The following is a 70,908-nucleotide window of genomic DNA, read 5'->3' as shown; positions in this document are numbered from 1 at the left end:
ATGTACGACAATAATTAAAAACTGCATATACAAGACACACATCACTTGACACAGAAAAGAGAGCGAAACACTGCTGGAGCCGGTAAGCCTCTCGATGCTCAACTGGTTATAAAGCAGTGAGGCAAGCAGTTTGCCATTTTTCATGCTCCGTATCTAACTAAGTCTTACTCTCTATCACTGTGTGTGTGTGTGTGTGCGCCATTTTCCCTCTTCTTGCTAATGATTTTTTATGCATAACAAAAAGCAGCTTACCATCTCTTGGTTGGCGGTTGTTCCCTTGTCTGTCTGCACACTCTCCGTCTACTTAGCCTGTCCATCCATCTCCTCCTGAATCCTGCTCGATAAGCCCAAAACAAGAGATATCACACGCGCACAAAAAGAAGATTTGAATAAATCAACTCAGACCGACCCACAACAATGCGACCGTGGCTAAAGCAAAGCAAATTGGAGAGTACCAAAGGGAAATTGGGGCATGAGCAATTAAAAAGCTACTACTTGCCAAACTGGCAATAATAAAACAATAATCCGCCATGTCTCCGAAAATAAAACCCGACTACAGTGTAGTTGTAGGGTGGACTACAGCATTTACTATCATATTACAGTTCTCAACAGACAAATGCATCAGAGGGAAAACCATAAAGCATTAAAACATGGGGGGAATACATCATAAATCCAAATATACCAAAACAAATGTGATAGCAAAGTAAAATACGTTTCAAATGAAAAATAAACACAAACATCAGCTGTAAGCATCAGTGGAGGAGAGCGGTGGCTGGACCTGTTTTGTATTAGCGGTGCAAAGAAGTTCAAGCTTTGCACTGATTGCTCATGCATCAGGTATCACAATGCAATTTTGGCCCAAGTAATTACAGTCGGGTTCATCGATTAAAACTGCACTTTCAAATATAGATGAGAGAAAATGTTCACACAAAAGCGGTGAGGGATGCAAATTTCGGACTCAACCAACTGTGAAAAAAACAACCTATTATTGTAGTGTTGGTTTAACACAACAAACACTGGCTTTTTCCCCCTCAGGAAATGGGAACCTTTGACCATACGACTGTGCAAGCATGGACTGGTGTGTTATGAGTAAATGCTCAGCTATGGAGGACGACTGACGAGAAGTTTCAGGGGCAGTGTTTTCTGTGGAGTAGAGGAGCACCATTATCACAGACTTTGGACCTTTTAACTTTGCAGAATGTTAACACATACAAAAACCCTATGACACACCAGAAGAAACTGAAACAACATCAAACTTAACCGTATAAAAGCAAGTAAACATCTGCCAGCGTATTTTTAAACTAAATATGATTTTACGCAACTATAAACTCACTTGTTTTTGGAGCTTGTGCTGCGTCTCAGGGTGTAAGTTCACACAACACCTGCTCCCTGACATATTTATACTTTCATCTTTCCTGTCCATTGATAAATTTCGATGCAATGATGTTGGGCCTCAACTCTTTCCCCTTCCTCACTTCCTCCCCCACTCCGACCTCCATTTCTGCTCTCCTCCTCCCTCCGTCCCTGGATCTTTCTCCCTTCTCCTCCCTCTAAACCCAATTTGTCTGCCAAACTGTCACATCTGCAGCCCTCCTCTTTCTGCAGCCTTCCTTACACCCTGATCTGTCTCTTCCTCCTTCCCAGTACCATACAGCTAAGAGTCTTCTTGGGGAAAGCTTTAGGTGCATATGGTACTCTGCAACACAGAAAGAGTATGACACAGAGACATAGTGTCAGAACACTTTCTAAGGGAAATGAAGGGATAGATATAGAGGATGGACCGAGAGAGAAATATTCTGTATCATTGGGTCTTTAAAATGAAAATCAGCTCTGTTTTCATGAAACAAATGATCGCAACCTACAGGTTTGACAGTTAGAAGTGGATATTTATGCCTCTTTCATTTGCATCTCATCAATCAGACTTAGGTAATCAGACCAGATTGTTTCTGTCAATTACAGATCATCGTTTTTGGCACAACAGAAGTCTGGTAGCGACATGTGGATTTGTAGCGACTTTGCTATTGTAATGGTGAAAGAAATCCAAAGAAGTCACACTTTATTATTTACAGTGGTTTCTTGGTTCATTTGACCTATTTATCAAATAAATCTCCCGAAATACAGAAGTTTCATGGCTACCGACAAGGGAAGAACATCACTTAATACTCTTCTCTACAGGTTTTTTTACCCATAAAAGTAAATTAAAGTATAGTGGACAAAGTATAAAGTATGATGTACCAGTATAGTACAGGAGAATGTTGTAGTCAAGCAACTTTTTCTCCTGGTCGAGATGGATTATGTTTTCTTTATGACATGTTCTGTAAGAACTTGATCTTTACAGTATTTGCTGAGAAAATCAGAGCACTATTTTAAGTATCACAGGAACTATTAGTGCACTTATGAAAAAACTCTCTTTTACAAAGCATTGTGTCCTGTGTATGGTATTGCCTTTGCCATGTTTGCACTATTTGGCAAAGGTTCATTCATTTACTATGAGATAATGTGCTGTGTGGAAGGCTGACAGTGTGAGTGAGGTGAGCTAATGCTGCATAGAGTTGTTCCGTTTGGTTTTATAATGGTTCATGTTCAAGTTTTAAGAACTACAAGTTTGGAGCGTGCGCGCATACACACACACACAATGAATTATCTTTCCCATTATTGCTTTGGGAAACCCAAAAAAGGCACGTCCTTGCTAATCAGGACAGATTTGTGTGAACCCAGGTGAAAGAACAGTAGCCGGGGGTTAAGGCTCGCTCAGGAGAGAGCTGGGCAGAGTTGAGTCCTCTGAGTCTTTTATCCAGAGATGAATTTAGGTTAGCAGGAGTAGAGCAGAGGCAGAGGTCAGGCAGGAACAATGGAAGACAGAGAAAAAACTCCAAAAGAAAATGCTTTTAAGGAGCGAAACAAGTAAAAGCTGGTATGAGACAAACCGCTGTGCCTCCAATCGCACAGCGTGGTGGAGTTGGAGTCCAGTGTTTGAAGTTGAGTGTGAGCAGATCTGAGTAGATTGCAGATGATCACCAGCTTGCTGCCCGACACCTTCACACCCGATCCCACTCCTGAAATAAGCTCACAGAGAAAAACAAGAGAGACAGCGAGTAAGAGAAAGAAACTAATTACTATATACTGAGTTCACTTGTTTAGTGAAATTTCCTAATCCCTAGTGCACTCACTGTTTCCCATAATGCATCATGAAAAAAAGTGTACAACCAATGGTCACTCACCAAGAAATATATACCATCATGCATTGTGCTCGCAGCGGAGAGACAAGAGGAGAGAGGGCAGCAGGAGAATTCCAACCAGTCGCACAAATGTAAATACGAGCAGAGCAGCTCATCACAGCTCAAACTGCGACAAACAAGTTTACTTCTACATTTAAAGATGATCTTAGTGTAAAATGAACCATAATCCTGCGACTATGACGTCATTACTGGCGCAGATAAAAAACCCTAGCACTGTCCGAAAGCGTTTTTCTCTGATGAGCTCACTATAATGTGCTCTATATAGAAGACCCTATATAGTAAAGTAGGGGTTAGTGAATGATCATGGACACACACAGTCGTCCTTTATACTAATCTCCACTGTGGTCCGCTGCATGTCCAACACACAGCCTCTAATGCATTCACAAAGCAACCAGAAAAAGGCCTTTAGCTTCTCTGGCTTCATCTTTTCCCTTTGGGGCAGCTCTCCATTAGCCAGACTGGGAAAGAAGTGGTGATATTTATGAAATTATAAGATAAGGCTTCTGATTCGGCCTTGTCTTTTTCTTCTCTGCACTTCTCTCAGACATAAGTGATCGCTGCCAAAAAATGAGATAAGCAGCCATCATCCCTAAACATGATATTACATAAACAGTCTGTCTTCCACCCGGGACCTTTTGGACCATTTACAGCTTTTCAATTTTCCGCAGCATCGTGTTGCTGCAAATTACACAGTATTATTTCATCAAACAAGCCCTGTAAAGACTGCTACCAACTGTTAGTTTCATTATCAATATGTCTCACAATTACTTTCTTTAACAGCAGGCTTGTTGCCAATTACATTTCTGTCAATCAACATGAAGCCCAGTCAGATAAAGGTAATTAGAGAAAACTGGTGTGTGCGGAAAATCCTTTTTTCACACTTTTACTTCATGTGTTTAAATACAAATGCTCCAATTTACACCTGGCATGAAATGTGTTTTTGGTGATCGGATCGCAAAACGGACAGAGCTTGACCCCATGAAGGTACGGGTGTGAACGGATCAGATCCACCAGACCACCTCTGGATGGTCAGGGAGGCATTTTTGGCCTCACACAACACAAATCTAAAATCGTGTTGTCGATCCATATACAACAACTTCATGGACGCCAGTCAACACACACACACAGTTTTTTGGACCTGTGCAACTGACAGTAGAAGGTGGCCTGAGCTGCACAGAGCAAACAGATAACTACCGGATCACAAGTGGACACATGGAGACACATGTTAATACAAGGTGTAAATGTAACAATCATATTTACATGCAATCTGGATACAAGATGCATTTTGATGCCAACCTCTTTATTCATATATCATATTATATATTCTTTTTTGGAAAAGGTTTTTTGAAAATATAACTTAAAAAAGAAAACAAGCAGCTGTAACAGCAAGAGAACTGATAATGATAATGATAATGATAATGATAATGCTTCATATTTATCACATACCACAGAAAACATGAAGACTAAGATAATTGCCTATTTTTAAAACGGACAGCTATAACCACTTAGTTTCTTCTTAAGGGCTAATCGGGGTTAAACTGCTGCAGGGATGTGACCATGTTCACAGGGAAGAGATCTGATGAGGAAGCTCAAGGACACTTGTTTTTGAAAGGCACCATTTGAAGGTATTGATTTCTTCGTTCACAGGTGTTAGCGGTGATTTGAATCACGTTGCTGCGAGCAGGACCAACGTTAGCTTTGAAATTCATGTATTTTATACAGCTAACACTACTCTCTCATTGTATATTATTTTATTTATGTATTATTTTACCTCTTTAACTTGTTTAGAATTTTTTGTAAAGATGTATCCTTTATATTTCTTTTACCTTTTTTAATCCCTTCACCTCTTTTACTCTGCTCTTTTAAATCTCTTTTATTTTGCTGCTTTGAACTAATTGTTTGAATCGCTATGATACTTTTTGACTTTGAACTGATTTCTAATGTTTAATGTTTCCGTGCAGCACCTTGAATCTGCCCTGACCTTACGTGTACAGTAACGGTAAATATCATCCATTATAGTGGCAAGAAAAGGTTTCGTTCTACCTTCCTTTAATCATCCCTCGCTTTCTTCTTTAATTCCTTGACCTTTGCCTTCATTTCTCATTCTACACCCACCACCTGTGAATAGCTCTCTTAGCTCGATATTAGTGTGGCACAGTGAGGGGGGGGGGAAAGGTCTTTTTCATATGTAACAGCACGGAACATTTCATGGAAGAATTAGTCTAAAATGCCTCGTAGTACGAAGGCAAAAATCCATATTTCTGGCACGGCCGTCTCCAGAATAGAAACCCTTTGGTGCCATATTCTGTCCGTTCAGCTACATTTGTCATGGGCAGTGCAGGGGGCAGCTCAGTGTAGCACGGGCGAACAAATCAAGATGTGTGTTTATACACATCTAGAGTCGGATGTGGATGGTGTTTTTAGCAAGAATGGAGCAACTTTATCTACAACCACAGACTCAGCTCTCCGAATGCCTTCTCGTCACCAGGGGCTTTTTGAAGGAACTTTGGGGGCCCCAGGAAAAAGAGACCTACATAGAACCAACTCTTCAATCAGCCGTCTAAAATTACAAAGCTTTTATTATCAGAGCGCTAGTGGCTTGGGGCTGTATATAGCTGGTTTGTTCATTTAAGGGGGTTCTCGCAAATTTGTCGCTGCTGTGGACAAATGCAATATCAGCTTCTTTCAGGGGCCCCCTCTCAGCTCTGAGCCCACCCTGCTGCACGCCCCTGCTTAGCACAAAACAACATTTCATGATACTTTGGGACACACTTAAAAAATGATTATGAGCGTGCCCATTTTTATTAACACTGTGTATTCTCAACATAGGGCAACAGTTGTTTGCACTGTCAGTTCACAGCAAGAGGATTCGTACCATCAGGGTATTTCTGTGTGGAGTTTGCATGTCGTTCCTGTGTCTGCATAGGTTTTCTCCGGGTAAGCTCCAGACATGCAGTTTAGTTGAATCTAAATAGGTGTGAATGAATGGACTTTTAATTGTCTCTGTGTGTCCGACCTCTCATTGACTGGCGACCTGTCCAGGCTGTAACTGTAGCTGAGGTTGGCTCTCGCCCCCCGATGCAACCCTCAAAGGATAAGCGGCGTAAAAGAGCAGCCAAAAGTAGTGCAGTGCTGCAGGGAGAAAATCTGAGCTTATTTTACTGCAGATGTTGTGGTTAAAGTACAATTTAGTCTAATGATCACTTTCATTTGAATATAAACCTCAACTGTGATGAGTAAAACAGTTGTTAGTCAGAGGAAGCTTGTAAAAGACACCACAGCAAACAGTCGAAAACCACAAGTCCCAGTTAGTGGTGTTCTTTTTGTAGGCAGAGGAACTGAGCTCAACAACGTGAACATGTTGATGCTTTACATTCACCTAAATCCTACTGTTCTCACTTCCTGTCTGTCAGGTTTTAAGATCCATGGTGCTCCACACACACTCTGGCTGTCGTTTGTTTATCCTGCGTTTGATTTCACTCAGTGTCTGTGTTTTTCTACCCGTCTGTGCCTCCTCCTCTTGTCTTCTGTCCCTCTCATCCTCACCTTCTCATTTCTTTTCTGCACATGTCATTTTTTTACCCCCCTTCTCCGGTTCGTCACTGACACTCTCAGAGGAGGATGTGGCGCACATTCATTCCTCTTTCTCCTCTCATCTCCAGTTTTGCATAAATAAATTCTCTATCTTTGTCTCAATCTGTGTCTCTTGATATTTGTATCGCAGTCTCTCTTCCTGTCTCGTCTTTCGGTCTCCTCTGCTGCAGCTCCTATCTGTGCTAATGAAGGGATGAGTGTTGCCTGGGGGTGGAGCTTGTCATTTATTTCCTGGTACTTCCTGGCGGGCTGGCCCGGGGGCTGGACTCAATCTCGACCACAGATGTCGTTCCCTGACACACACACACACACACACACACACACACACACACACACACACACACACACACACACCATCCCCAGGCCTCCTAACAGACTGGTGTTTGCTGTGGTCCCTGGGAGTGGGAGTCACAACAGTACTCTGTAATTGAATCCCTGTTGCCACGGTGCACCTCACTCTCTCTCATTGTGGCAACAATCTCTCGCAGCGTCTCGCACAGTCCGTGTCTTTTTTGAAGTGTTTTTATTTTCTGTCATCACTCGCCTGTTGAAATGTTCTCTATCTTTATGTGTCTCTTTACCTGACACCCCCCGTCCCTTTTCCCCACCCCATCCCTTCACATTTTGTGTTTTTCCAACTTCGTGTCAGCACCATTTCTCTCACAGTTGACCATGTGTAACTTTTGTGAGCATCCCTGGGCGTGTACACCGAGTACAATTGCATGTGTAAGTATACACATTTCCACATGTGCATGTTTGTGTCTTGTATGTGTGTATCTGTGTGTGTGTGTGTGTCCTCTGCGCGCTGAATGACACCTCTACCAGTCGGTCTCCTCCATGCCTCATCGCTCTCCATGCTTCCCCGTTCGTTTGACTGACATGTCATCCTCAAAAGATGTCGGCATCGCCTAGACACCCTAGATTGGACACGCTTGTGCGGTCCCAGCCTGGGCTGTGTTTGTCGACAGACAGGCACTTTGGTACTGGTTTATTTATAGTCTCTCGTAGTTGTTCCCACTCTGAAGACTATGTTTTGATTAGACACCCTACACAGGGAGCTCAGGGCCTCAGTCGTCTCACAGCGTCTTTGTTTGAATGTCCTCAGTGTGTGTCGAACCAAGACAATACAGACAATTGGTAAAAAGATTTCCTTTACAGGGGAGGAGTCTAAACTTGTTGGTTAATATTTGTCTTAAACACAACCACAGCTCTGAATGGCAGCCAGCAGAGGCCATACCTCCACCAGGGTCCAACAGTTCCCTAATGAAACCACATTTAAATCCACCAGATCCAGATGTTAATTTTGGATCTGCATTAGTCCCCTAAATATGCCTAATTTTTTCATCAAGATCCATGAATTATTCATTCACACTGCGATATTGGTGAAAATGAATGAAAGATTCCTGGATTAGCTACAAAATCTAAGGGGTTCTTTCTTGGTCCCATCCTTTCACCAAGTTCAGTGGAAATCCATTCAGTAGTTTTTGTCTAATCACTGACAAACAAACCAATTGATGGGGGTGAAAACATAACCTCATAGGCAAAAACACGCCATGAATAAAAGACACGACAGAGCTTAACGGTCCAGAATGTTATATATTCAGGGAATGAACAGCATGTTCATATTTCAGTTCGGTTTTTCTTTCCTTAAGACTATTTTTGGTTTTGTTTGACAGTCAGTACATAGAGAGAGAGAGACGGGAACACAGGGAGAGGGGTAGGACACGGCACAAAGGTCCCCCGCCATGGAGTCAAACTGTGGGTGTTGCATTTGCACCTTAACCATTAGGTTACTCACATCTCTTTCCATTAGGTTTTTTTTAGCACCAGCAGCCGCAGGAGGGTAACATCGAAGTAGCAAATTTGAACATTTCTGCAGAAGCTGCAAAAGAAAATTATACATGTTTCCATTCACTACTGTTGAATTTTAAGAGTTTGTTCACTGGGATAAATCACTGGTGTTGCTTATTTTCCACTTGGGGCGAAAACTGTTGCACAAGAACAGTGTGCAAAGAGATGATGTAATTAAAATAACACCCATCAAACCTCACGTGTTGAAAACAATATAGAAAACATGATTGGAAATATGCCTTTTTTCATGTATTAACTTAAAGTATCTCGTTTATTGCTCCTGTTTTCATCTGCCGCAATTGTTTGTGTCTTCGGTGGATGTTTTGGTGACTTCATGAATTATTCTCACCGTGTTTCCACTTTGTTGCATCTTACACCTCTTACAAGTGTCAAAATCCTTTTGCTGAGATATAGAATTTGTTCCTAACTTTCCACATTTTCATTTTTCTATATTAGAAATGGGAATAAGAAAATAGAGGATGAAAACATAGTGGTTTCCTCTAGCACCATAATTGCATCAATTTATTTTTAAAAATGGTCCAGTATATGTCGTCTATAACTATATCCAGAAGCATTTGCATCACCCTCAGTTCTACTTGATGTTTGGTTGTCATTAACAGATAAACTAAGATGTTGAAAATGGGAAACATTATATCTGCTGACATTGTCTTTGTGAGCATGTTAGAGTTTGCTGCATGTCTTACCTGCTCTCCCTCCACATTTCACGCTTACTATTCTATCAAAAAGATAATATAATATATACTTTATTGTCCCCATGGGGAAATTTGCTTTGGGCACTGTCCAGCCTGCAGTTTCACATAAAAACAAAAGAAAAACTGGATCGTAAATGTAGTGATTGCAAAAGGGCTGCGAGACACATCAGTGTTTTAAAAAAGCCACTTTGATTGCTTCTTGAATACTTAAACGAAATATAGTAATCATTAAATAATCAATGCACATTTAAAGACACGTGGACACATTGCCTGAGGGACAGAAGAGAGTGAGATATATAGACAGGTATATAGACACACCAACCTGTGAGGAAAAAGCTCTGGTCATATCTCTAAGTGACAAATGTGACGAGCGCATATGGGTCTGTGATGGTGTAATTCATTTACTGGTGGAGGCTGCTGTCCTGCCATCATGCTGAATGATGGAAAGCAGCTTTCATCTTTCATCTCTCCCTGTGACTCTCTCACGCACACACCTACATTTCTATCATTTCCAGCGATTAATCGGCTTGTGAGCACATGTAGGTGGCGAGAAGGAAACTCAACCTGACACAGATAAGAAGCAGAATGTTTCCACTCCATCCAGGAGGCGGGTACGATTGTCATTCATTCACATGCTCTCAAACAGCTCATGGCTGAGAGATCTACTAATTTGACTGTGAATGAGTCAGTAGAAATATCAGACTTTTATATATTATATAGATGTTTACTCTACCACTTGGTCCTACCACTTCGTTTTGAAGGGGGAGTGTTGTCCCATTTCTCTATGTGATGTAAGGGAAATGGCCATCTAGCCCTTCAAACACCCCTTCAACTGTAGTGTGTTCAGGACCCCCCCAAAAAAACAAAGGGGTAGACGGAAATTCCAGAATGCTTCACGAATCGACAAAGTGAAACAAGATGGCGACCGCCGCCGGTAAAATGCTCATAAATGTAAATACGAAATCTTGCAAAATAACCATGACTTTAAACTTTTTAAAACTTTTTTAAACTTAAAGCGTTTCAGATAATTCGCTAGTCACGCCATCAAAACAAACTAAGAAACAGTCTGAGTGAGAGTAACATGTGTTACTCTCGTGTGCTGTACATGACGTTTGAAAAAAAAATGTCATGTACAGCATTAAACTAAATTAATGCCTGTGCAGACAGACGGACAATAATTCAGGTGGTTACATAAACAACAGCACAAAAAGAAAAAGGATTCAGGTTTGGGCAGGAGAAGAGTCACACACACTCACACACACACAGACACACACATGCACACACACAATGACAGATGGATCAGAACATAATTCAAAGTTATGTTCAAAGTAAACTCGAACCCCCTTCTGTGATAGGTGTGTGTGTGTGCATGTGCATATGTGTGTGTGTGTGTGTGTGTGTGTTCCTTAATGAGGCCCACAGAGCTACTTGTTGTTTTGATGTTTTATTCTATTGTTCATTCTGGTACATTTGGAACCATGCACATTTCTTCTCCTTTGGTGCTTTGTGTGTGTGTGTGTGTGTGTGTGTGTGTGTGTGTGTGTGTGTGCTTCTCAGGTATTACTTGTGTTGTGGGGACATACATTTGTTTCCTCAGTTACATTATGGGGACTTGTTTTTCTTATGGGGACAAAAAGTCTGAAGTTTAAATTGTGTGTGTGTGTTAACATGTATAGGCATTTTACTTGTTGTTAATTCATTATTTTGATGTTTCTCCTGAGGCCGATTGACTAATATTTCAGCTCTAATCTCAGAGGAACCACAAGTCGACAAACAAGAACCGTACTCTGAAAAACACAGAGCAGGCAGCCTGCAGCTCCATCTCTTGAAAAAAAACTAGTAACTCTTGAAAAATCCTTGAAGAAACAATGAATCACTCAATGACTATTTGAACGGAAAATCCAACATCAGGAAACACAAAATACATCAAGGATTGAACGCTGACCGATAGCAAAGTTAAACAAAGCAGAGGAAAACATTCAGAATGTAAACACTAGTATTACATAATAATGAAATGTTACTTTTTGCTTCAATCTAATGTGAATTTTCACCACATTTTGTGGAATGAACAAGCTGTTTTTTGTAAGAACACTCTCTCCCTTGAATTATTTAAAATGGTGCATTTTTCATTATTTATCATCATCACTATGCAAAAAACTAACATCCTGTGCTTCCAGTGGGGCTTTGTGCCCTTTAACAAACGGCGGTCTTTCTCTGAAAGGACATCTTTGTTCATGTGCCACTGTGTTGGATCTGCTGTTAAAAACAACAGCTCAGTACTGGAATATTCATAAAGGTAAAACCACGGCGGTGTCATGAGGGACATTTTTGGGTTTGGACTTGAATGTTACAGAGATTTTGACCTTTAACATGGAACTGAGGACGTGTTTTCAGCCATTAATCACACGCTGGAGTACGAAAAACAAATGACGGAACAGCAAATCCATGTAAACAACCTAACTGGTGTGATACAGGTCTGATTATTGGCATTGTTCTGATTATTATGTGCATGTAAACAAAGCCTTTGTCTAGCGTCCTCATTTTCATTCTGCAATGCATGCCGTTAGTAATCAGTTCTTTACAACAAGCTTTTATTCATTATTACAAATGACATTTATTGGGAAAAAGGCTCAGTGTTATACAGAATGATTTTGGGTGCACAGCAAATACTTTATACTACTAACAAGCTTCAACAAGATGTGACACATATTAACGAGGTATAAATAGGCTCCGTGGTGCCTCACAGCAAGAAGGTTCGCAGTTCGAAATGCAGCTTGTGTAGAGTTTGCATGTTCTGCCCTTGTCTGTGTGGGTTGTCTCCAGGTAATCCGGCTTCCTCCCACAATCCAAAAACATGCAGTTTGAGGTTAAGTTGATTCAGTTGGTGTGAAAGTGAGAGTCAAGGATTGTTTGTCTATGTGTGTCTGCAACCTGGACAGGGGTGACCTGTCCAGGTTGTACCCGGCCTCTTGCCCGTTGTCAGCAGGGATTTTCTCCCCCGATCCTTATAGAATAAGCTTTATATATAATTGATCTATACATAGTGGATCTGGAGAAATGAACCTAAGAACTCATTTGAAATGACTGCGAGGGCCTGATAATAATGTGACCAATGAAGAAGCTCAATATTAGATTATATATAAAAGATATTCAGACATATAGGTTCAATAGATAAATGTACTCACACACATTTGTCATTTTGCGGATGTGTTTATCAGCAGAGTAAATAAATAGATAGAGTCACATGGGACAATTGCAGAAGGAACACTACGAATCAACATATCTCTAATAATGTGTGTTTTATGTGTGTTGCAGGTTGTTTCAGTGTATATATTGTATTGCTCAGTGTTCTGCAGCGGATTTGTTTGTGGTTACGATGTGAAAAAAATCCCATCTGAAGCTGCTACACGAGTCTAGTATGGGATGAGGGAGAGAGGAAGCGATGGAGCGAGGAGCGGAATGGAGGACGGAGGTGAAGGATCCCAAAGACTGAGCATCATTCGCTCTCGCACTCTCTTTTCCTCCGTGCACCGTTGCAACTGCCTTCGCTGCGCACGCCCACACATTTTTTCACACTTACCCAGGCATTGCAGCCTTTTGACATGTAGTAATCGCACACACACACACACACACACACACACACACACACACACACACACACACACACACACAGGGTTTGGAGGTGCCAGCAGATGAAAGAACACCTACATCAATGGCAGGACGGTGGAAGCACATGTGTCATAGAGATAAAAGCATTATGCAACACATGCCAGCCTGTAACAACCCTTCATTTCATGTCAGGCACCATATACACACACACACACACACACAAGTACAGTAAACACACTTATAGGTCACGTGATAGTTGGTTTATCTGTATGGAAACACATACAGGAGACATGGGAAACTAATGTGACAGGACTGACGGATGGAAAAAGGCCTGCAGGAGTGTCCTCTGCCCATAGGATGATGATGACGGGTGGCAGGGTTGCAGCGTGGCAGCAAGGCGGGTGTTCGCCTTTGTGGTTCATGCAATTATGATTTATGTATCAGAAACACCCACAACAGAAGTACATAATGATGTAACCAATGTATAACATGGACTAGATATCAGCATGTTACCAATATGTAAGAATGTAAGATTGGCAGAAGATAATAGTTTTATCAGGGAAATCAATCAAATGTCAAATACACGATTTTAGGAGTCATTTGCTTATTTTTCAGCAAACTACACAGACTGAATTCTTATCAAATCCTCTAACCTCTATGCTGTTTGCACAGTAAGTGAGATGCTGCTTTGCACAGAAAAGGCTCCTGGCAAACATGATGAGCGGCAGAGTTGTTTTTTAAAGCTTTATTTTATTTTAGCAGTCTTTTACTGTTGCCCACTGACCGTACACTGAGATATTACAGAATGTGAGTGAGTCCCAGTGCTTGAGAGAGAAGCATCATTCTGTCAGAGCCGCATATGTCACATCAGCCGGCGGTAAATACAGTGGACAATGAAGAGTAAATCTCCCGGGTCTGGTCGTGGCTGACAGTTTCCACCACTCTCTGCCATCTCCTGTGCTGCAACAACACAGTTTTTGAGATTGAATATATTGTTTTATTACTTCGGAGCGAGATTTATGGTTGTAATTACTATGCAAATGTGGTATAAAAGCTTTTATTTATTTATTTTTTTTTTTTATTTCATCCTGATGGCAAAAATGGTGTCACAATAAAAACAAAATTGTTGGTACTTTACTTTAGCAGTAGCATTAATGCAGAGCAAACAAATTCTGAAATAACACAATTATAAAAAATAAGAAATATGCAGTTTGAAGCTTATTTGCAATCCTTTACAAATTTCTTATATCCCAAAATGATTTACCACAGAGTAGGGGGGGAAAAAGAAAGACAGAAAGACATTTGGGGATAATTGCTTTTCTTTGCGAGAGAACCACTGTCATGTCTCTGCATTTGGAATGAAAATGGAGCTGGAGCCAGGGAGTGATTAGCTTATCTCAGCATAAAGACTGGAAGCAAACAGAATTACAAAAATGACAAGTTGTGATTTTACTCAGAGACTCCGGCACCGGCACCGTTCACTGAGAAATAGTTACAGTAAAAGCCCAGAGGAGCAAACAGACACGTTTCCCAATATGTGGACTTATTCCTTTAAAAAAATGATAAGACGAAGTGACCTCCAAAAACATCCAGAATATATTGATCCATGTGTAGGAAAATACTGGACCATCAAACAAAAAAAAGTCTTGGTCAATTGAGGGATGAGAGATAGTTTTTTGAAAAGAAATGATGTTTACAGCTGGAGAACAGGGAGTTAAATACCACACTTTTCAGCTCAGACTATACAGAAACATCTAATGGGCGTCTGTTTCCTTTTCACACATCACAGCAGGTAGAAGATGATGTGCTGAAGACTTGTTATCAAATGTAAATGCACTAAGTTACATAAATAGTTGACTCATCAAACTTTTCATTACCTCGGCCCCAGTTATGTTGTTCATGCCGTCTGTCTGTCTGTGGAGGGATGTAGTGTGATCAAATCTTTCAATTTCTTTAACATTACGAGATAAAGTGCTTTTCAACGTTTTTGTTTATTTCTCAGAGAACGATTCATTGATCACGATGAAAAAAAGGCTTTTTTGGTGATCTAGTAAATATAAAAACAGTTTCAGAAGGAGACTGTGTGCTCTACTGGGTTCAATTCTATTTTTTGATTTGTCTGTTTGTTTGTTTGTCAGCAGGATTGCATTCGATGAAATTATGTGACATGGACCAATTTACATTTTTGGGAAAACAAAGTGTCATTGTCTAAAATATCACAAGATAGAATATTTTCACCACTTGCAGGGACTAATTCATCAATGTTGATGAATATTTAAGTGACTGATATATATGTGTGAAATTTGTTTTGGCTTAATTGAATTCAAAGGGACTGCTGCATGGGCCTTGGTGGAGGTTTGCCCTCTACTGAATGTCATTCAGGTCTGTGCTCCTCACATCCGTGGATGGAAATGCTCCTATCATGCACAAGCAAGAGCTGCTGTGTGAAGTGTCTCCTATTAATATTTCTCATTGCACATGCAGTGAAATTCACAACCTAAACATTCACTTTGAAGTTGTAGCAATGGAGGCGCCATCGTGACACCTTCAAAGCGACTGTTTATCCCCTCAGGTTCTCTGTCGGACATTTAGGACGACTGACATCATGCGGCGTGGATCCTGCGAGTCTGCAGCCAGAAGGTAAAGGTGATCACACAGTTGCAAAAAGACGAAACCTTCCTATAATTTCACAATCTGAGCTCACATCAAAAATATTTTTTGTTTTTTTCAAAGAGGAAGATTCAAAAGCCAGTGGTGCTGAGAGCATCTGTTTTTTTTTCTTTAGTGGAACGCCACAGGTGCTCAAAGAGATGCTGCGGAAAATTACAACCCTACGAGAAGAGCGAGAAGTGTATAAATCACCATCCAGGCATAACTGTATTAAAAGGATCTGTGCAGGAGGGAAAATGAGACCTGGAAAATGATGTAGCGTCTTCCTTCTCTGGGGTGTTCCACCACGAATGAGTGACCTTCTCGAGATTCAACGGAGATATATTTATTTTTCTGTCTTTTTTAAAATATCTTATCGAGGCTGTAAATACTCAGAGTTATGCATGGAGGCCCCTTACTCTTACAAAGTGTTTCTTGTTATCCTTGTGGGTTATTTGAAACCTGAAATTCATATGATTTTGAGGCTTGTTTACATCCGTGTTTGTTTGCTTTTTAGCAGGATTATGCAGAAACCAACCAATTTTCATGAAATGTTGTGGAGGGGGTGGGGCATCACCCAAAGAAGAACCCATTAAATGTCAGTGCGGATCCAGATCAGGGGTCAGATTCAGGATTATTATTTCACTTCCTTTAACATCGTGAGACGGAGCGTTCTTCACCATTTTCATTGATTTCTCAGTGAATAATTCATGGGGGGGGGGGAAACAGGCATGTTTTTGGGGACTTATATTTATGAGTGAGTGCAATTTGGTGCAGATCCAATTAAAAAATCCAGATCTAGTGAATTTAAATTTGGTTTCACGAGGGGACTGTTCCATTCTCGTTTCTATGATTTGACCTATTTTGACATAAGTTACTTGCCGAATGTTGCTTCAGCTCACGTATGAATGTGGTCACATCCAACATTGTTTGAAGTTAACACGTAGCTCTTAAATGTAGCTTTGAAGTCTTTTTATATTAGATTTCTCAGCTTACTTTTGTAAACTGTTTAACATTCAGAAACCAAATAAGGTGGAATACAACATGTTATAATAGAATTGTTGCTACTGAATTCATCATCAACTGGTCTAATTAATTCTTTCAACACGTTCATTTCCCTAAAACATAATTCGGTCGGGCCATATTGTAAACATGGCCCATATTTGTTTTTTCTAATTAATGCTGGTGGGAAACCAATGGATCTGCCAAGTTTTTCTACTTCTGGCAACCGTCGAATTTAATGACCTCAAAGGACACAAAGCTGCCGAAATGAAAGAAATGATCCTCCCTCTTCTTGTCAGACGAGGAATTTAAGGATAAATTCTTTGGCAGAGAAGAACAAAGTCCCGCTGTGGAACAAAAACTACAAAAGCAGGCAAATCTCTCGTATTATAATCCTTGTGTATGACAGTGGTTTTTAAAGTCAAATCATTCCTACAACAAAATCCTCCTCCTGTCTGTCTTTGGAGGAAAGAAATAAGAAAAAAAAATCTTTAAAACAGCCCGCTTAGTCTGAGGAGCGGAGGGGTGCGACGAAAAATCCAATCCTCCATTATCACACACAAACACACACACAATCCAAAACACGGGCCGCTGCACAAACTGCCAACGCTTCTAGATTTGGGCTAAACAGCAGCAGAAGGAAAAACAGAGCTGAGACACTGGGAGGGCAAGGAGGGAACATAAGAGCATCACAGAGAAAGAGATATGAAGAGCGAGAGTGCGTGTGTGTGTGTGTGTGTGTGTGTGTGTGTGTGTGTGTGTGTGTGTGTGTGTGTGTGTGTGTGTGTGTGTGTGTGTGTGTGTGTTATGTAAACCCCAGGTGGTGCTTGTTGTCCTGGATAGAAGTATCACCAGGGGGACGACAGCTCCAGCTTTGCAGGCCTCCCTCCCTCTCTCTCAAGGAGGAGTTTGGAAAAGAGGAAGAAAGGAAACAAATGAAAAAGGGGCAACATAGGAAAAGTGAAGGGAGGCAAAGATATGGGGTGACTAAGAGGAAAAGAGGGGGAAAAGGATGAAAAGGCTTAAGGAGAGGGAAATACAAGTGGGCCGATCGGAGGAAGGGGAAGAGAGAGAGAGGAGGGAAATACGTTAAAATACATGTCGGAAATTCCAAGGTGCAGTTTGGGAAATCGCAAACCCTCTCCACATTGTTATTCAGACGCAGTGTGTGTGTGTTCAACATGGGAGGGAGTGATGTGTTTCTGCCAGTGTCATGGTTTAGCATTCTCCTTACAAATGCTCAGTACGAGTTCTTGAAGAGCACAATCCTGGGGAAAGCCTGATACATCTGCATACATCACACCTCCCCGCCCACGCCAAAAAACACTCCACCCCCGAGGGGCCGTCATCCATAACAGCCTGTACTCTACACCGGATGCCTCTGTAGGGATGGCCGTCTTTCTGCTGACGCGGCACGAGAAGTTTTATGGTCCCTGGTCCAACTGCTGACTTGGGATGGGCTTCGCTCCTCCAAATCTTGACCTGCACTACTGCTGCGGAAATCCCAACCCTGACCCCAGATCAGCACTAAAGACTAATTTCACCCCACTGAGCAGCTGCTGGAGGAGAAGAATGGGCAGCAGGGGCGCAGATCTGGGGCAACGCTGCCCTCTAATGGTTCACAAGTGGATGTGTGTCTATGAGGGATGACGTAAGGCCAGGCTCAGTGTGTGTGTGTGTGTGTGTGTGTGTGTGTGTGTGTGTGTTTGAGAGAGATCCAGGTGAGTAGATAATGAGTGCATTTTCATTTTTGGGTGAACTATCCCTTAAAGGTTAAGGCAAGGTATAAGGGTTAGGCATTAAGTAATTATGGTTACGGTTGGAGTAAGACTTCAGGAAATCAATGTACGTCAATATAAAGCCTCAGAAGTCATGTCTCTCTGTGTGTTTTCTTTATACTTACATACTTTTCAGCCTCTGAGATTCCACCACAGCAGAGGAAGTGAGGGGTTTTGTTCTTGGTGCTCACAGCAAAAAGCTGCGTCTGATTCCAGAGAACCAACACCCCCCATCATTCTGGATAAGCTACAGACGTCCCTGAAACAGTTTCCATCGGGACCATTTCTTCTGCTCGACGTTCCAATGAAGCTGTTAACAACAAGGTCTGTATATCGTCCTGTTGTTTGGCAGAGGGGAAAACAGACTTTTATGGTGACCCGGAAAAGTTATTGGCACTCAGTTAAATCAGGGCTTTTAAAGACTGTCACTAATTTGGAAGGAGCTATGGGCTGCAGGTAATAAGTCCTTATGTACTTAATAAAAAAGTGTGTCAATATAGATATAATGTTTGAAGGAGCGTGTGGAATTTGATTTGCAAAGCAAATAGTTTTTCCGATTTAACAACCCAATTCAGAGGCAGTGATGCTGAAGTAATATCATCTGGTTATTGCACAGGGAGGGGAAGATGCTGCACGATGCCTGAAGGCAGCTCAGCTCCAGGCACATCCTGCTCGCTAACAGCCCCCAGTAGGCAGAGAACAGAGGGTCTGCAGGAGCGTTTATCCATCCTGGACTGATGTGGAAACACTGGAGGCGAATGCACATATCAGTAAGAAATCACCGCCTTTATTACCCTGGTAATAATCTTGAAACCCACAGAAAGTTATTGTAGTTTATTCTGTGTATAATCAGTATGAGAGTCTGTATAATTGGGCAACAAAGATAAGAACATATTTTAAGAATGCTTTTCAGCAGGGAATTTCTGAATTGCAAACTGTTTATTCGTCTGCTGTTGTTTCTTTGATCTGCACGGGTACACAGGAGTATGATATGGGCTGCTGCTGATCGTCTGATTAAAAATGTCCACAGAGGGACATAAAGTGGTGGGTGAAAACACCTCGTGATGCAAAGTGGTCTCCTCTCTAGAACTAGCAACAGAAATGATATGCAGACCACTGCTTTCAAATGGTGCAGGAACTATAATCTGAATCTTTTACCTCCACCGAGGAGGTTATGCTTCCACTGCTGTTAGTCTGATTGTTAGCAGGATTAAGATAAAGTTTTAAAACGGTGGGAGGGTGGGGTATGTGCCAATTAAGAATAAATTTACTTTTGGAGGAGATTCCATTCAGGGGGCAAATCTAGGATTCGTTGTTTTTCTCTGCTTTAGTTAACATTGTAAAATAAAGCTTTAAGCAATATCTTTGTGAATTTTTCAAGAAAATAGAATTGCACTTCCTCGAATGAAAATCCTGTAAGGCCCAACAGTGCCTTTAAATGAAATCAAGCCTCATAGCTAAGGCCAAATTATGTTTTCAGCTATATATTGGTGGGTGTTACAGGTTTCCAGTTTGTTACTAGTGGCTGAAAAAGCCTATACCCTTATGAAATCCACTGGATCTGCACAAAATAGTGCTCATCGATACCAACCCACTAAATATATTAGAATGTTTTCATCGAGACTCACATTCATAGAAATCAAAGAAAATTTGAAAACGTAAACCTCCTTCGCAGAGGTAATAATGCAGAGATGTAAACATGTAAACGCAATGTGGTGATAAAGTGGCCGATCAGCCCTGCTGGAGATGTGCTGTCAGACTGCTCCTCTAGTTTGTCTTCGCATGCACATGTAGATTAACCCTTTGTGTAATCCATCATTCTGCAGTGTTAGTTAAGGTAGAGAACTGGTTTGAAAACATTTATCTTCATTCAGCAGAATAACTCCTGGAGGAGTTCATGTAGAATATCCTCTGGTTTGATTATTCACTGCTCCCGTCTTTCTGACACCAATCCAACCCCCCCCTCTCGTTCCATTTAAAGCAGCTGGCAGGTGGGGGACCACATCTGTAGAAGTTAACAAATTACATATTTGCCCTTTGAGGACCCATCTGCTTTGTGTATAAATAACATTTTCATATGCGTTTCTCGCTGGTTGGCATTTCAGGTTCGGGGGGGGAACCACAGCAATCAGAACTGGATTAATACCATGATTGGATGCCGGAGGGTGAACCGAGGAACAGGAGGATAAAAAAGAATAACAGAAAATGGAAATCGGCTCTATTATCTGCAGACTGTACTTGAACTGTTGACTGTAATCCGAGCTCGGGTAAAACAGGTGGTTCTGCATAGTGAGAGAACTCGCACACTTGTCTCCTCCGACGCTTAAGAAGTCGAGTGACTACTTATATCAAACTGAAGTGACACGCACCTTTCTCTGGCTTTATGGCTAGTTCAAGAATACGATTTCTTATTCTAATCTGTGGATATTATCCCTCATGTGGACTCTCCCGCTTCACAGTTTGCTCTCCAAGGTCTAAGAAAGCTTTATGTTCCCTCACTTCATTTTCCCTTCATGTCTGAGGGCGACGGGACACATTAATGTGTCTGGTGACCTTTGGCATGCGAGACAGAATCAAAGGGGCCGTTTCACACAAATCAGGTGTAGAGATTTTGCACTCAGCTCATCTGTATCGCTTTCTATCTGAGAAAAATGTCCCTGTGAACTGTCGGCAGTGACCTTCATGGAATATAGAGAGAGTGAAGGACTGTGTTTTGGAAAGGATGTGTCGCTGCTGAGTTTTCTCAGTCTTTCACTGTTGTGAGAAGCATAAAAAAAGTTCAGTTTCACTCCTTTGAATGTGAACATACAGAAAATGTTCAATACAACTGAGTTTAAAGACTTTAATTATGACCTTATTGTGACTATGATTAGCAGATAAAGCTGCTTACATGGGTTTAAGTTATCGGAGTATTGCCTTGTTTGGGTTAAGATGTGAACATGTTTAGAACAACAGTGGAACTCAGTCGAGCACATACTTCCACCAAGGCTGAAAAAACATGATTGTCTGGTTCTTACAGTCGAAATATAAAAGAAAAAAGGAAGAGGTCAAATAGTGGGGAACGACCCAAGGAAGAACCAATTAAATGTTGGTGCAGATCTGGATCAGGGTGTGGACAATCTTTTCATTTATTTCTCGGAGAAAGTTTAGGGGACTGATATTTTTTGAGTGTTGAATTTGGTGCAGATCCAAATAAAAACTCTTAATTAAATCTAATTAAAATTTGGTTTTAATAGATGAATTAGGTCTGTGCTCTATACTGAGTGCCATTCTAGTTTGTTAACTAAACTGTTAAAGAAGGTGAAAATACCGGATGTGTTCTTTAATCCGCTTCTGCAAGAAAATGGGTTCTAACCAAATGTCCCTCCACCAAGTTCTGTAGAAACCGGATCAGCAGTCAAGTGAAAACAAGAAACAAAGCAACAAACAGATGTTGGAAATGAAATAAAATATTATATTTTTAATTTGTTGGTATTTGACTGAGAGTTACATCAGATGTTCAGTGCTATTTGCTCACAATAAAAAACAAATAAACATGAGTCTCACCACCTTTTACTTAACAAACCATTGCCTCTGAAAGAAAAGTAGAATATAGTCGTGGTGTCCTCTCGAAACACAAGCAGTTTAAAAGAAGGTTTAAGTTGTGAATGTTTACCCTATTAATCAAGGTTCACCCTCTCCGGTCCTCTGTGAAACGTCGCAGGCTTGATTTATTGTCCAAGGCGTCCTCGGGGGGGGACTTGAGAGTAAGTTCAAACCTTATGGTATCGATTCTTCTCCCTGTTCGGACCAGTAATCTCAGCAGGTCCTCGCCGCTCTCCGTTGCATTGTAAGAAGGGAAAGCCTCATTTACTGTCTCGAGCTTCCTCAGGAGCACTCAAGGGCAGTGGACACATGATACGTCTGAGTCTTCATCCTCCGCTTCATCTCTCTTATCATCTGACACACAGCCAGCGGGTAACAGCAGCACACCGTGGTCCAGTCCTCACACACGCTCCCCTGTGGACACACGCGCACGGGCCGCACACAGAAACACACACGCAGAGAGGAAGCAGACGAGACAACGCAGCAAGGGACACGTCCAGAGCCCTGGGGTTAATGGATCATGAGAAATGAGACATACAAACTTTATTCACTCATACAACTTGAACAGAACAAACACCATCACCTTCTTTTACTTGTAGCTTTAAGTTGTTTTTCCCTTTTTCTCTCACCTTTACTGTCTCTTCATTTAAAAGATGTATTGCGATGGTTTTATGAGCTGGAACCACTTTGTGAGATCTCTCTGTTGGTGTCTTTGGGGTCGTTCTTTACTTCCCATCGACAAATGTGTTTTTTGCACGCACGCGCACACACACACACACACACACACACACACACACACACACACACACACACACACACACACACACACACACACACACACACACACACACACACACACACACACACACACACACACACACACACACACACACACACACACACACACACCCTTATCTTGTACCGCTCTCTGATCCCGACGCGCATGGCAAACGTGGATCCCGGCAAGAGAGGCGTCCACAGACACTCGCCGTACTGGTGAGCCAAACTCAGGTCCAAACAACATGGCACCAGGGCCCCAAGAACACCTGCGAGCACAGACACAGGTCAACACAACGTGCGTGTGTGTGTGTGTGTGTGTGTGTGTGTGTGTGTGTGTGTGTGTGTGTGTGTGTAAGAGAGAGAGACAGTTAGTTTGTATTCTCTGGTACAAATCCATTTTTTATCTCAGTCATATTCTATTAAAAATGTTCTGTCAGTGTGACTCTAATCTAACGATGTATGATCAGAATTAATTGGTTTCTACATGAAATTAATTTAGCAGAAATACAAAGTTGAAAAAGCAAACATATGAAGAATCAGAGCGTCGTGTGTGTGTCTGCGTTACATGAGGTCTTGTCTCCACAGATGTCGAACAAGCCCGAGCTCCAGCCTCCCCCCGTCTGCGTGATGGTGGTGATGGTTGTCGTGGTGACGCCGAGGCCCGGCTGTGTGAGTATTGGGTCTGTCGCTGCAGGGGCGTCGATTGACCTGCGGTTGGCTTCACTTCCTGTGGCGAGGCCCCCCGCGTCCTCCTCCACGAAGGCTGATGGTGAGTGTTTGGTGACTGACAGTCCGGGTCTGGAATTAGGTTTTTTAATGAGTCTATCTTTAGATGGATGTTCGATAAATTCATGTCACCAACGCTCAAATTAACCAATGAGTCAGCTCTTGTTTCCTGTGAGCGCGAATTCATTTATTTCATTCAGCTGTTTCCTAGAGCAGCATGGTTTCCGTCCAACTCGCTTTTATGAAAGTTTAGCAGCACAGCATCACAATTACACTCATGTATCTTTCCAGTGCTAAACTACAGTAGATAATGCAGCATTTTATTCTAGCATTCATCTCATTCAGACCTTTAGTGATATTCACAGAGGCAGAGAAAGAAGAAACACAGACAGAAGCTTTAAAACAAGAAAAGAGTGAATGAGCTGTTGGCTGCTACTCCGTTGTGCTGTGATGGCAACACTGTGCACTGGTAGGGACAAAGAAACACTTACTGGTGTGTGACTGTCGTCTGCTCCATGTCTAGAAGCTGCTGGCATCCAGAGAGAGAGAGAGAGAGAGAGAGAGGGGTGAGGCGAGGAGACGAAGGGGAGGAGAGGGTGAGCAGGGAGTCAGCAGAAAGGAGGGGGTGGTGGAGGGGTGGGTTGGGATGGGTGGCGGTCGAGTGACACTTCCCCAGCGAGAGAGGGTGTGTGCCGGAGCAGATAAACCAGCAGTCGGATGGCCCGGCCAGGAGCTGTGTGACAGAGATAAGTCTCGAGTCTTCACTGTGCACCCCCCCTGCTAATGTAGCAAATGCAGAGAGGGCAGATACCCATCACGGTGCACGGGCACAAACATCACCGTGCCAAATAATCTGATGTAAATGGATGCAAGCAGCACACACAAGCACACACCAGCACCTCACAACAGGCCGAGTTCTCGTGAAAAAGTAATTATTGTTTTACGGGATTGTCTGCGGAACATAATAGAGACGTACTATGCATCTGAAGTGTGAGATATTAGACATAAAATTCACTTTTTATGACTTTATCTCATTAGGAATTCATTCTAATTCAAGATGAAGTCATTTATTCCAATGTTGCATGTCAAATACAAGCTCTAGGAATCTAATCTAACAGTTTGCTTGCTTGACCCATGACATTCAAAGCAATTCAACAGCCGTCTCTGTTAAAACGATGTATTGAAAAAGATGCACAGTAAATGTTAGACTCACCCTTAAGGCAGAAACGCAGAGTGAAGAGCTGGGAAGTGAGAGACGCACTTTAGAACCAGTGAAACACCTGAGGTTCACGTTTAGAGGGGACTGACTGCGTTCATGCATTTCCTGTGGTCTGACCTTTACATTTAGACTCGTACAGCATTAGTGTGCACGTGTGTGTGTGACTGAATGAGATGGAGAAATGAGGGGGAGGAGAGACACAGTGAAACGACCACAGGTTAAGAGGCTCCGATGCTTCACACACATGCACATCAAAAGAGTCATTCATGAAAAGCAGATGCGTCCTCTTGTTTAATGCTCTTTTTCAGGAGGTAAAATTTGCCATTTTTCAGTCTAGACTCAAAGAAAAATGGTTCTAGAAATGTTTTCAATCTCCAGGTCAGTACTTTGCGGGAGCCCCTTTGGCAGCGGCTGCAGCTTCGAGACTTCCTGGCTAAGTCTCTACAAGATTTGCACACTGTAGGATTTGGGCAGTTTATCCCATTCTTCCTTGAAGATCCTCTCAAGCTCCGTGAGATTGGATAGGAAGAGTCTGTGAGCTGCCATCTTTCAAGTCCTCTCCTCAGATGTTCTGTGGGGCTTTGAGAAGTCTGGCCCCGGCCACTCAGGGACAGGCAGACTTGACTGTCAGCCACTGCTGTGCTGAAAGGTGAACAGTCATCCCAGGCTCAGGTTGTGTGAGGTTTTTCTTTCTGAACCCTTCTTAGAGTTTGCCAGACATACAGTATGGTCTGTTCAGGGTGTACCTCGCCTCTCGTCTTAAATCAACTGTGATTGGCTCAACATGATTGGTTAAATGAATTTAGTCAGTTAATTGAGGTTTCTCTTTTCATACCTCTTCTCGGCCTGTAGGTGCTCAAATCTTACAAACTAACTCCTCACAGCTAGTTTGTAGCTACACATCAGCTTCACCAGCATCAAGCTCAGACTCGCCACCGTCACTAAAGAGGCAACGTTCTGGAGACCTCCTCAGAAACCACGACACAGATGAGATTAGATCAGACTTGTCCTCAGAGGAAATCAAGCAGCACAGAGAAGAGATAGACTAAAGAGAGGCAGAGAATGTTTTCATATTTGTTTTTATTATTTCTCTGGAAAAGCACAAGTCAGACATGTGCCACCCACGCTGAGAAAACAGGAAAGCCGTCTGACAAAACACGAGGGAACGACGTGTCGCACCTTCAATGTATAAAACATCAGTGCAGAAAAAATTACCATCTTTATGAAAACACCAGGCATCAAGGAAGATGCAGGAGCAGTGACGATGTATTAACATAAAATAAGTGGTTGGTCAGCGGTGAAATAGACAAGATGGTGCATGTTTGTTCATTGAAAACATTTGAAAGATCCATCATACAAATAGTTGCTTATTTATTGTGTCATATCAAACAGGAAAAATGGCACAAAGAGATAACGTCAACTTGAACAGACAATGAACAAACAGAACAAAAATCCTGGTCTTATACTTTCATTCTACAGCTTCTACCGATATTTGGCAAATTTCTTGCTTTTCTCACACCATTAAAGATCCTAATTTAAGCAATAAAGACCTGATGGTCACAGAATTTTACCAGTGGGAAGGGGTTATAAAAACCATGAACCATCTGTTTTGTTCAGATCAAACCCAGATGTGAGAGCTCAACTGGATGAGATGAGAAAAAAGGAAGATAGAAGGTCCCATTTAGAGTCAGATATTCCCTGAGGCAGCGTTCAGCAGTGACGAGATGAAGAAGAGTGAGAGCTCAGCGACGCATCAGTAATACGTTTCAGGCTTTAACATTGTATTGGTACGTTTTCTATTTCGAACATCTTATGTTTATTTTAATTTCATTGTCTTTTAACATCTTAGAATCAAATTGAAAATATGTGTTTCTCACTTTAATGTTATTCCACTATGTTTTTAATCTTTCAAATCTAACACCAAGTGCTGTAACAAAGTCTGCAAGTGCAGAAACATTAATTATAAAAACATAAATACACCTTTGAGTCAGTGTACGATGTATATGAGTCAAAATGCCATTTTATCATATTTCATGATGCATTTTCCCAGAATGTTTCTCTGCTGAATGTGCCACCATGTACCTGCGTGTCTGTATGTGTGTGTGTGTCTAAGTTTCTCTAATGAACCAGATAAACCAGAGCGTCGCCAATGTCCACGGTGAGGCCGTTGTCAGCCAGAGTGACCCTCTTCTCTTCCAGATTGACGCTGAACACAGATTTACTGGAAATGGGCAGCTTCCCCTTTTCCTCTTGTCCCAGGACGGGCACCTGGCGAGGCCCCAGCAGGGGGTCCTCATACCTCATCAGCTTCACTCTGGACAGGTCTGGTGTAAGAGACGGAGGCACGGAGTCAGACGGATCAGGGGTGAGGAGGGAGAGAGGGAGAATGTTGGACGTGAGACACAGTGGAAGGATGTCCATAACAGACATCAATCACGGAGGGAAGGGGTTTAAATAAGTTTAAATGAGAAAGGAGAAGAGTGACAGGGATCCAAGCTAATCCACTTTAACATTATTCTGCTTTTTCACATCTGCCGAGTGAGTGGTAAGTGAGTCGAATATAATCTTAATTTACTTAATATGACGGAGGGTGGTGGTGCTGTTTGTGCTAATGGAACTCTTAGAAATAATTGCCATTGCCTTTTTAACCCTTTAGAGACAACCTGTTTTTGCCCGGTTATAATATAATGTCAACCACTTTTTTATGAGCGGACTAATCAGTAAAAAAAAGGGAAACATTTCATTGTCACTGCTCGAAGGTCCATGTTACAGTAAAAGCACTGAAGTCACTGCTTTCCTCAGACCCTGTGCACAATGATGGATAGAATTGAAAAGGATGGAGGGAGGACTTGTGCAGATTCAGCTGTTAAAAGTCTGTTACAGTCATTTGAACCACAGGACGTGTTTTTTTTTTTGTAAAAGCTAATAAACTTAAATCCAACTGTTGGGAAACATTTTGATCCAAGTTAATATTTTGATCCTCTTTGATTGTAACATTTGTTTTTGTATATTATACATAAAAAAACAATTTTGGTTGCCATCTATAGTAAATGAATTTGTGCAGTTTATCTTACAAACCTTTGAGGAATCTGTTGACCTTGGACAGTCTACGGATGAGGCTGTCTCTGCTGTCCCCCTGCCGGACTTCCACCTTTGTAGAAAACATGCCATTGCAGGGCTGAGGGTTGACCAGGGACACGCACACTCCAGGCTGGGTAGACAAAGGAACAACACAAATGCGCAATTAAATCGTTAGTTTGAATGTGCAACAACCACTGTTATAATCACAAATGATGCACACAGTTGAACAAGCATACAGGAAGAAAAAAATCAAGTGCAAGCATAAAGCAAATATGCAACTGCAGCTAAATGAGATCTTAATGCTGAAATGTGAATGAAAAAGATTGAAGATTAAATTTAATATGCAACAATAGATTGTATAAAGAAATTACAAATGCATTCCCTTAATGCTACGTAAAAAAAGTTATATTAGTGAATGAATAGATAATAGAGTCATCAATAAATAATCAAGTCATAAAACGTAAAGTGTGAAATCTCACAGTCTGGATAGAAACTGCTCTGAAGTCTGGTGGTGCGGCAGTGATTCTTCTGTATCACTTGCCTGATAGCAGCAGGGTGAACAAGGCTGGAGTGTGTAATGCCTTCGAGTGTCCTTTGGAGGCACCTCGCCGATATCAAACATAAACCTACACCTGTCTAACACACACACAAAGTCTGCACAGAAAGAAATTACCTCCGATCTGAAAACACTGAACGGTTTCCCTGGGCAACACTCCTCCTTCACTTTGTCGTCACCCTCAGACGCAAACAGGATGTCGATCTTCTCCAACTATAGAGTATTTGAATCAAAAAAAGATCAGTGACGTTTGAGTATACAGAATAACAAGATTGTAAACAAGAGGAAAACTCTTCCGTCACATTGTATTGAATATACACTGGCTTGAATTCAACAGTCGAGTTTTTACAGCAGAGGAAAAAAAACTAAAACCACATAAAGCACTTCTCTGCTGATCGTTCATAGTAACTGCCACCTCTCAAGCCTGTGGTGTTTCTTTCACAAAAGACAGATTTGGTGTTATTTCTGTGACCATTCGTCTTCTGCTATGATCGTTCAGACACGTGGGAATTGGTGTCAGGCGGGGTATTCGTTTGTTTTTCTCTTTCCTGTGGTTAAATCTGTGCTGGTTTTACAAACTTATCTCGGGGCTTCAGTTTTCTGATCTCAGGATTGTGTCAACTTTCTTTGGCAGAATTGGTGAAAAGCTGTAAAATAGAGGTCATTTTGAAGAAAACAAACAGAGACAAGACAAACAGAACTTTGTCAAGTAAACTTCTTCAATTATTGGCACATATTTGGAATGAGTGGCTGCTTGTGGTTATTGTCCAACCTTGATAAATTTTGTATCAATAAAATTCAGACCCCTTAGGTGTGCTTTTGGTTTGGACAGACACCTTTTTTTCCCACAGGGGACAGTCCTCCACCAACTTGGGGTTAATATTTCTTTGGACAGAATCTCCAGAGGATTTACTTTTAGAGCTGACCAGTCAGGGATGAGGGTGTGGGGGACGACACCACCTCATTAGAGAACAGTGTGCTGGTGTGAACATGCACAATAAAAGTTTACACAGAATCCTGCCTGCCTGCCAAAGACAGTAAAATCTTTATGGATGTTTTAATGGCCACCAGAGTGGGTAGGATTTCTCCCTGTGCTGCTGATGGTCAGTCTGACTATGTTGGAGAAAGGTAATAAAACTGTAGATCCAGTGATTTAGTTAGCAGCATGAACTATAGGATGTCCACCTTCACACACAGCTCTCTCACACTTATAGGGGATGGGGGGGATGACTGACAGGGGATGGCAGGTTAACGAGGGGGATGAATCTTTGGTCAATTTGGTTTGAAGGGTCTAGCTTCAATGTTGTCAAATTCTCGGACTGGTTTATAACACACCTCCAGAGAATTGGTTAAGTAGACCAGGTTTTCCATCAGAACTGCCCGCTCGTCAAACTCCAGCTCCAGATCCAAAACCCTGGGCCCGTTCTTCTCCAGGTTTTCCTACAGAACACAAACAGAATCACATGAGATGCTGACTTCGCTAATGGACGTTTATTCATATAAATAATCTGAAGTCTCCTGAGAAATGAACAAGAAGTTAACACGTTGAGTTCAAATTTCCTAGGTTTCTAACATGCCAGCAATTTGTAGAATAGGAGGAAAATTGATATTTAATCCACATACTGAAAACATCAGATATAATTCAGTATTATGCAGAATGTCCATTGTTTTGCTGATGTTGCCGCCACAAGATTAAGAAAAAATATCTGAACAAAAGATGCCAAAACAAACCATCAAACAAAAGGAAAGCCTGGGGAGAAAAGCTCAAAGGCTTGAGAGACAAACCACGGTCTGACACAAAGCTCTTCATGACTATTTAGTAGTTTCATTCAGTTTGATCACTGTGGAGAAAACAGAAACACCTGAACAAAGCCCTGAGCACCTGGGAATATTAATCGGCATCGACCCTGTGATTTATTAGCAATTTGACCTCAAGTTAATATATAACGGAAACAATAACTACTGTGAGACTTTAAACAAACAACTAACAACCTCAACTAACAGCAATGAGGTTTGCAAAGAAATGTAAATATTTAGAATACAAAGCAGCTAAATTGTGAACGCTGGGAATAAGAATTAACAAAGACGTTAAGAGTCGCGGCCAAGTTGTGGCTTAATAAAAAAAACTAATAATTTTTTTATTTTTATGAACACTGCAAACAAACAGACTAAGTTAGTAAGAAAAGAGAGTTTTCCATTACTAAACACTTTGCATAGAAATTCTGTAGAAACTGCTGGAGTACTTGATCTGCAGAGTGTAATGATGTTCAAACAGTTTTGACATATTGGCAACAGTTTTGCCATTGTTTGTCACAAAGAGGGGGAAAGAAACAAATGAAAAGAGCCTTTGAAAAACGCAGACTGAAAACAATTCAACGGAACTACCAGAGCAGACTTTAGACTAATCAGAAGCAAAGCTGTGCACAAACACAAAAGATAAGCCACCTCACCGACACATTGTGTAAAGAGCTTCTAGGTCGGTAAACAAACTCAGCTTGAACAGATAAGACATTATGGCACGTGTGTGTAGACGACTGACATTCAATATCCTGAATGTGAAAAAAAAGAAGCTTTATTATGATGCCCGCGCTAGAGGTGGACAGGACGTGCCTTTTGCAAATGATAACCCAGGGTGATGTCACTATTTGGTTTATAGGCTGCTGTTTTGAAGCCTTAAGTTTAGTATTTTGTCCAGCTTGGTTTTATGAAACCGGATGTAACCATATTCAGAGGAGTGGCGGGTGGAGCCTGACTGAGAGCTCGAGGATACTGCATCCCCACCTACACCTGGGACTTGCACGCCCCAAAGCATGGTCATCTATTCTACTCTTAATGGGACCATGAATTACAAAACGAACATCAGACTTGAAACTACACATCGAGAACATAAACCTGTGGAAATATCTACTGATGCTCTACGTCCGTTTTTGTATCCAGTCTATGTTCTTTACACAGACACAAACAAACAGTACCATACTGTCCCCTCCAGCTCCTCCAGACGTACCTTGATCATGGCTACGAAAGGCATCGCTTTCTTCATGTATTTCTTCAGCTCAGGCAGAGCTCCCAACTCGGTGGCTATCACTTTGTTGTCAGGGAGGACGCCATTGTTGCTCTGGACCGAAGCCAAGAAAATACAAAGACAGGAGAAGATGAACAGGAGCAGAGAGAAAGACGTGAACTGGGCAACTGATGAAAAACATGATCATCTAAGACACAATTTTAAGGTATTTCAGTGAATCACTACGCTGTGGACCGCAGTACTTTTGCATACATATTAAATATGCTGGGTATGAATGATGGCTTGTTTGTTTCTCACCTTGTAGTGCTTGCCGAGCAGGGATAAGGCACTGTGCTGCCAAGGAGGGTAGCTCTTGGCTACATAGATGTTGCAGTGAGAGGGCTTGGCTGGGGGCTTGGATTCTCCTTTCTGTTTATATTGAAAAGGAGAATTTCAGATTCATCTCATTCATCCGGATCATCAGGCAAAGCAACAAACTGTGCGTTTGGCTGAATCAAGAAGCCAGCTGTGGTGCGTGTGCGTGTGTGATCCTCTACGATGAAGATGGGCATCTGTGAACTTATATTACATGACAGCTGTCAAGTCGACTCTATTCCTGAACAGTATGCGTGACTGTGTGTTCCCATTAATGTTATGTCTATAAATTAAACATTAGGACAATTAGAGAAAGCTGCTTAATAGGCACACACTGTGTTTTGCCTTTACAGCTGACAGTTTTACAGCTTTAAATGTATCAATGTCTGAGGAGCAAAGGAAAGACACACTTTCTCCTCTTTTCTCATCATCCCTCATTTTTGTCTCTGTGGCACCAAAACATTTGCAACAAATAACAGAGGTTGTAAGCATAAGATGTTGCCCTTTTTAAATACTTTCAATATTTGTTTTGCTTTTATCCCTAACCCTCTACAGTCAGTATTGGAGTTCCAACCTGTTAAACAATAAAATACATTTCCTGCTGTGAACACAAAATGGATTCAAGTGTTTTAATGCGCGTCTAAAAGGATTCAGGATGTCATGGTAGAGACAGAGAGTGATAATATCAACCAGAAAGACACTCAGACTTAGGCCAGTGTCAACTTCAGAGAAACACAAATTAAAATTCACAGTGAGTGAATCATTTGGATCTGCCACAAATTTTAATGTTTTTTTTCTCCCTGGCACATGCCTCATCTCTCCACCAAGGTCAGTGCTAATTGGTTCAGTACTTTTTCCAATAATCCTAGTGACAAACAAATAGACACAGTTGAAAACATAATCTCTTCAGTAGAAGCAATATCCACAGCTGCTACATGCTGAAAGAGGAGGTGTGGAGTGATTTCTACACATGTCAGCATGCGTAACACGAGGTGAGAGAAACTGGCGAGGGGATGGGGATACCCCGAGAGCAGAAGTCAGGTAGAACTAATTTTGGTTTAACAAATATTTTTTATGTTGAGTTTTCCAGAGGCAAGTCCCCTCACTTTGTAAGAAGGTGATTGTTTCGTACTTGAAATAGCTGCATTCCTAAACCACTTCAAGGTCAAATCCACACTGTGCAAAGTACTAAATATTCAGGAAATCATTTATCTGAACAGCAAATATGTTATTCAACAAAGCTCAAGCTATTTTTAAACAGGAATAGATTCATTAAGGGATTTGAAATTATTCATATTTGCTAAGAAGAGTGTACACTGTTTCAGACATGACAGAGTGCTGCAGAACCCCAGCTCTATTTTTGGCTGCTGCTTCTTGATATTTTACTGACATTCTCTGCCTCATTTTGCTCCCATCAAACAACAATGAAACTGTTAAACAATACCTGAGAGAGAAAAGACTCCAATATAAGACTGTCTGTGATTTAATTACTACACTTAACACAGCCAGACTTTTCATTAAAACTGTTAAAACAAATGCCATAAATTCCAAATCATTTACATAGTCACTTAAAACAATCCGTTGCAGCAGTAAAGTAGAGTGGGAGTGAAGCATACACATATCGTACCTTGCTTTTTGGAGGAAGCATGTAAGCTTTGAATCTCAGTCGGAGGTCGTGTGCAGTCTCCATCAGGTACTGAGAGGAACGAATCAGAATCTCGTCGACTGGACCCGCCACTGGCCACGATGCCTTCACCAGAGAACCAGTCTATGGGGGAGGCAGAAGGGTATTTGATGAGAGGAAACCTCTGTTGCAGAATTCAAATTTTAAGTAAGTGTTGTAAACAAATACAAAAGTTTGAGGCCCACCAGAGGCAATTAAACAACAAAGCCAGAGGTTCATGCACCTTGATAACAAAAGGAGGAACGCGTCCATAGCCAGGTGTAATTATTTTTTTTATAAAACCATAATTTTTTTCAGTGTCTGCATAGGCTACTCACTGTATGGGGTCTATGTTAGCATCGAACCTAACGCAGAAACACTTTAACACATGGTTATCTCATATCACATTGTTTAACCTGATCTGTCAGCCTCGGTGCCTCTCTGCGTTGTATGTTAACTTGTGTGTCAACTCGTGTGTGTGTATTAAATGAGTATTGAGAATTTAGTGAATGTTAACTTGTGAGGCACTCGTTCTGTGATGAAGGGTTTGTTTTGTTGGACTATAGTTTAGTTTGTTATTTTCCTTATTTCATTCTAAACTTCACCTAGACTCCTTTTGTTAGTTCACTAGGCCTTATGGGTGGCAGCCTGAATCTATTTTGTTACTTATATGAAGGATAGTTTAGTTTAATTAGCAGACAGTTTTCCTTTTGTGTGAAACCGTCAGTCAGGGGAGTAGGGACAAGGTTTAGGAAGAGGGCTTGTTTTTGTGTATTTTATGATTTGGCGTCACCCTCCGCCTCAACCCTTTGTGTCTCATTTTTGTTCACTGTTCACTTTTGTTTATGTAAATCATTTTGGCACGATTACAATAAAAGGCTGCGTTGCCAGACACCATCCGTGCTGTGTTGCTTCCCTTACTCCGAGACCAAAACTGGGTTGTAAACATAGGTTGTAACACGCACGTTTTCCTTATATCATGCAGGCCTAGTGCCAATCTCTCTGTTTTGTGCACTACTGTGACCAATGAGTGCCTCGGAGCTCTTTAGCTCGCGGTGCTGAACACATGATTGGTGAAAAACACTGGTTGTGGGGCTTTTGTTGTTGCTAAGCGACAACTGAAAAGCCCATATACAGAGCAGCAGCGCTCTTTCATATTCATAAATTTTGAGTGTTAAATATATTCTTGGCTCTCTGTGCTGTGGGGAGCGTGAAGCGGTGTGTGTCGTCCTTCCATAGCAAAGAGAGAAATGAGCTCAAAGTGTAAAGACAAACTCCTGGTGGACACAAGCAGGGAAAATGTGTCAGGAGCTATTTCACACAGGTAACTAGCAGTGGGATCAGCACCACTGCATGAAGCGTGTATCCATTTCGCATTGTTGATCCCAGGTGTAATCATGAAATGTTAGTCGACACAAGATGATAAAAACGTCTCCTTTGAGAGTTTCTGTTTTAACTCCGCAAATAGAAGTGAGAGGGGAGAGGATGAAAGCCTCCATCAGAACACGAAAACAACAGCATGATGCCAAATCCTTATGTATCTCACCTTTCCCAGCAGACCCCAGGTGTATTCACAGAGGTGTGGGCAGATGGGGGCCAGCAGCAGGGTTTGTCTCTCGATGAACTGGAAGACAAGGTCCCTGTGCATTCCCTCAATAGCCAGCTCACGGTACTTATCTTTGGATGCCTGCACACACACACACACACAAAAAACAAACAAACACAAAAAACATATTAAAAAGGTCGTCGTCACTGGTTATTATACGATTCCTAAACTATCCCATACACTGTATTCAATCCAGTGAATGCACCTCATGGTCAGAACGAGCTCGCAGACATGTTGTGCTCCAAATACTGTTTAACTTGTCAATTGAGTATCTATTATGTCATCTCATATCATTGGGATGAAAAGCATGATTGTCTGTCACATGCGACGATTAATACAAGAGCATTTTTTTTATTTACCTGGAACTCAAAGAAGCCGCTCTTCAGAGCCTCCTTGTACATCATCCTGTCGTAGTGCTGCTCCGTCTTCAAGATGCCTGCATTCATCTCACTAAATAAAAAACGAAGTCCTTTCAATCACTCTGCAAAAACCTAATGTTCCATTTATGTTCCACAAGCTCAGCAAGGTCAGGATCTTCCGGGGGAATCAAAGGTTAGGACTGTCTTCATAACATGAGTGTCAACCGTGTATCTTGGGTTAATTTACAAAAGAATAATCAATTTTCACCTGAGTTTATAAACTCACGCTGCAATGCAACTTGAGGAGAGATTCACTTTACAATACATAAACCGATGTAGCGGACCGGTGTTGAACCCTGACCCTAACTTTCCACTAGTTTGTTGGAATTTCAAAGTTAGAGCTTTCTGACTCTATAGACTAATCCATTGAGTAATAATACAAAAGTTTCAATTCCAATTTTCCATTCATCACTTATTTATGTTTCTCGTGTTTATCCTTTACATTGACTTTGCTCAAGGATGTGAAATTCAGCTCTGCTTCCCCCACCTCCAAGATTTAAACACTGTATATGGCCTCAATTAATGTGAAAATTTGACCTTGATAATTTATGTAAACTATAAATATTGGTGCCTGTCAGCTGATACCACCACCTCCCAAATGAATTCCTGCCTCTACCTGGAAAAGACCCGATCGTTGAAGGTGTCAGCGGGTCCCGTCCTCAGGTTGTTCTGGTTGGCAATCATCTCCTTCACCCACTCCACCCACGTGTAGAGACGCAGGATGCCAGCATCTGCCATCGTTTCTACAAAGTTGGCATCTTCCACGGTATCGCCGGCATCGGCCAAAGCCAGACGCATACCTGAGAGAGGAAATAAAGACGTGTGGCAAACAATGTCAGAGGAGGTTGGAAGAGTAGATGCCAGTTTTCAAGTTTGTAGAGATTTTCCTACAACATCCGCTTCATTCTCTCCATTGCATTTGTGATTTGCTCAAATTATATATATAAAACCAGAAGTCCTTGATCCTACGATACTGAAATGAGCTTTTCTTTTCTCTTCTGCAAAATACTTGGACAACCAGGCGAAGTTCACAGACTTAGTTTGAAAACTCCACGGTCTGAAAAACTTAAAATAACCTCGCAGATATGACTCCAAGCTCTTAGACAGGAAGTCAATTAAATAGGTCTATCTGCTGTCAGGCCATAGGGTTCCTTTCCCCCGCGGTGGAACAGCTTCTCGACAGACACATCTATCCATTATTCAGCTCTTTCAGAACATTAAAAAGAATAGAGGGGATAGATCGACTGATGCTTAGATGTACTGAGGGCAGCAGGGATGGATATCAGGGTTAATCGAATTAGAAATGAAATAAGATAACATAAGCTCCCCTCAAACAAAAGGCTTTACTCTGAACTTAGATGTTGAGAAACCAATCCTGCTGCTGTGCATCAATTGTCATTCTTGGTCTTAGAACTCTGTGGAAATCTTGTCTTCCTCTCATGTTCCTATAAATATTTGAGTTCAGAGCGCACACATTTTTCCGCTGGAACTCGTCGTCCCATGGCGAGGCCGACGGTAGCTGCTGCTTTTCAGGAATGACGATTACCCAAATACATGAAAATTCATCACCGATTGGAACATTTCTGTTGCAATAAAGCTGTTGGACATTATCTCGTTTCTCCTGGTTGAGAGATCATATTGAATATATGCGGCCTTACTCGTTATATTTAAAGTACACATAATTACTATACTGAAACTCACTGCTTGCGGCGCACTATATGGGATCTGATGAATAAAATGGTTCATAGCATCCAATAAACACTTCGGTCGTCTTATGAAGACGGGGCATTTTCTAATTATCTTCACCGTGGGATAAAAGATGTTTATGGTATAATCAAACATAATGGCCCGTGCACTATGGAGACTCACTGTAATCACTTCTAAATGTACACCTGATGGGTTTGCGCTCATATTTTTCAGTAAACGTGACAGAAATATAGAAATTGAAAAAAATAATGATGAGAGAGGAAGAGTGAGTAAAAAAAGAAGAAACTCAACACAGGAGACACATATCAAGACAAATCTGAATGTACCATCTGCTGAGAACTTGTCAATGGCTTGGGTGAGTGTGAGGAAGTTTCCAGTTGATTTGGACATCTGGTGAATAGAAAAACAGATGTTAGCCGCCACAGTCTTTCAAGTACGCCCACCCAAGTATAACCGAGTTCATTACGAAGCACAGAGGAATAAAATCATTGAGTCACAGACTGTCTGTGTTTCAATCTACGACAAAGCAAAATGAAAAAATGCAAATGAGCAGCACACAGTAATTACATTTTTACAGCTTCAAACACTCATCAATTACTGGCACAAAGGAAGAGTAGTTTCAACAAATATAAATATGTTAATTGTATTATTTATTAATGTTTAAAATATGTAAGTAACTTATTTCTCCTCAGTTTATAACTTTATTTAGAGAAATATATACATTTGTTATAAAACACTCGCCTTTTCAGAGTTAAGGAGCAGATGTCCATTGGCTCTCACTGCTTGTGGCCACTTCCCACTGTAGATGAGAAAGTTCTCATTAGCGCTAGTGTCATCGTCGTTATCATCATCAAGGATGCTGCTCACTTTTTCATCATTACCCTTGTTATTCTGATAGCCGTTCCACAGAAGAGCGAATGCACATTAGAGCTAGGTGATATTTTCAAAATCAATTTTCTAATAGTGATGTGCATCTCAGAGTAACAAACAAGTGTCCAAACCAACTCAGCGCAAGACTGAACACAACAAGTTGAAGTGGAGAGTGAGTCCAAATACTATGTTGATTTGTGAGCTTTGGAGCTGCCTCGAGGTTAAAGCTAAGAAAAGCAGCTACTCACATTAGCGTCACATTTACTGCAGAAACATAAGTCTGCCAAACTACTTCTTTATCAATCTAGTAATCTTGACATATGACAAGATATCACTAACGTATATACAATCAAAACCTTCATTTACATTTCCTTCCACGTAAAAAGATACTTCCTTTTGATTTTAAGTCACCTTTAAATCACCTTGTGAGTTTTGTTACATGCAACAAATCGAGCCTCTCATTTATTTGCTAGTCTATGAAGTCGGCAAACTCACTTGTCTTTTGGCCACATAGCCACGTGGTTGTACAGGTAATACGACAGGTGGTTGGGAACCAGGTCTTTGCCAGACACACGGACGTCCACAGGGTACCAATACTCAAACTCCCTCCTCAGCCTCTGCAGATGCTCTTTGGGGATGTCAGTCTTGGGGAACGGAGACGTCTTGAAGAAGATGAAGTCCCACACCTCTCTGGTCATTTGCTGTGGCCTGTGAGAGATAACACGAATAAATGAAAGGAAAGAGAATGGTCAAGGTTAAAATGGGGGTGTAATGGGCTGCAGTGAGGTGAGAAGTAATTAAAAGCTTTGTTATGCTCTTTTTTTTTGTCATGCAGTGTCATTTCTTCTCTCCATTTTATCTCAGTGCTGAGAAGGGGAAATGAGTTTGCTTAAATGAAAGCTGAGCTAGGAACTGATAAAAAAAAAAAAATGCAGCATTCATCATTGAGTGTATGTTTTATTTATATATTATATATTTTTTTAACTTAATGGATGAATCAACTTATAAAATGTCTAACAGGCAGCATCTGTCAGTTGAAATTATTTAGTTCAGTTATTTAATCTGAGTCATTTCTCCCCAAGGTGAAACACGTCTGTGGATGTTTGACGGCAGGAAAAGGTTAAAAATATTAGTATATAAGAGCATCGGTTAGGGACTATGCATGTTTATTTTGGTGTGTGTGTGTTTGTCCGTACTTGATGCCCAGTGGTGAGGCTCCCTGTCCGTTGAGCACGCCTCCCTGAAGAAGGTGGGCTACAGTGTAGTAAGCCATGTAGATGGTGGAGTCCGATAGTGACTCAATAAGCCAATGCTCGTCCCAAGGAAGCCGCGTTCCTATGGTAACCAGGAGACGTGCACACGCACACATGATCATGAGAAAAGCGAGTCAAAAATTATGAAGAGCAATTATTGCCTGCATTGTATTGACACAATCTTTTGTTGTATTGGCCGCCCTGTAAAAGCTGGTTACATGCTAGTGCCAAGAAAAACAGCCACACAATGGAATAAATCCTGGGATTTATTGGATAATCCTTGGCAAACAAGCTGAGAGAAAAATCTTCATTGTCAAATAAACTAAACCAAAACACATGTGGCAAACCTGTTGTTTTTACAGACAACGGCGACTTGTTTTTCTCTTTCACTAAATTATATTTGGACTTTTTTGTTTTAGGGCTAAGAAAGTGAGAGAAACTAGAGAGATACCATTTAGAGCTTTTACCTGCTTCCAATGGTTAAAAACTCAAACTTACTGCATGCTTGAGGAGTCATTAACATTTACAAGCAGCATGGGCCAAGATTAAATATAAATTTCAGATCAAAATGAAATGAATGCACTTACTCACAGATTTTAATTGAAACAAAGGTAACTGTCTTTGCGCGAGTTACAAAAGAAAGTGTACAGATCCCACATAGAATTAAAGACATTAATCTATTATTTTCATATTGTTATGTTTAAATTATTCTATAGTTTTACAATAATACAGGATACAGTCTGTCTGTGGCTCACGGATTTTTCTGTCTGGAAAAAAAGCCTCTTAAACTTCTGTGATCACATTGATCAAAACACACATTTGATTTGCATCTCTGCATTTGAGCTTTCTGCGTACGAGAAATATTTGGGCATTGAAAAGTATTTTTTGCTTCTACAATTCAGACAGAAATGAAAGGAATCTTCACAACCGCTGTGCTGCAATCAAATCTCTGAGCGTCCTATCAGCCTGTTCATGTGTAATGCTGGTTGGAAAGTTTGTGCCACACATTCTGAAAGTGTGAGGGGAAATTTCTACAGTAGTTCAGAGCAAGGATAGACTGTGCTGCACTGTCCTGTACTGTGATGTGCGCCAGCTGGCATTCAGTCCTCATCTATTACTGTAGAAGGAGAGAGGCGGACTGTTGCTATGTGCTTTATCATCAGTCCTCTGTCTCCATCTACAGACAATAAGACAACCACAAGAGGACTGTGGCTCCTGATCCTCTTTGGCACAAGATATAACATTGCTTTTTAGGGACATGAAGACAAAAACCGCAAATTAAATCTAAGTTGTATAGATCGCTCACATTAACATTCACTGGAGACCTGACTCGGTGGATGAAAGCACTTACCCAGACCGTAGGTACGAGAGCAGGCGTGCTCCTGGAGCCAGGCCAGAGTTGCCTCAAAGTTTTTCCTGGTCTCGTCACAAAATCTAAACATGCACAAATTACACTTGTATTAAACAACAACACACGAGGAGGCAGTTGTTTGTATTTCAGACAAATTATAGTTTCTATAGACATTATTTTTGTACACATTACAAATTACAGTTTCTAGACTCTCCCATGAACACTGGTCACCGACTTACGTTTCCAAAGATTTGAGTGCTTCACCGGCCTTCTGCTTCCACTCAGCATCTCCATAGTCCAAATACCTGAAAGACACAACATGTTTTTGTCATGAACTTATGTAACAAAGATACAGCCTCATAAGAAAAATGAAAAATTATTGAATTCACCTCCACTCAACTAGTGTTTATAAAGACCAATATGCGGCTTCATAGCTGTAAAATTATTTCTTGCCATTACTAATGAACACACTCAATTGTATAATCAGATTCCTATGATCAGAATACTTACCACTGGTCACAGAGAGCGACGACACACACATCAGCTGAACGTGACATCACCTGTTTTTCGGGCTCCATGTAGATCATGGCATCGCCCTGTGATAGATTAACACAGAGGCAACATCATTAAAATGAATGTAAATTCAACATGGACAAAAGAAAGCTCCATGCACAATCAAAGATAAAGCCAGGGCTCAAATTTGTCCTGCCACATGTAACGTGATGCTTTATTTTTAGGACTAGAATGTCTTACCCTCTCCACCAGCATCTTCTGAATGGGCTTCTTGACATCTTGGACCTTCTGCCCCTTGTAGCCATCGACCAGCATTATCTGGGACAGGAACACGCAGAAGCATATCATTTCTACTGATGCATTTCATTCACAATTCTTGCACCTCTTCAGTTTGTTCTTCAATCACAAATGATCATAAACGACTCAGTGGGAAGACACATACTCATTACATACACATATGTGCTCTGCTGGATATGGTGGTGCATCGCCCCCTGCAGATTGTGCCTACACTTATGTTCCCATCTCTTTCACATTTACAGTCTTGTGACAGTGAAAGCAGATTCATTTGTAAATTTTAAAATGAACTATGTCATAATAATTTGACAGTAAAAAAGGGGGGCTTAGAAAAAGATGGAATGTAAGAGCGCTGAGGCCCATCTGTGTGTGTATCTTGTACTGATTCAGGATGCTCTCAAACAACCAAACTGTGTGAGAGCAACACATGACTATTAGCCGGCCAATGAATAATTGATTGTTGCCTCAAGGTGTGAATCACTTGGTTTGTGTCTGGGAGATAAATCTTCAAACTTCAAACCTTCAGTTAAATCCACATGGGGTTTGCAGGGGAGCTGGATTTCTGCTGACCTATGTAGACATTTTGTTTTGCTTGTAAACCTTGTGAAGTCGACTCACCCCTTCATAAAACCCTTTCAGGTAGACTTTCTCCTTCGCCTCAGCCAACTTCTCTTTGTCATTCTGGCTCTGGATCTTCAGCTCATCACACACCAGTGGAGCTGAGAGGTTCCCATAGCCAGGAATCTCTATGATGGGGATCTGATGTGTGTGCACACATATAAAAAATACAGTTTAAGGTTTCTGAATTTCTATTCACATTTATGTCTTTTAACTAGAACTGATGGGTTCAATGCAACCAGAAGGAAATCAGACCGACTTCAGCTGATCAGCTTACCGGCTCAAAAGGCAACACCATCTTGTCCTCGATTCCATACTTCTCCCGTAGAGCCTTTTTAGGAATACAAGCATGAACAGCATTAATACAATTCAAAATCTAAATCCACATAGTTCATTCATCAGGAATTTAATCTACCACAATTTCTCAATCTCTTCAAATGTTTAATAATCTTGGTTTTCAAAATGCATTATAAATTATAAACCTGTTTTCTTTTATTGAGTCATCTTAGACAACATATAAATCACACACAAAAATTCCAGACCCGACACAAAACCCAAACCTGAGCTTACACAGACATGCATAGGTTCAGTTTTCAGTGTTTCTTGGTAGCTAACTTAATCTGCGGTATCAAGAAAACCTGGATGGCAGAGATTTAGTTAAATGTCTGTAACCTCACCTGTTTTTTCTTGATGTCCCTGAGAGCAGCGATGTCATCAGGAGCGTCTGAGGGGACACTGGTAACAATCCCAGTACCTAAGGGAGACAGACAGACATGTATTTATGCAAATCAGGAAGTTAAGTTTCCCTGTGATACTTTAAAACTACCTTATACAAATTAAAAGCTATAAAAATTTTCATTTCTACTTTTCTACAACTGCCGAGCTGCAGTGGGCAGGGGGTTATTTCCAATTCACCCTCACTCATTGCTTTCCATGTCCCAGACTGTATGGCACCTCAATGAAATGTTGCCATTTTAACTTGTTCATTCCGAAACTCTTTCCTCTTACATCTCGAAAACAATCCAATAAGTCAAGGAAGAATGAGGGATCAAGCCCTGTGCATCAAGTATTACCTACAGCAACAGGAGCTGGAATAAATTATATATTTGATGCATTTAAAGAGCATTTTCTTGAACCTTTTGACAACTGTCAAATCAGCATAACATCCGTCTCCTCAAGGGGATTCTGACTGCTCTGAGCAAAATTGACAAATAATCCTTTCAACAGCCAGGGCATAATGTGACATTATTCTGCCTTTCAAAACCTTTTAAAAATAAATCTAACAACACAACCTCTCTTGATGAATTTATCTCTTCACTATCAGTATATTCACAATTCCTTGACTCGTACCTTTGTCCTCCTTGATGGTAAGCATGGGCAGAGCGTAGATAATCTTGTAGGAGGTCAGAGGTGCACTCAGGGCACAGCCAAGGATATCCTACACAGAGGCAAAAAAGATTGAGTGATTGAAAATAGGTAGAACAGACGCACCCGCAATAACTTTGGTTAGAAAAAATGAGAAAATGAGTCAGAAAATGAGTACCTGTCCCAGTATTTCCATGACCACGGGCACCACTCCGTTCTCTTTGGTGAAGCCCTGGTAAGACATGTTCCTGGCAGATCTACTGGTGCAGATGAAAATGTCTCCGTTGGTCATCTCACAGGCGATATACTTCATGTCGGGTCTCACCCAGCAGTTGGTCTGACCGAACATGGTCTCTGGTCTAAGAGTGGCAGCCACCAGGAAGATGTTTTTCCCTTTCATGCCGCTGCGGGGAGGAGAGCATCGACACTTTAACTTCAGCATCACATCTAGACTTAGTGGTATTGTATTTATCAGTATCAGAAACATACTTAAGTGCATGAACAACTTGTTCTTTCCAACCTGAACTATTGGTAATAAGAGCTGTGTTTGTAATTTGTCACCTGCTGTAAAAGACTTTGGACTTGAATTTTGCTGTGTACGGCTCCACCATCTTCATCTTAACGAGAGTGTACTCCTGAGGTCCAACTCCCTGCAGGTGAGGATGAAATGTTATTATTACATTTTCCTAATATTGTATTCAAAATTTCATTATGAGGAATTTTCTTCATCCACAATAATCAGCCAGAACAAGCCCAAAAACGTATTCATATAAAACACAATGCCTATGATGTGAGAAGTAGTGTGGTGAACTGTGATAAAATTGTGGGAGCTCAGTCTCTTTTAATGTTCTCTATAGGATCCAGAATTGATCGTATAAGCATATCACAGTTTGTATTTTCTCAACTAATATTTAATTTCATTGAGCCAGATGAGTGTACCTCGCCTGTCTGCCGGTCATGATCCATGCAGGGCTGCCCATCCTTGGGGGAGTAGATGGTGTACCTGCAGAGGAGTCAAACAAGGTGATATTTACAACTAAAAGAAAATGTAATCCCGCAAAAAATAAATGAAACTGCTGGAGACCAAAAGGAGAATGTTAAGGTCAGTTATCTATCTACCACATTAATACAAGTGCTATACAAATAAACTTTCCATGCCTTACTAATTAAACCAAATGACACTGGCACATTGTCCCAGGCAATAGGATTCAATGATGGTGACAGCAACTAAGATAAAAGTGTTCCTAATTTTCTCAGTGTTCACTATTTCACTGGAAGAATGGCACTATAATGCAGGTAAAACAACAAAAAAAAAAAACTCTAAATGATATTACAAACCTCTAGAACAATCTCACCTTTTGCCAAACTTGATCTTCTTTCTCTCCTTCAGTGTGATGAACTGCCACCTGACGAAAGAGTCGTAGAAGGGGTTCACATCTGTGGTGATGAATGAACGCCTCCAGTCCACCTGTGACACAATAACACGTAAACACAATTCAGGTACAATCTATTTAATTCAATTCACGATCTTATTATCCTGAAGGCTAATAAAGCCTGGCGAATACATATAAGGCATCAAAAAACATGACTATGTGCACGTCAAGGCCGCTGTGTAGTGTGGGCCTTTTAATACAGCTGTGGAAATAATTAAGCACCATTTTATTCCATGAGGGAAAAAAAAAATAAGGTAAATCAAAGCACAGATTTATGTATTCTGTTGAATAAAGGGTCAGACACAGGCAGATACAGAAACAGTAAGACAGCTGTTTGCTTGAATTAGATGAATATATTTAGTTACCTTGACACCCATCATTTTGAGGTCTTTAACAGCCAGAGGAGGGAAGTAGTCCAGCCAGTGATCAGCATTGGCAAACCCGGGGATCTCCTGGTCCCTCAGGCCCAAAGATCTCATAATGTCCCACTGGTAAGCAGAGGTTCCAGCTTTGGCAACTGCTTTACTCTATAAGAGGAAAGAGACAGGGTGGTAATATTATATAAAAAAAAGGGAAGCATGTGGATGAAAAAAGTTCAATGTGGATAAGAGAGTAAGAATAATGCATGAGCAAGAGACATGTTCTAAACATTAAGTCCTATATGTTTATGGGACTTTATGGGATTCGATCACATCCTGCTTTCAAATGAAAATACCCAGATTATTTTTAAGGAACAGATTATCTACTCCAGTGCATATCGTTTAAAATGCCATCAATCTGGTCCCTCAGATCACTGACCTTCTTGCCCTTTGCTTTGTCCTTGATGATGAATTCATCAGATGTCTCTGGCTTCTCCTTCTCTTCTTCATCCTCGTCTGGAAACTGCGGAGGGTTTCCGTACAGCTCCATCTCTCTCTTCAGCTTGTCTGCACAGGCCTGGTGGAAATGATATTGAAGTATGAAAACCAGAAGGAAGAAAAAGTGTGTGTGTGTGTGTGTGTGTGTGTGTGTGTGTGTGTGTGTGTGTGTGTGTGTGTGGTCATGGATAGGGGATAATCAGCTAATTTTATTAAATATCAATATAAATTTGAATACAACTTAAAGTACAGTGCTGGTTAAATGAATACCACTTGTCTTGTGTTCGCATTAATTGTGCAAGAACATTTTAAAAGGCAGCATTTGTTTTTTGTGGAATACAAGATTATGAAGGTCATGCACGTGTCCTAAAAAAAATGTATAGTTTATTGTTGTTACAAGGGACTGCTGACAATTGGCATTCCTAAAATTTCACAACACTTCAGTAATGATCGGAGAGAAAAAAGAAACACCTACTTTTATTGGCATTCCTGTGCAGTGCAGCCCAAATGGGAAAAGGCATTTTTTCCCTTTCAGAGACTGATAACCAACACCAAACTGCAAGGAAAAAAAATGAACAGCAGCAACTCAGAGACCAGTGATCGTAGTTTGATATCTGCATTTCAAGCATCTGTCATACAAAGTTAATTTGAACGCTTCCTGCTATTGTTTGCAAACTCACCTCACACTTTGACAAGCTGAACGTATGGCCAAGGTGCAACCGGCCGTTCATGTACGGGTAGGGGAAGGTGACAAAGTACTTGTTTTTGCTGGAAGAAAGAAAGAAAAACAATGTTTGAGAACGACATCTTAGGAATCATCGCTGATCTTACATCTGTCGGGAAGATGATATTTTCATCTGCGTTTGCCAGTTAGCAGGATTACCAGGGAAATTAGGTGGAAGGATGAGGCATTGGTCAGGGAAGAAACAGGAAATCCAGATTGATATTGTGAGATAGGGCACTTTTAGACATCTTCACCAATTTCCTAGGGATGGATTCATGGATCTTGATCTATCAGTGTGTGTAATTTGGTGTGGTTAAATTGAATGTAAGGGGACTGGAGGTATGCACGCTACTTGGTGCCATTCTGGTTTTAATATTTATACCGGCCGATATCAGTATTGCCCCCAAATCAGTCAGGCTCTACATACCCACAGTAATACAAAAGCTTTTAAGGATTTCTTGCAGTCACAGTTGTATCAGATCAGCTCATGTAAGATATTCTCAAGTACAACCGTTGTTATTGAAATGCTTCCATCCATACTCGTCTTGCAGTTGAATACACGACAATAACTGGTTCAAGTGTGTAAAAGGAAGTACAACTCCTCTGGAATCAAACCGATTTCTTCCTCGTGACATTTCACTCACTGATTACTTTCCCCAACTGTTGAGGGCGCATCCTGATCAAATGTCTTCTCCCTCTCCCACTTCTCCTGGATGTCAAGCTCGATCTTCCTCAAGAAGTCCAACTTAGCTCTTCCTTTCCGCTCCTGCAATAAAAAAAAATAACCAGAGACGAGAGTTCATCAGGGGAAAGATACGGTGCGATGATTGCTGCAAGATAACTCAACACACATGCCATGACAAAGAAAATAAATAAATAAATCACATTTTAATAAACATGTTAACACACGATAATAAATATTAATATACGAGGACGGAAGATAATAACAATAACAGTTGATAACAGCTGCTACTTCTCGTCCAGCTGGGTCAGATGCATTTCTGCAGTTGGCTCGACTAGCTCAACTAGCTTGTTAGCTAACTCAGCTAACAGCTACAGTAACTTAACACACTGATATAACGTGTCCACTTCCGCTAAAAGCAGCATGTACCACTTTCTGCAGGTTGTAAATAAGGACTCGAACCTACCGTCATTTTGACCTAAGTAACCAGCAGGTTATGACTCGGTTGTTTGAACAGCACAACTAGTTTTTCAGTCTGACAGGCTGAACACACGCCGCCGGTGCCTGGCTGACGACACCAAAAGGAGCACATTCTCGCGGGGTTTTCTGGGAACTGTAGTCCGCTCAACTTTACGGGCGTCGCGTCGCACAGCGTTCAACAAACTAAAAAAAAAAAAAAAAACGATTCTCGCGATATTGCGCTTACGAACAGGTTTTTTAATTGAACACACAACCGCACAGTCGCTTATGCGATTATAACGAAACGTGCGTGACTGAGGAAACACGTGAGGGCAACGCGCGCGTCGCCAGGGGGCCCGCGTTACGACAGCTCGCCTTGTGTTGCCATTGTGCCGTAAAGCGCGTTGTCCCGACCTGCCAGTGAAGAGACCCGAAGGCCTGGAAGCTTTTAAATTCATAGACGATGAGAGCAGCCTCGTCCACACGCACCTCCGTGTTATAGACAGCGTCGTAGTCCTCCTCACGATGATCATAGAGAATGTGGAAGCCTTGAAGTCGTGGCTGGCAAAACTCCTGGAGCCAATGTGAGTGTTGAAGCCGAATGACATTTAGCTCGCATGCTACGTAGCCACCGGCGGCGGGGGGGGTTTAGCTTAGCTAGCTAGCCGGGCATCAATGGAGGCTTTGGCGAGGAGCTGATGGCAGATTCTTTACACGAGTTAGCGGGCAGCCTGTATACGCTAGCGGGCCTTTTTTTTTATCAAGCAAAGAAATGAAACGTGCAGCTTGTTTGCTTGTGTCTTTGTCATTTCAGCTCAGTTGTGGACGTAGTTGACTCAGGATCATGTCACTTTATCACATCCCTGCAGCGAACAGATTCAGACTCACTAATAGCTAACAGTTCACTGTGTTGATTTCAATTTAGCTTGAGCGAGTTATTGCTTAAAATGAGTGGTGCTACCATTTAAAATAAATGAAATAAGCAAGACTTGGTCCCTCTTGAAGTTACTATAGTATTTTTACTCCCAAATATAAACACTTCAAATGGTGGATGAGTTATGGACGCAGTTGTTGCACAAATGTCGCACACAAATGCACAGATGTGTGTTTTTTAAGACGTGTGCATGTGTGTAGTAACCCTCGTGCATTGGTAAACAGGTCCTGCAGTAGCAGATGACACACACTGACTCGTGTTTCTGGATGTGCTGCCTTTGCTGCTGCACTTTCTGTGACTTTGTGCTTCACGTGGTGCAGTTGGTTGAATATTGACGCTTTGACATCGTTATGGTTGTGTCTTCTCCATTTATGATTAACTTGCCCATTTGTAGCAGAGCCTCTGGGGGCTTATTTGCAGCCCTTGCATTTGTGTCCCATTTCAGTTGCTAATTTTGTGACTGGGCAGGTTTTTGTCAGATCCCTGTTTTTTTTATATGTTAATTTATAAGGTGTTGGTTGGATGTGAAGGTATGGGGCTCAGCTTTATCTGAATTAGGAGATAGTCGTTATGTAGTTAGTTATATGTTGGTTTTTACCAGTCTGAAGTGCTTGCCTAGGGCTATTTGTGTTTGTGGTGTATGTGATATGTATTCGCCCCCCCACTTGCAGGCCTTGTTTGGACATCTGATAGCACAGGTTTTGTTAGGATGGTTAAAATGGTTTGCAGCAGTGATGAGCTCTGTATGCATCGTTAGGGGTTTGGCTTGGCGCTAACAATGATTCGGTGAATTCACAAAAATTCTACAAGCACAAATAGTTGGAAGCTGGCACACGTTACATTTGGTTTAATAATACAATTGAATTAAACATTTTTTACTCTATGAAATGTTCCCTTTTGCATTGCATCACAAAATCGAGATACTGGTTTGCTGATTCTGACAAGACACTTTACTTTGCAGATGTGATGCTGACCCGTCTGCGTTAGCCAACTATGTCGTGGCTCTGGTGAAAAAGGACAAACCGGAGAAGGAGCTGAAAGCACTTTGCGCTGATCAGCTTGACGTCTTCCTACAAAAAGGTATGAGCTCCACACAAAGCCTTTCTGCTTGTGTTATTAAATGCAGCATGCAGTGTGGACCCCTCGCTCTTTCTCGTCTTTCTCGTGGCCCCATGTAGTTTATGTAATGTAAATATTTTTAATTACTGGCTTTCTTAGATAACTTAAACAAATTGAAGTGACACTTGTCAGCCATTTCATCAAAATACAAAATGTTGCTTGAAACAGAACTCTTCAGATTACCTTAGAGAGCAAAATATAGCTCATTAAGCATCGTCATACTAAGCCAGTATGACACTGTTGTTTGCAACAATGACATCATATTAATGGATCAGGTTTTTAAATAGTGAAATGGTCAAAGTGTACAATAACTTAAACTATTATTTAAAATTTAATTCTTAACCATAAGCCTAAGTTATGTATTCAGAGAGGCATAAACTGGACATCCCTACTCTCTACCTCTTGTGGCTCCCCAATATGGCCACTAGAGGGCAAGTGCTGAAAGTACTCTCACTGAAAGAAGCATCAACTTTCCTTGCATGGATTATATAATTAAGTGATTTCACTTCTTTTTTAATCGTATAATATTTCATTCACAGATGGAGAATATTGTGTTTACCAGGTTTTTTTTAGGTTATTGATGGATACACATGTCTTAGCGATTCTCTCATGTTCAGAGTTTCGCATTTTAATTCCACAATTGGGGTCTGTGCCTTTGCACTTTGGTTTTTGTTATTATTCTGACATTTAAACCATTTATCTTTTAGTATGAAGGTTTTTAAAACTTAATAATCGCCACTCCTGGTCTAACACACTAAAAGATTGCAGTCAAATAAATGGTTTGCATTAACTCCTTGAATATACGTCCAGTTATTTGTGGATTTCGTTTACTCCTTTATGTCCTTCTTTTTATTATGTTGTGTTTTTATCAGGTGATTTCCCCCCCCATTCCGCCCCGCTGTGTTGTTTCCGAGTATGTTATTCATTTGTGGTTAATTAGACTTTGGATAAATTTAGCGCAGCCAGAAGCAGATACATTTGTGGTGTAGTATGATTCAGGAGGATTTTCAGTTCATTTCCTGCCCGAGGGCCAATTTGCTCTTTGAGGGAGAATGATGGAAAAACTGCACACGATTGCAGTGAAGATTACATCTGTTCACACACAGTCATATTGTCATTGCAGAGACAACAGGATTTGTCGATAAACTTTTTGAATGTCTGACAACCAAGAACTACCTGGGAAGTCCCGCTGCCAAGGAGACTCCTAAAGAGGAGGTCAAACCACCGGCAGTCAAGCCGGATGCTGTGGAGGTAAGAAAAGATGGAAGTGTTAAGTAACACAAGATGGCATTGTGTGTTATTCGATGCAGCACTCACTCAGATATTTTCACTTTATAACCAATATTCTCTCCTTAAATCTGTTTCTATTTTCAAAGCGTGAAACAGGAGAGTTAAAGTTGCAACTGTTTTTTCCCCTCAAGGCTGAAACACCAGAGGAGGAGAGAGAAAACAGGTGGAGGAGAAGTCCTCTGAGAAATCGCTCCGACTTTGAGTCCAGGTATGGCTGTCGCTTCGGGGATCTGTTTCAGCTCGTCTTAATGACCAGGCACAAGTCTCATGCAGACCTTATTCTGACATGGAAAATATACATCACTGATATCCTTTCCTAATACTAAAAATGTCCATTACACTTACTGCTGATGAAAACCCAATTATTTTTGCAAGCCCTAGTTGTGTTAAGATAATAACATTTGGCTGTATCTGCAGGGTTAGTTTCAAATCCCATGAGTCCTCCTGGTACCTTGGTGAAAACCCTGGTGTCAAGTAGCCTGTCCCTTGTCTATAACACATCGAGTCCATAACAGAGAGGTCAATACAATAAGCATTATACTGTCATTCAAAACAGTAGCTGATGTGTCGTGTTGCTTGTGTGAATTACATTTTTGAGCATTTAGTTAGTTAAACATGATCATGCCACACACATCACTTCCTTTGGGTTTCTCTTTTCTGGGTTATGGGTTGGTTGTTGTTCACTTCACTGTGTTAAAGCCGTTGCTAATGAAACTCAACACGTCCTGTAGGTTTTAAATACTCGCTGCCTTTCAGCCAAATAAAGGGATTATGCCCCTAGAAATATTTGAATAGCTTTTATGGAGTTTTATTAACAGCAAGTAGCAGCAACAGTAAATATAGTCAGTGCATTAGAGCAGTTCAGAGAGAAGGGAGGATTTTCAAAAGTTTGTGACTAGGTAACCAGGGACCATCCAGTTTAAATTAAGTTTGTAAAAAAAGGGAAACCACTGGGGATTAAAACCTCACCAATAACAACTTGTCTCAATTAACAACTTGTTTTTCTCTGTGCTCTTACATATTCGTGTCTGCTTTAGATGTCCAGGTGCAAATCAATACATGTTAAGATATTATTCATGAGTCCTTAGTTAATCTTCATTAACACCAACCATCCTGCTAAAATCATCTTGCGTTTAAAATAGGCAATAGGACAATCATTGTAACTCTCTGACCACACAGGAACCGTGATGACAGGAGGCGAGAGGAGCGCAAGCGCCGCGACTTCGAACGGCACGGGAAAAGCAGCAGCGACTCCCACCGTGAGCGGGAGCGGCACGAGCGCCGCAGGGGCAGCCCCCGGGGGAGGAGCTACAGCCGCAGCCGGAGCAGGAGTGGCAGTCGAGGAAAGGACAGGGAGCACAGAGGAGGCAGAGGTAAGAAAGTTCCCCCCCACAGCCCACCCCCTGCAACGCCCACAACCAATAACAACAGCACAGGGGACCAGACCCATGAGTGTAGAAAGTTTCTGATGCTCATGTTAACACAGTGCATTAGTGATGCAGAGGGGCTGCTGGACACTTCCTGGGTGTGAGCTTGAGAAGGAGCTGAATGGAGATCTGGATGTAGCTGTGTCAGATTGTCAGTCAGTGTTACTGGGTGGTTTTATCGATAAGGAACAATGTGGATAGCTTTACAATCTAATCAGTGGGATTTCAACAGCTTAGGCTGGAATTGGCCTTATTACCGGCCAGGTAAGCATTTGGCATGATTCGAGAAGAAGTTGTTATAAATCGTACATGATTTAAATGTCTGCTGTGTTCCACTGCTTTTGTAGAATATTTGTTTGTTTTGTGTTTAAGTACCTGTCTGTTTCTTCTCATCTTTTAACAGACTTTAAGTCAAAGTTTGAGGTGGAAAGAAAAGATACCGACGGCTACAACTCTTCAACCACGTCCGGCCCCCTGCAGCAGCAGCACCCGCCGCCTCTCCTGCCCACACCTCCGCACCCCTTTTCCTCCTCTTCCTCATCGGCCGCTGGCATCTCAGGACCTGGAGGCGTTCCTGTAGCAACAATGGCTCACCTGCCTGACAGCACTACAGACAGCTGGTCTGGCTACTATGGCACCCAGAGGCAAGATGGTGTCGTGAAGCCATTCAGCAACAAGGTCGCTTCACTCAAACAGCGTTGCAGGGATTATGATGGTAAGAATATATTGAATCATCTTTTACCTCTGATCGTTAACTCTGTTGTTTTATATGTTACGTTATCTGTTATTACATTATCTCTGCATTGAAAACTAGCTTCACAGAGAAACATACAGCAGAAAGAAAATGTTATACGCCTGTTCTTGTATATGACATGGACATTGTACGGTGTGTTGTGGCTACCTTTGTCTCCTTCTTCCCATGAGGGTTATTGATTGCCTTGTTTAGTGTCCTCACTAATGACCACTGTTTAGCACTCCTTCCACTGTCCCCAGTGAAAAGCCAGAAAGTACACAGGCTTGCACCAAACTCTCCACAGAGACACAAGAGGGTTTAAACTTACCCACTGTCCCTGAAGCATACTGCTATCTGTCACTGTGCTCAAACACATTCATTAGAGACTGTGCCTTAATGAGACTGTTGGGTAAATACATGCACTTCATGTCTTCACTGCTCAGAAATTGGACAATTATGCATCTTGTTTATTTCCTCCCATTGCTGTTTATTTGTTCTTATTTTGAGATAAATATTATGTGAATCTGTACTTCAATTCGACCACAGGAGCCCAAATCCATTAGAAGAATAAAGTTACCGATAACGTCACAGGTTGGGACACACAACCAAAGTTTTGACATTTGTTTTTCTCCACAGAAAAGGGATTTTGTGTCCGTGGTGACCTTTGTCTATTCGACCACGGCAACGACCCTCTCATCGTGGATGATGTCAATCTACCAAATATGATTCCATTTCCGCCGCCGCCTGTTATGCCCCCCACTGGCCTGCCTATGCCCCCCACTGGCCTGCCCATGCCCCCGATCACTGAGCCACCCCCTAACCTCAGGATACCTCCGATGCCACCTTACGGCCAACCACCACCACCGGGCGTCTTCCCATTAAATGGTGAGTGCTACCGCCACTTTGTTGCATTTGATGGTAACTTGTAGAAACTGTGTATGCTCTGCATTTTGATATGAGTAGCAGGGATTTCAAAGTAATGAAAGCAACTTGTGGTTTCTATAAAGAACTGCAGCCGGTGGGAAAAAAATGTTTCTTATTCTTCTCCTGAGAATATTTTTCATATCTGGAAAAATACACCTGTCACTTCTGGTCATCTCTAGGCAACTACTCTTTGTTTATGTTAGACAGTGTAATTATATGTTGTGGTAAAATGTCTGACAAAGAAATATTTTAAATTTAGTCCTTATTTTTATCTGCATTTTTCCTTGTATTCATAAATGTGTAAATAGTTGATTTAAACAAAAACATTTAATGGAGGAAAGTAGCTTTCCATGGCACAGCGTTGCTTCTGCACCAATCGTAATGTGTCATCCTGCCTTTTCAGTTCCACAGTTTGTGAGCATCTCACATTAGAAACTCTTTATCAATGTTTTGTAGATACACTCAGCAACACAGAGAAAATTAATTATACTGTAACCATAACTATAACTTAATACTGGAGTCTACTCATTGAGCTAATATTCTAAGTGTTGTTTTACTAATGTTTAATAATTCTGGACAGTTTGAGCTCTTTGTGACTGTAGATGATTACATGCACACAAGAAAGGGAAGAGACAGTTGTTGTTTTCTTTTGAAATTGATTGTGATGTGTTGTTATATAATAACCAAAGACTGCTTCAGCCAGAATTCCCTAAATTATGCATTTACCTTTCTATCTTGTTTTACTCTTGTTGGTTGAGGAGAAGTTGAAGACAAAAGAGATATTTCAGTCCAACATTTATTTCTTAAAAACAAAGCTGATGGGGATTTAAACCCTGCGGTCTATTTGTGTTATTCTGCTTGTTGATTTGATGAGACTGGTTCTTGAAGTGATGTTTGCCTGTGACGTGATTTGCTATAAATTAGAAGCAAAATCTATAGCCTGTTGTAAAGTGTTGTCACATGAGTTTAAAATTCCTTCCGCCATCCCTGCAATATTAAAGCAACCGGTGTAAAAGTTCAAAGCAAAGACTTACTGTCATACCTGCGATATTCCTGAGACATTAGCTTGGGCTTGTGTCTCCCTCAGGACCCCCACTGATAGCAACCAGTGGGATCGATACTCCCAACCACCAATCGGCAATCGCTCCTTCTCCTCCTGTTGGACCGCCTGGTGTGGGACGGCCACCAACTCTTCCTCCTCCTCCTCCTCCTCCACTTCCTCCTCCTCCTTCGTCCTCGTCTGTGTCTCTTCATCCCCAATATGTCCAGTCTGAATGTAAGCAGCAATGCTCTTCCTATTCAGATTGTGACTGTGTGCTTGGCCGGGGACATTGCTGTGGCTTTTCATTTTGAGTTCACCTTTTATTTATTTACAGTAGGTTGAGTTATAATGGCATGGCAGATTTAAGCAACTTTTTCTGGACTCTGAGGTCTGACTTTGACTGTCTGTGTTCGTGTTTTCCATCATTTTAAGTTGGTCTGTGTGTGCGTGGTGTTCGGCACTGTGTGATTTCCGTGGATTTCTTTGTGCTGCAGTAACAGCTGTTGACCAGAGGGTAGCACTGTTTATTTACCTAAGAGACTATTCGACTTTGTTGAATGCAAGAATAAGTCACTTAATACCACTGTTTATTTAACCTCCTTGTTTTTATTGTGTAATTTAATTGTATGTTTTGTATACATTTTTTAGTTTGTTGTTTCATATTATAACTAACAGTGTGTGTGTGTTCCTTTTTTCCATCTTAGATAACTATGATCCGGAGGGCTACAACCCAGAATCCCCAGCCCTGACGGCAGCAGGTCGTAACCAGTACCGTCAGTTCATTCCCCGGGTGCAGACCCAGCGCTCCAACCTCATCGGCCTCACCTCCAACGAAGGACAAGGATCCAGAGGTAGCAAGCATTCTCTTCTCGGCACACAAAGTTTTGTAATATTGGACGAATGCTTGTGTTATTAAACTACACATTTGTTGAAGATTTATATTTCTGTACATGTGTGAACATCTTCCAGCTGCAAACATAGTGATTCAGACAGAGCCAGTCCCTGCAGCCAGTGCTCCCGGAAGTAACGTGCCGCGTTTCAACGCCGAGCAGGACAACAGGAAGAGAACCATGGGACATAGTGTAGCTGAAGTACCAGCAGCTAAAAAACCCTGGATGGAGAAGTAAGGATTCTGTGACACACACACACTTGAAGATTTCCCTGCTGAATAAGAAATACAAATTTGACCAGGGGAAAAGATCATGAAGAAAAAGATCTAGGATTCCATATAATCTCTACTGCAGAGACCTGGCCTGCCCTGATCTTTGGCAATGTGCCAGTGTCCTCTGGCGTAACACCTGCTCTGCAGAGCATGTGCTACAGCAGAACAAGCAGGCATGAGAGGAATAGAGTGAGGGGAGGTTGTCCCCTAGTTATTATTCATGGTGGCGTAGTTATCTCAGATGGATAAAAAAAAATGCTAAAACGGATTGATATTTGGAATTAAGTATATAGCTTTGATATTTGCACTTTATTCCTCAGAATATGTCAGCAGTACCTTAATGACCTGGATACCTCAATGTGACACTTGATACCCTCACTGAACACGTTCTCGTTTTGTGAAGTAATCTGAAGAAACTAGATGGCCTCTTGAAATTCGATCAAACAAATTGACGCCTTGCCCCATTTCCGTTAATGCTGAGAGCCAAGTGACTCATAGGTCAGCAGCAGATCTTTTGTCTCAGCTGTGCAACAGGTGTGCACAAACGTCCCGTGGGTCTTGGATGCATTTTAAATGTAAAGCGGAATGACATGTAGTCCTCCTTTATTCACGCTGAACTGTCATCGGGCTTGTAGGAACTCAGTATAAAGTCTAGAACCTCCAGGTCACCAATGTGTGTTCTATTTAACTGACTATCATCAGTAGTTATTTGTGATGTCGTCTTTTTCTATTATTTTTCCCCGAAAAAAACATTTTGCTCTCTGTTTCAGGCCAAACTTTAACAACCAACATAAGAGCAGTTTTCCTAAGAGGAATCACTACGTGAACACCAAGCTGGAGGTTCGCAAGATCCCCCGGGACCTCAACAATATCACCAAGCTCAATGAGCACTTCAGCAAGTTTGGAACCATTGTCAATATACAGGTAAAGTGCATCATTGTCTCCTCTGCAATGAATAAACCTGCAAACGGCTGCTGTTTTCATGTAGAAGTATTGGAATCTATGCATATTTGAGATGCACTACAGAAATATGAAAAAGGATTCACACTATTAGCTGGACATAGCGTCGCAATATAAGCCTCTTGAAACGGCAACAAGTACACAAAATTCAGCTCAGACACAAAATAAGTTTTGTCATTTGCACGCACCGATCCTGGATGTGACCCTCTCACTCCAGGTTGTGTTTGGTGGAGACCCGGAGGCAGCGTTGATTCAGTACACAATGAATGAAGAGGCCAGACGGGCCATATCCAGCATCGAGGCGGTCCTCAACAACCGCTTCATCCGTGTGTACTGGCACCGCGAGCCCGGCACCAACCCCACAGGGCTCCAGCAGCCGGAGCAGAGCTCAGGGAGCCAGCTACCTGGTTTGACCCCCAGCCAGGGGCCGCAGCACGGCAACATGCATAAGGTCAGTAAAGAGAGCTCAAACATATTGAAGCCCTCGGTCTTTTTATTTCTTAAGCCCTTCATCCAATTTATATGTTTTCATTTAATCCTTTATCAGCAGGGAATAAAACAGCACTGTCCAGCCGCCTATGTGTTGAACAAGACTGTACCAAAGCACCGCCTGGCAGCAGCGGCTGGGGCCACAGCTGGAACCAGGCCAGACTGCCTGAACCCAAACACAGATGCTGCCTATGTACGTTTTCGTGCGTGTGCGCGTGTGAGTGTGTGTGTGTGTGTGCGTGCGTGCGTGTGTGTGTGTGTGTGTGCGTGTGAGAGATTGTGTGTATGTGTGTGTGTGAGAGAGAGATTGTGATTGTGTGTGAGATTGTGATTGTGTGAGATTGTGATTGCGTCAGGTGATGCCAGACCTTGGTGAGATGTTGTGTAAACTGGTTGTTCGTGTTAAACAGTGTGTTCTTGTTTTTTTTACTATGTATACCAATGTCTCTAATCTTGTTCTGATGACCTAAAAGTGTCGCTCTCTCTGCGCTGCCACTTAGATGGCGCTGGCGCTGACGAACCCCCAGAAGAACCCCTACACTTCCACAGCCCTTAAGTTGTCCTCAAAGAGCTTTGGGAAAACGGGAAAAGCACTAGAAGCACAGGAAGTCCTCAAGAAGAAACAGGCATGTCGCTTAATTTTTTACTACATATTTTGACTGCTACAAGAATAGAACAGCAAGGATTAGTCATTTGTTTTTCTCTGGGGCAACTAGTGAGAAGTGGGCTGCCACTGAGAGAGAGAAAATGATAACAATAGCTGTGTATTTTCCGCCTCTGTGAATGTGTATTTACTGTTATTTTTTTACATTTAGGAGGCATTAAAACTGCAGCAGGACATGAGAAAGAAGAAGCAGGAGATGTTACAGACACAGATCGAGTGTCAGAAGGTAGGACTGGCCCCCTCACCCCATTTATCTGTGTACTTCCTACCACTTTCCTCACCCTTTCCTGTCCCGGACCTTTACCCCTCCCTTTGTCTCACTGCTCGTTCTTCCTCTTCCAGGCCCTGATAAACCGTCTGGAGAAGAACCGAGGGATGAAACCCGAGGAAAGAGCCAACATCATGAAGACCTTGAAGGAAATGACGGACAAGATCACGCAGCTGCAGAATGAGATGAATCCTGCCTCCCAGTTCTCCAGATCCAACCACAGTCAGTCCAAGACCAAGACTGATGTAAGTTTAGCCCAGAAACACGATGGAGTGTATCCTCTACCTTTTTTTAAATGGAGACGGTGAAACATGGCGTTTTCTTCCATTTGCAGCACAGATACTTGTAACTGTTGTTGTTCATTGATTCCTATGGTTAGATATCGGTGGCACAAAAGTTGATCTGATCATTTTCCACTTCATGTGCAAATCATGTTCTGTTTGCTGCTGCTACTGTGGGTGTACTTTGAAAGTTCTCATCACTCTATATTTGTATTTAATTTTTCTCTACCAGGCCCAGAAGGAACTGCTGGATGCAGAGCTGGACTTTCACAAGAAGATGAGCTCTGGGGAGGATACGACAGACCTCAAGAGAAAACTGGGGCTGTTACAAGTGGAGGTAATACAGACGCACATATGCTACACAACCACAGAGAAGATCTGAAAAGATAGCTGGAACTACCGTAAGACTGCATCGTCAGCTATTTCCATGAGTGCTGACGTTGTGATACCACGAAATGCCTCAGGAAGTCAGGCGATGCAAACGGATGATAAATAAAACCTGAAAAATTAAGGGAGATACTACTGGGATGACAATGCTCCAGGGCACAAGAGGTCACTGAATGGTTTAAGAATAAAAATAATGTCATATGCTATGACCTTTGTTGGCAATTTGAATGGAGTTTGTACATTGAGCTGAAGCTGTTTTATAAATACAAGGGTACTGAAAGTAAAAAGAAAAAACTTGTTTAGTCGTAACTAAAATGATTTAGACAGTTGACTTAGGAATCAATTTGTTGGCATTAAACCTGTAAGACAAGAGACAAGTGTTGATAGAAGTTAAACTTTCAGGGATGTTGAGTTATTTCCGCTAAGGAGGTTATGTCTTCACCCGTCTATTTCTTGGTTGGTTTGTTTATTTGTAAGCAATATTACACAAAAACAACTTAAGGGATTTCCACGAAACTTGGTGGAAGGATGCAGTATGGGTAATTACATTTTGTTGCAGATTAATTTTGGCTCTCGATCCATAAGGAAAAAATTTGTGTGAAATTTTCGGCTGCTGGATTGTATTTAAGGAAATTGTTGGGCCTTGGAGGAGGCATGTGCTCTCTCCCTAGTGTAAGTGTAAGCTGCATTAAATCATAAAGGTATTGATGTATGTTACAAGTTTATTAATAATTATGAGCATTATGCAGTCACACAGCTTTTATCAGCTTCATTTCATATCAAGGGAGGTGGAAATCCCCAGATGCAGTTTTTTCACATTTATTATGACATATGCAACTAATTAGGAAGTCTATATATACAGTTTTATATGAATCTGTTTGCTGAGCTTGCTCATCAGGAAATCAAATGTAAATTTTTTTTCCTAGTCCTAAGTGGCATCTATGGGTGTTAGTCACTTCAGGCTTGGCCCTCATCTCCTCCAGCCTCTAAACAAGCAGCACATACAAACTCAGACGAGATCGGTTGTCTGTTTCACAAGATCAGCCTTACACGAGCAGAGCTTTTGTTAGTAACACCCTGCATAGCATGTTTTTTTTCCCCCTCTACCCCCGCGGGTCCTAAATTAGCTTGTTGTTAAAAATGCATATCCCCCAATCCATCCAAAGCCAACCCTCCTTCTGCACATTAAACCGCAGCCACTTAAGCAAGCCCAGAGGAGCAGGCGCTAACGAAGCCAAATCAGACAAGTCCTACACCGATGGAGCCCCGTCTCATTAAAGTTTGAGCCGCTGGTCCTTGTAGGAAAATCGCGGGATGACAATTAGTCGGGAGAAATGAGGGAGGGACAAATGTAAGAGAGTGGTTGTGAGGTTGTGGAGTGGTTCAGACGTGAGGAGATGTCACTTTAAAAATGGAGGAGTGACAACTAAAGGGCAGAGAGCGACAGTGGAGGAGACCAGAGTCAAGCGTGTTGGGAATATTTCATCACTGAAGATAAATTCTGCCTGTGCTGTGGGGGTTTTAAGTGTGATTAAATTAAGATTTGATTTTGTCATAATGTTTTATTTTTTATTAAACACTCGATAAATAAGCATAGAGTACATAGTTTGGATCTCCAGTTCATGGGAGGAAATGAGTATGTGTTGTCAATCTTTATATTCAGTCTATGTTGATCGCTTCCAGTTTCTGTTTAACGTTAAACCTTCCTGTTTGTCTTCCTATAGGCGACACGGCTGGGGCTGATTCGGCCTCCAACAGGTCGAGGTCGGGGTCGAGGGAAGATGGCCCATGAGCCTGGCCCGATGCACATGGGCCGGGGGAGGGGCCGGAGCCGGGAGATGATGGGTCGCGGCGGGGCCGTGAACCGTATGGTGGTCGACCACCGACCCAGAGCCCTGGCTATTTTGGGGGTCACTCAGCAGGAGAAGGAGGAGCTGATGCCGCACTTTGTGGTGAGTCACTATCTGTATTATTTATTTAAAGAGTCAGGGGAGTTAGTGTCGCAATAACTGATAAACTGGCACACACAGTTTTGAGATGAATATTGAACAAGTACTGAAATTCCTTTTTTGCTTTTTTATCTTAGAAATACGGGGAGATTGAGGATCTCCGCGACCAAGACGCTAACACTGTCGTCATGACCTTTAAAACACGAAGCGAAGCAGAGAATGTAAGTCGCATGACTCCAAATCGGATTAGTCTGTTTCTACCCTTTTTTTACTCTTACTGTTTTCGTCCTTTTGGTTTTACTGGTAAGTATAACTTGCCATTTTCCTCCTGTTTTGTTTTCTAGGCAGCTAACCAGGGAGCTAAGTTCAAAGGTCGAGTGCTGCAGATTTCCTGGTACAAACCCAAGACGCCCTCTGTAAACACGGAGCCAGAGGAGGAAGAGGCTAAAGACGAGGACAATAAGGTACGACATACAAACCCAAACTCTCAATTTGTGATGTTTAGTAACACGCAGCCTGAGAGAAACCAGGAAGGAAGTCCATGTACAGTCCAACCTGAAATTGTAAGTGGGGAAACTTTTGGAAGTTTTAGTTATATTCACAGATTTTACTTGTACATTTTATTCTAGTGCTTCTAAATTTTTCACTGCTGCTCCCAATGGAAAATCAGGGCGAGCCTCTAAGAGCATCTCAGCCCGTTGAGTAAAACTGCATTACTGTCAGATGAAATCCTCATACTGTATTTTCATGTTTTGAGTTGCGTTCATGAGGTTGGGGGGTCTTCCTTGTGTGCAAGTTAAGTTTCCAGATCCCGTCACTCTGCATTTCCTAACTTTTCCAATTCCTATGATAAATCACTGAACACATGTTTTAATGCAAGGGGAGAAATTCCCTCGGAGACACTCGAGGCCCATCTCATTTCAATCCAACTTGTTCTGGAGTGTGAGGTGCATCATTTATTAAATATCTTCCAGAGACCCTCAGTATGATGCTTCCTTTTTCTGCTCCACACTTTATTAGACATACCTTTTTAATCTAATGCAACAAATCCTTCCTTTGGAAAGCTTCTAATGTCCTATTTTGTTGTTGTATTGCAGTTACAATTGTATTGCAGTCTGTTTATTAGTAGGATTATACAAAAACTACTTAATCGATTTTCTTGAAACTTGGTGAAAGGGTGGGGTACGAGACAGGGAAGAACCCATTTCTCATGCAAATATGTAGACTGCTAATATCTATGAATTGGTGATAGTTGGTGCAGATCTCGATAATGATCAAGATTTGGTGAATCACTAAGTATTTCTAAGAGGTTGATCTTTATTCAGTTACTGTACGATAACAAATATTCCTTTCAACTATGTCAAAAAGTTGTATCTGTTGTAATGTGAGCAGTTTGCAGAAAGTTTCTTTGTACATGTCATACGTACCTGATCTCAATACATCTCTGGGTGCCCTTCTAGTCTTAAATGCAACAGAACTCAAGAACGTCGTAAATAATGCAACTTCAAGACGTCACACAAACAAACAAACACACAACTGTGGTTTCTATGGGACTAGCCTGGGTTTGTCATGTTGCACAGTGACACAACTGCACAGCTTTATAAGGTTGATGTGTCTGTGTGATGAGATGTTGACGTCGTGTGTTCATCAGTGTTTTTCTGATGTGAGAAATGTATCAAACATTTGATGTGGTTTTTGTTTGTTTTTAATTCAAACAGAAGGAACCTGGCTCTTATTTGCCTGGTGAGGAAGAGGAGGAGGAGGAAGACGACGACGAAGACGACGAGTACGAAAGCCGATCATGGAGACGGTGAAGGCTACCTGATTCGCCCGTCACCTGCTCCTCAGCGAAATCAGTACTTACCCTGACATGAAGATAAAATCAACTCAACGGAACTCACATTTTTTTTTCCTTTCCAGTATTTTCAAACTAAGTCATTTTAAACTCTGATCAAAGTAAAAACATCTTTTACTTTATTGTACATCGCAAGAAGTTTAGGGGGTCGATGTTTTTTGTATCCCTCGACTAAACAATTATTTAAAACATCTCACTTTTGCTGAGAAAGATAAATGTTAAGTTGTTCTTATAGATAGAAAAAAAAAACCTATGTAAGTTGGAGTGTGCTTACCAGATGATTAATATCAGTAATGCACAACATTTGTGTCTACTGTGAATAGGTATTTTTATACATACTGTATTTAAGCTCTTTTCTCACCAGTTTTTTGAAAAACCTTGTCCTCCGTTCAGGGACAGCCATTCCATCACCAATAGAACGTTCTCTGTCGCTGCCAGAGAGAAACTTATTTATTTTTCCACTGTGCCGTACCTATATTGGCACAGTTTGGTATGGTTCTCACATTTTCCTCACATTTCTTTGACAGTGGCCTCTGTGTGCTGGCATGAACCCAGTCTAGTTTGTGCATGTTGTATTCCTAAACAAACAGAGCCACTCCCTCCCAGCACCCAAAGGTGCTGATGCTGTACCACAACCACATTCGAGCCAGTGCAGGTACAGACGGATTCCAGTGCAATAGAAAAGAACAACAACGATGTTTACAAATTACCACGTCCATGCGCGTCACAGACAGATTCCCCCTCTTGTGTGGTTTTTTTTTGTCGTTCACTCAATGTCTCGGTGCCACTCTGTGTAAATACAAACACCATCAACTGGTGTTCTACATTTTCTAAGAGTGTCCAACATTTTCCACTTGTTCTATTCTGTCACCGGGTCAAACAAAGGCCCTGACAGGACAAGGATCGGATCACCCATTTAAACATTCAAAATAAAATGTGAGATCCCTAGACAGGTGACTGAATGTAATACTGAACAGTTGATTTTAATATATATATATAAATATATATATTTAGTTTCTTTGCCTTACACAATCAGCAGAAGGCTGAATTTTTACAAGATTTGTGATTTACTTTTGTAAATTTTGTAAATGCTTGTGAGAGAAATTACAGTGTTTATTTTGTTTGTTTTGAGTTTAGTTTTTTCTCTCTGTCATTTGAAATGAATGACGAGGCTGTTTTCAGGTAGAGAAGGTCAAACCAGAGGGGCATAAGCGTCTCTGCGTGAATTCTGCATTCGTGACCACAAATCCACTCTGTCGTTTCTCTTAAGTTTGTCGTATTGTTTAAAGAAACATTCAGAGCTGCTCTGATCTGTGGGAATCACTCTGTAGAAAGCCACCATAGGAAAAGGATGGAGGTGGTGTCATCATGCATGCACCTCCCACTGTTAGTTGTTCATTAGTGCAGCTTTGTCTACAGCTGACTCTGGTCACACAATGCTCTAAACCCACAACCACAATGTGCACCCTTCGTGTCAACAGAACTAGTTTAACCTTTTACACAGACTGTACGTTAGAATCCTCAGGGTGGGAGGAAGGAGAATCAATTAATTGTGTGTAAATGTGCTCAATGCAAGATAACACTTTATTTTATTTTTTTCTTTTGTTGCTTCCCTCAAACAACTAACAACGTTTACACGCAGCCTAATGAAGTGTCGTTAGACGTATGCTTATCATAACTCAAGTGAACTGATCATATCCCGGTGACGTAACCAGTCAGATGGCAACTATTAACTGTAGCCATCTCACTCATTTACACAGTCATGCAGGCAGGAATCTGTGTGTGAAGTATTTTACCTGCATGTGAACACAGTAAATCATGTCCTCCCACCTACTGTGACGGTAGCGTTCTTTTTTTTTGGGGGGGGATTTCATATCTCACTGTTGCTCCGAAGCCTCTTGCCATTGACGTTACTGTCCCAGTCGAACCTTTGAGTTCACCATCACTGTCACAATGAGGTGTTTAGGTTTGCGACGAAAAGCTGAAACTTTTCCCTTCGCACTCCATACTTTCTTATGATTTGCTTGTGGCAGTTTTAAAGGACAAACCGATACTGACAGGGTTCTCGCTTGTGTAAGTGACGACGCAGAGATGGTCTCTCTCTCTCCCACTTTTTTGTAATATCTCCTGTATGCTACTATCACACTAGTGTAAAAACAAATGTAAAATGTTTATTGGATAATAGTTTTGGATTTGTAACTGTTTATATTTGCAGGGTGTGGATGTATTTTCTTCATGTATTTTGTTTGTAAAAATGGATTTCTAATTTACAAGCATGTTTGCTTTTGCCAATAAAGATGGAGGAATGGGGTGCTTAGAAGAAGATTAAAAAAAAAAAAAAATGAAAGAAAGAAAAGTGGAAAAAAAAGTTACAATTGGATCTTGGAGGGGAAAAAAGAACATTTTGAGTTGATGAAAGAAAACTGACCAAAAAAAGAAGTCGACATTGGCAAAGAAAAAAAAATTGAGCAAAAGCATTCCTGAAAATATGAACTGAAACTCTTGTGTGGTGTCGTTTCTTCATATCAAGCATTATTTTTAAATGTGTTAGATGTCGGACGGGGAGGAAGGAATACTGCAGGAGTACTTCCCTGTCAGTCACCAGTATCTGCTTAAATATACATGTATGGGTACAAATACACATCGGAATTACATTATGACTGAAATCTTTAAAACTGAACAGTTTCCACATGAAGCTACATTAGTTTGTTTAAAATCCCACTGGTGCACTTCAATGTATTTAGAGCTTTCATTATATGTTGAATAGAAATCACTTATAATTCATCAATTTCCTGATGTGTAGTAAAACACAGGACCAACGACGAAGCAGAGGCCAGTGAGTTAGAGACAAGTTGTCCCAGCAACATAATAAAAGCCTCTTGCTATAGGGTTTAGAAAGATGAGGTCACCTGCACAGTGTCACTTTCAAGTCCTGTTTTTATGAACTCTTAGTTGTCAATTAGAAACATGGCCATAATAAAATATCCAGCAATTAAGGTTATAAAATGTTATATTCAATATCAAAATCCAGTCATATTTAATATTTTTGACATTAAACTGACTTTAAGGTTTTTAATCAGGTTTTAGAATCAGATTATAAATTTGGAGCTTGATCACATGTGATGCAATGTCTGGCTACATCTAAGTGGAAAGTCAATATTAATCAATACCTCCCATTGTCTCTAATTGTTACTCACGGACGCACTTAAACACCCGTGGCCCCGAACTGATCCCACCACATCAGAATTTGACCTCTGACTCTCATTTTAATTAAAGCTCCCAGTGAATATGACATATTAAAAAACCACTGAATAAAACATATGCATTTCTTACTTTAGGAAGTCAAGTGAAAACACTCAGTCAGTTTGGTTTAATGCAAGAGCTTTTGGCTCTTCCCCGGGGGAAGGGATTTCAAACTGGGGCCTGAGCAGCGCTCCGCTCCTGGCAGATCCCGGCAGAACACGGTAACTGAGGTGAAGAACCAGCTCTGGTAGAAGGGTGGCTCTATGGAAGCCAATTCCCGCCAAATGAATACAATTGTAATAATTACAAATAAAATAGACATAAATATTTGAAGATATATTTATATGTAGGAATCATTTTAACAAAACCATAATGTAATTTTTCAAATGATTTTCAGAATTATTGTAAAATAACATTTTAGAACTGACATGTCACAATAAAAAGTAGAATGCAAGTTATACATTTTAGTTTTGCTTTTAAAAGTGATTTTCTTTTTTTCTTGGGGCTCATTGGTCAAAAAACTCTTTTCAATTTGGGCATTTTAACATTTTATATGGGAAATATGTGGAAGAAATACATACACATAAACATGAGCAAAGCACATGTTTATTTTCTTAGTAGGTTGAGAATTAGAACAAAAGATTGAATCTCTTCATGTCAGACTTTACATGGACGTAGTTTTTAGTGAACCATGAAGGGATGAATGTTGTGACAGTGGAGAGGTCGTCCGGTGGAGTGGAGCTGCAGATGTTTATATGCAGCCCAGACGAGGGGTAAAAAAAAAGAAGAGCTGATATGTGGGCACTCTTCACAAAACATGTCGGATGCAATCTTCAGAATATGAAATGCACTGAGATGACAGAGTTGTAAACAATGACCATTCAATTATGAATAGTGCCAGCTATATAACAGCTATTAAGAAGGAAAAAAAGAGGGAGGGTGAGAAAAGGGACTTCATGCTTTATTCAGACTTTAACATCTTAGAAATTCAGTGAGATCCATAGGCACAGCTTCCTGAGAGCTTCTCACGCGTGTCCTGTTTTCTATAGGACACGTTTTTGATCTCACGATTACACTCGCCAGCTAGAAAATCATAGTAAACCAAAACGTCCACTCTATAGTTCAAGATATCAACAAAATGTTTAATATATTTTCAAAAGGTATCCTGTCTTCATTGATATACGTGTTGACTTGACAATCAAGTCCATAGACCTGTGTTTTCTTCTCCACTATCCCCAAGCAGGTATCCGGCCTGCAACAGGTTTGCATGGTGAGAAAAAAGTCCTTGGCTGTTTTAATCTGTGTAATGAATAAGAAAATGCCAGTGTGGTAATGGATGCCTGCCACCGTGCTGCTAAATTATTCAGAGTCTGGGGAACCAGAGAGGAGGCCGGCGGGATCGGATGGACCCGCGGTGTCATCAGTCCACCTCTGCCGACTGGCTCCTCTTTCGGCCCCGTCCAGCGTGGCTTCTCGGGCTTTAAACAGTCGGCCACATGAGAAGGCTGTAAAGCTGCTACGGGGATGGGCGGGGACGAGGATGTTCTGATGGGAAACCTGACAGGACGCAGATACAACTTGAATCATACAGAGTCAAAACTATTGTTCGGCCACTTCAGGCTTCTGTGTGAGCCACTGAGTTTCAGCACCATGGACAGAGGACCAAGGGATCTGTCCATGGTGCTGAAACACTGGGCACTCAAGTGGAGGAATCCATGTCTTTTTTCACAGTCGTGACCAAACTCTTGTTGCTGTTCGACAAATGTGCTTCTGGCAGAACAAAGACCTGTAGTTGATTTCTTTAAACGCACTCTGAATCCTCCTGAACAGACAACATAGTTAAAATCACTTTTTTCCCTCGTTAACAAAGGTGATGATGTCGACTACAAACATTTTCAATTCACTCAATTGTATTTGCACGGCACCAAATCACAACATGAACCATGTTAGAAAATGGGAGAACGATAAACACTAATAATCCGATTTTGTTCTGAAGTGGGCGATTCTGTTTATGACGTTTGTGCAGGACACAAAAAAAATGTGAAACTTTTAGGAAAGTAAGAATTTCTTAAGATTTTCTTAACGAATTCATGAATTAAAAATATTTTATTAGATTATAGGTATTTTTCAGTATGGTCCCAGTTTGGGATCAATACGGATCCGCCTGTCCATCCATCATCCATCCATCTCTATCTGTCTGTCTGTCCATCTTGGGTTGGATTCCTTTGACGCTTGCGCACAGAGGCCAACATTTAGAAACTTGTAAGCTGAGCAGAGGAGCAGGTGGGAGGAGGGAGGCTGAAAGAGGAGGAGGAGGTGGTGGGATGCCGGGAGGCGCAGCCGGTGTTAACAGCTCAGTCCGGGTGACGTTGAGAGCAGAGAGGGAGCTCTGTGGTGTGTCCGATCCCCGGCGTTCATGTCAGGGCCCACACTGCTGCCGGCGCGGCGCTTGCAGGGAGGAGGATGATGACCATGAACGGCAAGCAGCATTTCTCCATGCACCCGGCCCTGCACGAGCCCAAGTATCCCGGCCTGCACGCAGGCTCGGAGGGCATGCGCAGAGTCTGTCTGCCCGCCCCGCAGGTACGTTCAGGTCGGGGTAGTAGAGGAGTGGGGGCAGAAACTATCACACTGGGAAATGTTAAAGTTGATTTGACAGGACTTTGTTCTATCCTCCGTCTCTCTCACTCTCTCTTCTGTCTGTGCCCCCTCTCCCCTCCTCCTACCCAACCCCCCCCCCCCTCCCCCATCCCATCCACGTCTGCTCCAGCAGTGCTCTTGCTTTCATATTAATTTTTATGACCTGCGCTTTGAGGAGGGGGTTCTCTCCTCTCCTCGGCGCTGCTTGCCTGTGGAAAATGTTTTTTAGATCCTGAGAGTTGCCTGACAGAATTCCCCACTGACTCCAGTATGCGCACTCTTGCTTGCAGCTGCAGGGCAATATATTCGGAGGCTTTGATGAGAGCCTGCTGGCACGGGCAGAGGCTCTGGCGGCTGCTGACAGCATTGTCTCTCACGGCAAGAGTCACCCGTTCAAACCAGACGTGACTTACCATACCATGAGCAGTGTCCCCTGCACCTCAGCCTCCTCTTCTTCCTCCACCACCGTGCCCATCTCCCACCACCACCACCACCACCACCTCGGACAGACCCTGGATGCCGGGGACCTCCTGGAGCACCTCTCCACCAGCCTGGCCGTGACCGGGATGGGTGCTCCGGAGCCTCCAGGGATGACGGCGGCGCACCACCACCAGCACCCTCACCACCACCTGCAGACCATGGGGCAGCTGCACCAGGCGATGGCCAACATGGCCCACCCCCACTCCCTGTCCGTGCACGGCGGCATGGCGTGCGTCAACGACGTGGAGTCGGATCCCAGGGAGCTGGAAGCCTTCGCCGAGCGGTTCAAGCAGAGGAGGATCAAACTCGGGGTGACCCAGGCGGACGTCGGGTCAGCGCTGGCCAACCTCAAGATCCCCGGGGTGGGGTCCTTGAGCCAGAGCACCATCTGCAGGTTCGAGTCCCTCACGTTGTCCCACAACAACATGATCGCGCTCAAGCCGGTTCTCCAGGCCTGGCTGGAGGAAGCCGAGGCTGCGTACCGGGAGAAAAGCAACAAGCCGGACCTTTTCAGCGGGAGCGAGAGGAAAAGAAAGCGCACCTCCATCGCCGCGCCGGAGAAGCGCTCTCTGGAGGCGTACTTTGCCATCCAGCCTCGGCCCTCCTCGGAAAAAATTGCGGCCATCGCGGAGAAGCTGGACCTGAAAAAGAACGTGGTTCGAGTGTGGTTTTGCAACCAGCGGCAGAAACAGAAACGAATGAAATACTCTGCGGTGCACTGACTTTCACATCATGAATAAAATAGCCTACTACATTTTTGATCGAGTGATTAATAATAGCCTAAGTAGCCTCACTAACAGGATTTATCAGCAGCTCCTCATCTGGGATTATCTCCAAAAAAAAACTTCTGATCAGATTTTTTTTCATTTCGTGTCACTCACTCTTCGTCGATGCACTTTTTTTCAAATGTTGTTTTTTGTTTTTGGGATGCGGGACTAATCGATGACGTGTGTTATAGATCTGTGGTCAGGGTTGATTTCAGTGTTGTTGGTCTCGTGTATCCTCGCGCACACTTTTTCGGTAAAGTCACCCCCCTGACAGCTCGTCACATTCAGGGATCTTTTTTTGAAAAAGAAACCCACACACGTGGAGTTGAGATGCCGTTTGTTTGTAAAAACTGATGCTTTGTGAAGAAAGACGAGGAAATTGTGGGTTTTTGTTGAAAAGATGATTGTTTTTGTATTGTTGGCTGAGGTTGATCCTCCACTTCACTGACTGGCTCACTATGCAGAAGTTCACCATCACATCTTCAACTGTATTTTCACCTGATTTTTATTTTTAATTTTTATTTGAACTCCACAAATCAAGACTTTGGTGGATTTCAACGATGAAGAGGAGTTTAAAAAAAAAAGAAAAATCACACTTTTATAAAACCAACACCACAATTTTTTGCAAACGAATCTGCTCTTTTTTCCTGAACTTTACGATCGTCTTTTACGCACAAAAAAAAGAGTTTTTACAGTAACTCTTTCACAAGGTATTTCACACA

The 70,908-nt window shown here is 41.7% G+C and overlaps 4 protein-coding genes across 7 annotated transcripts in view; 2 read left to right on the top strand and 2 right to left on the bottom strand.

Annotated features, from left to right (window-relative positions):
* Window positions 1–21,868: 21,868 nt before the first annotated feature.
* Window positions 21,869–24,128, bottom strand: LOC118122205 (cornifelin homolog B). 2 transcript variants are annotated; one of them, XM_035178779.2, is made up of 4 exons: window positions 24,018–24,128; window positions 23,366–23,598; window positions 22,930–23,066; window positions 21,869–22,524 (listed from the first exon to the last, which is right to left on the bottom strand). In XM_035178779.2, the coding sequence occupies exons 1-4, from the start codon at window positions 24,041–24,043 to the stop codon at window positions 22,303–22,305; spliced, it is 618 nt and encodes a 205-aa protein (XP_035034670.1). In that variant the 5' UTR covers window positions 24,044–24,128; the 3' UTR covers window positions 21,869–22,302. The 2 variants fall into 2 exon arrangements, with proteins under 2 accessions (XP_035034670.1, XP_035034671.1); XM_035178780.2 differs by having other exon boundaries at window positions 21,869–22,434.
* Window positions 24,129–25,808: 1,680 nt separating this feature from the next.
* Window positions 25,809–47,739, bottom strand: LOC118121867 (leucine--tRNA ligase, cytoplasmic). Its single transcript, XM_035178075.2, has 32 exons — window positions 47,580–47,739; window positions 47,076–47,197; window positions 46,388–46,475; window positions 46,183–46,263; window positions 45,649–45,786; window positions 45,216–45,377; window positions 44,773–44,885; window positions 44,357–44,420; window positions 43,979–44,067; window positions 43,596–43,821; window positions 43,403–43,490; window positions 42,730–42,806; window positions 42,330–42,383; window positions 42,053–42,193; window positions 41,381–41,458; window positions 41,138–41,223; window positions 40,867–40,932; window positions 40,628–40,710; window positions 39,220–39,358; window positions 38,519–38,731; window positions 37,895–37,952; window positions 37,480–37,543; window positions 36,063–36,246; window positions 35,387–35,477; window positions 34,968–35,108; window positions 33,386–33,526; window positions 31,702–31,812; window positions 31,387–31,497; window positions 29,718–29,822; window positions 28,500–28,595; window positions 27,824–27,956; window positions 25,809–27,069 (listed from the first exon to the last, which is right to left on the bottom strand). Exons 1-32 carry the CDS (start codon window positions 47,583–47,585, stop codon window positions 26,864–26,866), a joined length of 3,555 nt encoding a protein of 1,184 aa, XP_035033966.1. The 5' UTR covers window positions 47,586–47,739; the 3' UTR covers window positions 25,809–26,863.
* An 83-nt stretch (window positions 47,740–47,822) lies between these two features.
* rbm27 (RNA binding motif protein 27) lies at window positions 47,823–65,407 on the top strand. 3 transcript variants are annotated; one of them, XM_035178077.2, is made up of 21 exons: window positions 47,823–48,156; window positions 49,468–49,586; window positions 50,749–50,876; window positions 51,047–51,123; window positions 52,095–52,288; window positions 52,746–53,057; window positions 53,712–53,960; window positions 55,087–55,275; window positions 55,746–55,892; window positions 56,011–56,164; window positions 56,974–57,127; window positions 57,381–57,614; window positions 57,714–57,845; window positions 58,153–58,278; window positions 58,468–58,542; window positions 58,659–58,829; window positions 59,098–59,202; window positions 60,977–61,204; window positions 61,339–61,422; window positions 61,546–61,665; window positions 62,920–65,407. In XM_035178077.2, exons 1-21 carry the CDS (start codon window positions 48,098–48,100, stop codon window positions 63,013–63,015), a joined length of 3,153 nt encoding a protein of 1,050 aa, XP_035033968.1. In that variant the 5' UTR covers window positions 47,823–48,097; the 3' UTR covers window positions 63,016–65,407. The 3 variants fall into 3 exon arrangements, with proteins under 3 accessions (XP_035033968.1, XP_035033969.1, XP_035033967.1); XM_035178076.2 differs by having other exon boundaries at window positions 47,824–48,156; window positions 57,711–57,845; XM_035178078.2 differs by lacking the exon at window positions 55,087–55,275 and having other exon boundaries at window positions 57,711–57,845.
* A 3,177-nt stretch (window positions 65,408–68,584) lies between these two features.
* Window positions 68,585–70,908, top strand: part of pou4f3 (POU class 4 homeobox 3) — a 2,663-nt gene continuing 339 nt past the window's right edge. The window contains exons 1-2 of the mRNA XM_035178818.2: window positions 68,585–68,882; window positions 69,230–70,908. The exon at window positions 69,230–70,908 is cut by the window's right edge and continues 339 nt beyond it. Of these exons, the coding sequence (XP_035034709.1) occupies window positions 68,763–68,882; window positions 69,230–70,141 (1,032 nt within the window). The 5' untranslated portion in view covers window positions 68,585–68,762 and the 3' untranslated portion in view covers window positions 70,142–70,908. The remainder of the gene's footprint in view (window positions 68,883–69,229) is intronic.

The sequence above is a fragment of the Hippoglossus stenolepis genome, chromosome 15, assembly GCF_022539355.2.
Source record: "Hippoglossus stenolepis isolate QCI-W04-F060 chromosome 15, HSTE1.2, whole genome shotgun sequence".
In the NCBI taxonomy this organism is placed as follows: Eukaryota; Metazoa; Chordata; class Actinopteri; order Pleuronectiformes; family Pleuronectidae; genus Hippoglossus; species Hippoglossus stenolepis.
The sequence above is the reverse complement of the archived record's forward strand: the minus strand, read 5'-3'. Positions and strand labels throughout refer to the sequence as shown.

What these genes read in the sequence shown, in the direction of transcription:
- LOC118121867 (XM_035178075.2), bottom strand. An exon ending in CTCTCGTACCTACGGTCTGG is followed by an intron (nt 39,359 to 40,627) that starts GTAAGTGCTTTC and finishes TGGTTACCATAG; the next exon opens with GAACGCGGCTTCCTTGGGAC. An exon ending in TGACAAGTTCTCAGCAGATG is followed by an intron (nt 36,247 to 37,479) that starts GTACATTCAGAT and finishes TTCCTCTCTCAG; the next exon opens with GTATGCGTCTGGCTTTGGCC.
- LOC118122205 (XM_035178779.2), bottom strand. Translation starts at nt 24,043, where the DNA reads ATGGAGCAGACGACAGTCACACACCA. An exon ending in CAGACGACAGTCACACACCA is followed by an intron (nt 23,599 to 24,017) that starts GTAAGTGTTTCT and finishes ACCTAATTCCAG; the next exon opens with ACCCGGACTGTCAGTCACCA. An exon ending in CTGTGGAGACAAGACCTCAT is followed by an intron (nt 23,067 to 23,365) that starts GTAACGCAGACA and finishes CTGTGCTCGCAG; the next exon opens with GTGTTCTTGGGGCCCTGGTG.
- rbm27 (XM_035178076.2), top strand. Translation starts at nt 48,098, where the DNA reads ATGATCATAGAGAATGTGGAAGCCTTGAAGTCGTGGCTGGCAAAACTC. An exon ending in GCAAAACTCCTGGAGCCAAT is followed by an intron (nt 48,157 to 49,467) that starts GTGAGTGTTGAA and finishes TTTACTTTGCAG; the next exon opens with ATGTGATGCTGACCCGTCTG. An exon ending in CGCTCCGACTTTGAGTCCAG is followed by an intron (nt 51,124 to 52,094) that starts GTATGGCTGTCG and finishes CTGACCACACAG; the next exon opens with GAACCGTGATGACAGGAGGC.